Here is a 72,089-nt window from a genome sequence, read left to right as displayed (position 1 = left end):
TCTTATTCAGAAAGCTCTGCTTCACTTGCCTTCAACTCAAAATTCACCCAGACACACAAAAATCTCATCAACTTTGGTACGAACATCACGTGTGCCTATGAACTGAATTGGAGCATGTGGGCTGATACTTTGCAAAAAAATAGACATTATTTTTCATGTAGCAGAAAGGAAATTGTGCTTTACTGTATTGTTTACTCTTCCCAGTACTTTAATTTTCCCTTTGTTTAATATTTCAGCAGAAGCCATTTATCTTCCCTGATGATCAAATAAACTGGGTGGTAAAATAACGGATATGCAATTCATTGGGAGCGGGAGAATGGTATTATAAGGCAGACCAAAGGGATATAGTTTGGAAATCCAGTAATGTGTGATTTGCTACCTCATGCTTGCCACAGTGCCCGAGGGAAAATATTGTTTCCTCATACCGAGCAAAGATATGGGTTATTCTTTAACAGCACTGCAGCACACGGGCTTGCAGCTCTGAAAGCTGATACCTGACTGCTTAAAAGAACCACAACTGATTCAAAGCAAGATCTTTCTCCTCCATTAAGATAACAGGCAATGAAGGTAGCTATCAAAATTTGGTTTTCTAGGAGCAGGAGTAGCTAATTGGGAAAGACAGCCCACGGGGGTGAGCTCCAGCTGGCTTGAGGCTTAAGCGTTGGGAACAAAATGACACTGCCTGAAAGACAGAGATTTTTCTTTGGTGCTCCAAGACCTTGATCCAAGGCCAGAAGAAGTCTTTCCATTGGCTTCAGGGGGATTTCCAATACAGAAGACACAACTGAGCCTCACCCCTAGTGTGGCCCTATAACAAATGGGCTTCGCTGCCGAGTCCGAGCTGTGAGATATTTCACCGCTATGGAGACTGCTACCAGAAGACAGGAAATTTTAGACTATTCCTCCTGATGAATCTTTTTTTCATAGGCAGATGGCCAGGATTCACTTGACTTATCTTTCCATCAATAGTCTGTGGAGTGCAAATGCTTATCAGCCTTTTTCTGCCACGACAGTCACTTAAACAAAAGGCATTAACATTCCCTGTAAACACGGAGTATGGCTTTGTGAAAGAAAGAGAACTGACGAACTTCCTGATATCATTTCTGAGGTTTATAGAGGGGAAAAATAAGAATCCAATACCCTGACGCCTTGTAACAGGGAGCTATTTGATTGTAAATAACATAAGAAAATTCACCTGCTCTTTTTAATCCAATTCTTATTCAATTTTTTTCTTGTGAATTCTGTGTCTGGTTTTAAAAGAAACGCAGGTTTTAGATAACATTGTCGACAGGAAAACAGATAAATTATGTGGAGTAGTTATTTCATACTTATTTTTTCAAGATAAATTGCTAAATAAAAATTAATTAAGAATCTGCTATGAGTATTAAAGCTCTTTTAAAAAATACATTCTGTTTTCCTCTGATCTGATTTTTTTTGCTTGAAGACGGATTAACCAAATTAAGAACAGGAAAATGTAACATGACATGCCTTTGAGGACCAACCTTAATTTTTCCAGCATATCTCATCTAACCACATGAATATTTTTTCCTGTGAAGTAGTATTTAAATATTTATTTTAAAATGCTGAAGTGCCTTCATTTAAAGACACAAATAATTGCTTTAGTTGGCAGGCCAAAGATCAAATAAAATACCTAAATGCGGTTCAGATACTGACATTTATTATTTTTTATGGGAAAAAAAATGTACCCTAAAAGAAGACCTCAAAATACTTGATTATTTTAGGGATCAGACTGTGGGTCAAAACATTTTATTATTTTTTTTTATTGCTATCTTATATTTTAAAAAACAATAGATAAAGTAGACAAATATTCACAAGCGTATGTATGGTCATATACTAGGTATAGCATTTTTTTTTTCTTTTAATCCTAATAGACTCAAAGACTTGTGATGTTTCTTATAGTTAGGGGAACATGAAATTCTGCTTATATCAGTTTTATAATTACAATGACTGAAGCATCATTTTTTCATTCAACCTTTAGTACACTTTCAAATTAGGAATTCTGTTTTTTCTCTGTGAGATCTCTGGAACCTAATAGTGGGGTTGAGCTCTCATTGTCATCTTGGCCTTAAGTGCTGTCATCTATTTTGGTATCTCTGCTATTTGTTCATTTTCATTAAAAAAAATAAATAAATAAAATAAAAGCATCATATCTAGGACTTCTACAGCTAGTCAAAAACCTGCAAAATGTTAAAAAAAATATATTGTAGGCAAATGGATCCACCTGCATGCAGATGCATACACAGACTGTAATTATTTCCTAAGTAAACAGCTAAAAAAAGTGATGAGAAGAATCAAATGTAAAAATAACATATTTGATTCTCACAGAAGTGATCTAGCCAGGTTGAATCCAAATTGTGTGACCTCAAGTTCTTTTCCAAGAACTGAAGTGTGACTTTTTTCCTGGTATTTATAAGAAAAAATGTGACTTTTTCCTCATTCTCTCCTTGATTTTTTGTAGCAGAACAGATAAAATTTCTGTTATAAGATCAAGTCTTTCTGTTTGCTAAGTTTTGTTTGTTTGTTTTTTAATTATCGCTCCTTTATTTTTATTATTTTTTAAAGGACCCTTTTTAAAAATATATATTTTGTTTTGAGAAAAATTCTAGACTAAATCAAAAGACGGTTACACTGAACTCTACAAGCGTTATCAAGGCATTGAATGTATATTTATATTTAACATTTTTTTTAATTTGACAGCTTGAATTTAATAGATATGACAAGCACAGACTGTACTACAAATGCTTTCTCTATGTGTAATTTCCAAGCTTGTTATGATGGAAATTTCTGTAGTTTCCTGTCCTACATGAAGTGCCTAGGAGAAACCTGCTACACAGCCACTAACGAAGAAGGGATGAAGAGTGGAGGTGACCTGAAGGACCTTTGCCACAAAGAGCCCAGGGGGTAGGGGAGCATATTTTCAGCAGTGAAGCTGAAGCTTTCCCAACCGGGCTTACTGTAAAGCATCCTATACAGTATTACTGAAGGAGACCGCACTGTCCTGGCCTTTCACAAGTTCTGTATGAAGTCACAGTGAAATGGCATGTCCAAGTAGCATGGCTGACTCTTCCACTCAGCTTCGATCAGTATTCATTGACTCAAAAAGCTGCAGGTTTCTGACAGGATAGTACTAAGAAACCTTCCAGCACTACCGTTACTCTGTCTTGCTGAGAAAGGTGAAGCTCCAAAGGATCTCATTTCAAAGCCTGGGCTGTGTTTCCATCATGTTTTCTGCATGTGGTTAAATCCTACCTTTGACTTTAGGCTGGGTTGATTCCAACAAATCTGGCAGCAAACGCTGCATAGAGGCAATGTCCACACCGAGACATAAATTAGATTGCATGAGATGGAGCTGGTAGATATGCCAGAAGTAAAATGGCAGTCAAGCTGAACTAAACACTACAGCTTCATTAACAGCCAAGAAGCCTAACTGAACTGTCTCTGCATAATAAAACATTCTGCATTTCTGAGTTCAGGAAGGAAAACAATTTATAACGTTAATCCCACATAACTAGAGCTATTCCTAATGATGCCAGCCTGCCCAGGCATGATCCAGAGAAATGTGTTCTCTCAGTACTGCCAGATTTATTGTCTATTCATCTCTCCTCTGAAGTAGAAGAAGGAACATTCAATGACAACTTGTTGATCTGTTGGACTGTAAATGTTATCGCAGAGAAACTATTTATGACATTTAGAAACAAAAAAAAATCAAATATGACATTGTACAGAGATCAGTTGCATAGGTGAGACTGTCACTTTGGAGTATTCATTCATATTTATCAATACAAGCACATAAAAGAGGATAGAGATTATATTGATGTAAGCTGCTCGGAAAATCTGCTCTGAAATAAAGGCTGTCCATCTGGTGGAATACATTACGCCATGTTCCTTTACTAAGATTTTTCATTCAGTAATAAAGGTCCATTCTGAAAAAGAAAACAAACAAAAATTTAAAAAGGCAAGTTACATACACAATAGGCCACTATTTGGTAACAATGCCTGACAGGGAAAGCAAATATGGCTTTCAGAGCATTAGTTGCAATGAGTGGGGCGGTGAGCAGAGGACTTGGAGCCAGGCACTGGAAACACGTCCACAACGTGCCCGGTATGATTGATGAAGCAGTTGTTGATTTGGACGGATTCTGCTCAGGGGGAGGTGGCAAATTAAGGAATTTATCATAGAAAGCTGTAAAGCAGGACATTAAAACAGACATTGGGTTTAAATATACAACAAAAAAGAGGTTAATTTGTTTTCATCTGCTGGTTACATTCCAAAAGGTGAAGTTTGTTTTTTCCTCTTGAACTAGCTTTAGAGAGGAGATACGCACCATATGCCACCGGTTGCTCTTGCAGACAGAGCTGAAGCAAGATGTTTGCCAGAGGTTTGAACTCTGGTGAGCATGGCCTTTCCCTCCCAACATTCATTTCCAGCTGTTTATTTGAATGTGACTTCAGGCTGGTGAAAACGTGCTGGATTAACAGGCCTTAAAAATTAAAGGCTTTTGAGCCAGGCAGCAGGTAAAGCAGTGGCAGCTGTCTCTCTGGCATCCTAAGGTGGTAAATATTTGGAGGCCAGTGGGTGACCATGGTTTGTAACACAGCTGAGGCTTTTTTGCCTGGCTTTTGTTGTAGGAACTTGCACTCAGTGCACATGCCCATGTAAGACAGCAAAATATTTCCACATTCAAAGATTTGTGCAACTCAAGGCCAGAGGGAGTGTGGTGTTAATGTAGTTAAGCCTCTGACACCTATACAGGCCAAACAATTTAGCCTGATGGCTTCTTCAGTAAAGGTATTTGTTCAGTCTCTGGTAGCAGCAGAGCCCTGAGTACATAAAAACGTGCCTGAAGGAGACCAGGCCCCCTGTAAAACCATGCCTTGTTTTTAAACTATTGGGATCCTTGACATCTTCATGAGTTCAAAAGCTCCTGAGATGTGGTCACTCCGATGCTGGTGGGGATGCAGTCAAACTTGTCAAAGGCTGCCTGCTTGAAGAGGAAGCCAAATCTGAACAGGACAATACCGCAAAACATAGCACGGACGTGTGCAGCAAGGCTGGGTCTGTCACTCTCTATCAGTCAATATGTACAATCGCTCAACTGCCCCTTTACTGCTTTGTGTTTTCTAATATGTCCCACTCTGAATTCCACCAATAGGCATAAAACGTCCCATCATACCAGTCACAGAGACAATTATATAAGAAAGTTTTGTTTTGTTCTCTCCCTCTCTCTTGATTGCAGTTTAGAGAAACAAAGAGGTCCATTCATTCAATTTGCAGCTGAGTCTCTCAGGTTATGTAAATTGTTAAATCATCCATGGTCTTTCTTTTTAACCATATTGCGAGCAGTGAATTTCCATACCCAGTTTAAACTTCAGTTGATCTACCCCAGCAAACACAGAGTGAGATTCATTTTTTCCCCCTTCCTTTCTTCTTGTTAAGCAATATGTTATATTTCTACTGAGAATAATAAAAAGAAATCTAAAGTCTTTCATGAAAACTAAGTGGAATAAAACATTGTGATATAATTAGGAGATGCCTGTGGACTTCCTTTGAGTTTTATTCATTTACATCAAGGCTTAACCTAGAGCAGAGTGTTCAAAGCACAGCCAAGCTTCCATTCTTACTTTCTTGATTTTTTTTTAATTATTACAATTTTTACCTTATAATTTAAATTAAATAGAAGTTTCAGATTACAATATCCCTGTGAAAACTGCTTCTTCTGCTCAATTATTGATGCTTACATTGATTTGTTAAGATTGTTGTAGGATTTCTCTTCAGCAGGAAATTATAGTAACATTAGAATTACTCTTCCTCACTTAACGGAGGCATTTTGTTTTAGTTTGCGCACACCTCAGTTCCCCCACAACTTCCTGTAGCTCAGTTTCAAAAAGGAAAAAAACATTACAAAATCTGTCCAAGGCAGGACATTTATACTTAGTTTTTGGCCAAGGAGCATAACTTTTTGCACAGGATCAGCAAGCTTTCCTGTCCTCCTGGCTAAGCAAAGCCACAGTCCTCTGCACTGCTGTCCCTGCTGAGACCCTACCCTTTGACTTCTAAAGGCCTGGCCAAGAAGTAGGCCAAATAGATCTGCACTGAGGCTTCTGTTCAGGAAAGAACATGTATCTAGTGTAAGCTAATAAAAGAACGTTTTTGAATAGCACAATAGTTATAGATAAGTTTCATTTCAACTAGCTTTAGATAGAGATTTCTTCTGGTTAAAAAAAAAAAATCAAAGTCTCTACCTGCACAGATGAAAAAGGCAACAGCTAAAAAATAGGAAGTAAGGTGCAGAGTTAGGCAGACAACTGATGGGAAGTATATAAACACCTAGACTGAAAAACAGAGTAGAAAATAATCCCATTAGTGCCCATGCACCTTTTGCCTTTGGTGAGACAGAAGCACTGAAGTCTGAATGTGTTAAAACGAGGACTCTGGCACTGCATACTCTGGGTGGGCTTGAGAAGTCTGGTATCCATTAGGGCCCAACATTCTGCCGAACCAAAAGATTAATTCTCTTGCAGGGACCTGGGCAAACCAATAGCAGCAGAAAGTTAATCAAGCACTGATCCTCCCAATCCACTTAATCACAGCCAGCTGCTACTTAAAGCCCACGAAGAGCAACATCCCCAGGGCAGCCCTTCTGGGGGAGGGGGGAAACACAGTGGGGAGAGCACCCTGGACTGGAGAAGGGCATTAGAAAGCTAATAAAATAAAAGTTAATTCCCTCAATCAAGGACCTAGAGAATAGTTCTGGGAAGTTCTAAAGCTTCCAATATTAATTTCTTCCCACCTTCCCAGCTGCTTATCCCTGGAAGGCATTTGATTTGTACTAAAATATTTGCTCATAACCCAAGTTTCCTCCTGGAGCGTATGCAGACTGTGCAATGCCTGAGACTTGGCTGTGGTTTTTTTCCCTCTTTCATTCCAAGTGTCTCTAAAATCTTAAAAACACGCACCACGCCAATACGGTTTACATTGGCTGGATAATCTTGTCTTCATTTTCTTTTGAGGTATGTATGGTCTCTTGGCCATGTCATCCTCTTAATATAAAATTTTGCCTGTTTTAACAAATGTGTTATTCCCCATTTGAACTTTATTGGACTGGAACATTTTGAGGGGTTCTGACAGGATTTTAGGTGTTTAAGCTTCCATATAGGAAATCCCTAAGTACATCGTAGAGGCCTCTTTGCAAAACACTTGAACACTTCGTGTGATGTAAGAAAATGCTTTTCTTCCTGAATTCACATTGGGGAATCTGAGATACTGATGGATTAAGTGACCTGATAAAATCACCTGGCGTGTCTGTGACAGAGTTTAATTCACCATCTCTTAGTACAGGGTTGAAGCCAGTGCACTGAGGAGGCCCCGTATCCCAGTCAAAGATCGTGACACTTAATGGTGGAGTCAAGAGAGCATTTTACGGTCTAAGCTTGTGGAAAGTCATTTCATTAAGAAGAAAACTGCATTAAAATTTCAGTTTGGTCAAACAAGAATGTAGGAAACCAATGCACTGAAAACAGGATCTGGATACTGTCTACCTGACTATTAAGATCGTTTTTTGAGTGATGTATATGTAATATGGTAACAAAAACAACAGATCTCAGCAGTGGTAAAATTGGTTTGTCCAGAAGCTGGAACTTTACTGGACAAGTGTACAGTCCTGCATCCACAAGAGCTCTCACGCCAGAAACAGCTGATGTTCCTCTGTCCTGGAGGACACATATGGGCATCTGATGGTGTTGGCATGGACACAAGCACCTCCAGTAGGAATGGACCAAGTGACTTGATAAAATGACCTGGGGTGCACTGTCTTCAGGATCTCCATGTGGATGGGAATCCTGTGTCAGCATGGCAAAGCCTGGGGCAAATTACAGCTGTTGGCAAATTTCCTGTGTAATTACAGTATGAAATAAAACCCCACTCGATTCACCATTTTAACTTGAGTCTGCTATAACTGGGTTGTTTTTTGTAAGGAAAGAAAGTTGTCATCAGAAGGAGCTCCATTTAGTTTCACTGGTTTCCCTCTTTTTCACGAATCTGCACAACATTTTTAAAATGCAAAGTATTGGTCAGCAGTTTCATAATGTTGGTTATTATCTTTGCCATGGCAAATACATTCCATAATGCTTCCCCTAATATTTAGTTTTCTGAAAAGTTTTCCACCAGAGAAATATTCCTGCATAATAAAAACACAGCATACTGGACATACCACAGGCTTTCACTTTTTTTCTTAGAACAGGAAATGTCAAAATTTTAAACAAATATTTATGTGTATATATATATATATACACCTACAAATGCACAAACACACATATGAAATCTCAGTGTACCCTGATAAGAAAAAAACAACCAAAAAAAACCCATCAGCATCCTGTTAAAAAAACATTGCTCTTTTGAAGGTACATAGCTCACCTTATAAAAATCAATGGGAATTTGTGTTCTATTCTAAAGACATTTCCATCACTTCTGATTTTTTTTGGTAAGCCATCAGCAAATATTCCCACTCTTCTGTTGGCAAAATAATTTAACTAGAACAGTCTTTGGAGGTATGGGGGTCTCCACTAATTTCTGCAATTTTCTGTAATATAACTTGACTGACCTTCTTAAATTAATGCAGATAGAATGTGGCTAAAGAAAAATCTATTTAAAGTCGGGATTTCTGTGTATTGTTTTTGTGTTTAGCAATTGCCATCTAATAAGTGTACTTTCAAATTATTTTGTTTTGTTGCCACTGGTTAGGTTGCTGCCCTCCCCAGCTGTGTGCACTGCAGCAGTTCTGTGCTCCAGATGTGTTGTGCTCAGCATCCCCTGCAAGCTCACTCTCAGAGGGGCTCATTTCCAGCAGTTGGACACCAGTGAGGGACAGCACGGTGAAAAGGCAGTCTGGATTTCTGAGGAGAAGTTCTGTCATCAGTCACCAAACACCAGGATTCCCCCCCATCATTAAAAGCCAAATGGAAGAGAACAGTTTCAAGGAGCTGAATAGAGTTTTCATACATCATTAATGGGATGATTTAGGTTGAGGAACATTAAGGAGATCGAGCGATGCTCAGGAGAGACCTCAAACATTAATGGATGCAGCTTAATTTAAAACTCCCTTCCTATGGCCATTTCAAAAGTGATTTATTATCATCAGACACCTGAAAGTGTCTGCAAGGCATTGCGTTCCTGTAGCCAGATTCAGAAAAGCCATTAAGCACATGCTCAAATAAACTCATTAACCCAGCACTGCCTAACTCTTTGAGCAGGGGAATCATTAACGAATCCCCCATGCTATTTTAAACCTGGCTGTATTTTCTGTAGCAATACTCAGTCCAGACCTCGTGTTATCCATTTTCTGCCTCCATCTTCTTGCATATACCCCTGTAATTAGTAAACAACTCCAACCCAAAGTGGTGAAGAAAGTTTGTGGACTATTTTAAAAATAGTGTCCTTTGCTAGAATTACTAGAGTTAATAATGACAGTTAGGCTGGGAGAGGTAGCAGAAGAAACTCGCACATCAGGTAGGGGACAAGCCCTGGCTGCAGTATGTGTCTGGTGCTCGGTCAGGGAGGTGCCAGCACAGACAAGGACCCCCGGGAGCCCCAGTGTGGGGCCCTGAGCTCTCAGCCAAGGAGGGCAGCCCCATCCCTCGTGGGGATGACATCGTTCTGCAGTGTGAGAGCTCCATGAGATCAGATGGAAAAGTTTAACACTACCCTCGCAAGGTTTTGGTGCATGAAGGATGGAAAAAAAAAAACCCTGAAGAACATCCTTAAAATGTAAAACATCTTGCTCTTTTAATAATCCCATGCGGTATGTTTTCACTTTAGCAATAATTGTATTTTCTTTTTGCGTATTTTATTTAACAACATTGCAGGGCGCAGCTAATCTGTTCCATCTGGTGAGGGAGCTAACAATGTGCTGAGCACAGAAACCACTGCCTTTATCAGGCTGCCGTGGTTTGCAGAAGCAATCTAACACCCCGAATTATTCCCCAGGGGAGCTCGCACTCTCACCTACTGTGGACACTGCCCTCATTGCTGCTATCAGTAACCATACTGTAAGTGCAGGTGTAACAGAGGTTCAGAAGTGTTCGGTTATAACACATCAGTGTAACAGCAATTGCATGGAGATAGATGAAAGTCCTACAATGAAAAAGAAAAAAAAAGAAAGTGGCTTTTCTAAAGCTGATGTGATGATTTCTAGTGGCACTTTTATACTTTATATTACAATTTTCAAATCAAACATAGCATCCTAACCAGATTAAGAGGTGTGACAGCTAACATTTAACAGTCACGCTGTAGCATCTTCCTCAATCCATCCGGTGCGTGATGCTAAACAGGGAAAGAAATACAGCAGCAGAAAAAATCCTCTGCTCTACTGCACATTTTGATTCATCTCAGAGCAACTCTCTTATGGCAAGATCCCTCCCGGCTACCTCCACTGTGCAAAGGATGGTGTCGAAGTGTCTGGTCACTCTGCAGTCTGCAGACAGGGAGTGAGCCCAGCTTGGTGCCGTGCTGGGATGGGCTGGATCCTCTTGGGCAGGTGCTTTGAGCCTGCAGAGGGGGCGTGGTGCCCACCAAGCCCACCCGGCCAGCCCTGCCTTGGCAGAGCCAGCCCACGTTGCTCTGGTCCTTCTGCAGTGTCAGCGAGAGAAAGCAGCTGTCAAACAACCTGTTCAATTAGCTTAAAAGCTGCTTTCTATTTCCTGAGTGGCACAAACCAGTCCAGGTGCGAATCCAGCTTTCATGAGCATGCCTCCAAACTTCTTCGAGCCCTGCGAAGCTCCGTGGAAAAAGTAGAAGTCGCTGATGAAATGCAGCACTTTCTGGAAAGGATCATCCCCCACTGTTTACTGTGCAGTGACACAGGGGCTTAGCACAAATATGTGGAGATAAAATCTGGGACGGTGAAAGCCAGACAAACAGGAGAGATGGAGCTGCCCCAGCTGACGGGCAGCCCTCCGAGCTGAACAGTTGCGGGCAGGCTCAGGCTTCAGATCGCAGCTTTTAGCTGACAATGATGCAAAACCGAGCCTGGACTGTTGTGTGCCTCAGGAGAATCTGGGGGTGGAAAAGGAGCAGAAAAATCAAATATTTACAGGAGAAAAGAGGAGACTCTTATAGTAGCAACTTAATTTTAAATCATCCAGCAGCTTGAATGCACGCAGCAGACAGTATTATTGCACCAAGTCCAGGGAGGGGGGGCTGTTGTGGAAGAGTGCTAGTGAGGCATTCGTGTTCAGTGTTATTTCATTTTTGATATTGTTTGGCAGTTTATTCCTAGACTATCTCATCTGCATACATAGTATAGATATGTCACTCTTCTTTTTCCCTGGCATATCTAAAGTATCATGTTTGATTTCCTCTTCTTTATCATTTTTTGTGTAACTGCAGAATTCCCACACTTCACATCAGAAGCAGCTTGAATTAAAAAATAAATATATAAATAATAAGGAGAAAAAAAAAAAAAAAAAGATTGAAAAGAAAACAACCATAAATGGAAGCCACAGCTTTGGACACTCAAGTTCTCGGTCTCTGCTGACGCCGACAGAGCTGCACACATGTATTTGGAGCGAGGACGCACTGCTTGGTGTGTAGTGTTTGTTTCTCCACCAAAAGCCTTTCTGATGTTCCAGTGTGGACCATTTTGAGGGGAGCAGTGAGGTGGTGATATAGCCAGTGCCAAAGACTCAACTTTCTAGTTGAGCAACAAATTCTGATGATTGGAGCACAGGAAAGAGAAGGCCCCCTTTCACCCCCAGATACACATCTGGCCTTGGGCAACCTTGCTCCTACAGAAGAACGGCCATTCTGTCCTATATACTGAGGCAGATCGAGGGGGAGAGATTCCTCATATATATAGAGATCCTTCTGAACATACAAGGGAAAAAAGTGCCAACTTGGGCAAATGCAGGAGAGAAGTATGGTTTTCTTCAACAAGCTAAGTAAAATGGTGAAAAAAAATGTATTTCTGGGCATGCCTGCAACCATGACAAAATCCACCTACTCTCTCCCTACCCGGCCCCCCGAGAGAAGAAATTGATTTCATATCACATTTCACACTTCATTTATTCTGCCTCCCCCAGAGAAAGGCCCCCACACAATGACACAAAAGACATCAGTTTTATTTACTGCCCATCTACTTGTGTCTTTGTGTCCCGTTGAGTTGCAGGAAAGCAAACCAGTGTGGGAACCTGGAGGATTGAGATTGTTCAATGAAGCTTGCCCAGTGGATGCTAGCACAGTAAATCATGCCTGACAGACTATTGTTGTAAGGGGGGCTTTTGTTTTGTTTTGTTTTTCTGGAGTGGTGTTGGTTTTTCCCTAGGATGGCTTTGTAGTCCTGGAGCAAGGGTGGGTGCTGGGGCTGGGAGAGGGGCACGGGAGGCATGTGCACTGCAGCGTGGGGGGGAAGCCCTGGCACAGGGCCCGCCGCATGACAAAGTGCTTTGAATGTTCACATTCCCTTTTTTGTTTTCCTTTCTGATTATCCTCTGGCTCTAAATATGCTAATGAGTTTGGCATCTCCTTCAGTATGACTCAGTAGGGCAAGAGCTAAGATAGCTCGCGGGCCTCCAGCTCACCCAGAAACCTTTACAAAGGAGCTTATGAAGGGTCCTTCATCCCTGTTCCTCCCTGGGTGTTCCTGTATGTGGCCCACTGCCCTGGGCTCCCCCATGTCTCATGCACACATCTTTTAGGGTGAAACTTGGACCTCATACTTAAACATTTGAAAGATCTGGGCTTGATAACACCAGACTGGTACGTCACGTCAGAAAGAAAAAGAGTTACCCATAGAAAGAAATGCTCTAAGAAATCATTTGACACCTAGGAAGAGACAGATTGTAACTCCTTTTGTTGTATGTCAGGTCTTCCTGAAGTTATACAATGACAGCGGAGAATAATTATCCTTCACAAAGTTAATATACTTACACTTACGAAGGCAGAAAAAGCATCTCTCAGAAGAGAGCTGGAATACATTTGTGTCCTGCAGATCTTATTCAGCTTTGAGTGGTTCTCATACATGTCAGGCCATTCATTGCTACATAGAAGTTCAAATAGTAGAAAATTTTTAAATAGCAAAAATATCAGGTATATATGTTCATAATAAAATCACAATAGTTAAAAAAAAAAAAAAAAAACTAGGACAGAAAAATATTACCAGGTCTTGTGTAGCAATGTTCCAGAGGTGGATGCATCTTTGGAGATTTAAAATGGCTGTTTAGCAGTGCAAAAAGCAGGTCACAGAATGACCAATAACTATTAAATACAGGGAATAAACACCATTAACTGGCGGAATAAAAGAAACTAAATAAATGTGCCCTTCCTGTGTGGGATCATTATCTATGACCATAAGTGTTGCACTAATTGTACTGGTGCTGAAGTAAAGGAATTTAGCATTGCTCCCACAGGGGATGGGGCAGCAAACACTCCTGGAAAATAACTGCGTGTAACAGTGGGAGAGGATGAAGGAAGGGTCAATTAAATAATGGTCAGACACCATTAAAGATGGTCAGACACCAAAAAACATTACGAAGAAAAACTGGAATCTCCATCCTTGGACTTATTCAAAATTCAGCTGGAGATGACCCAGAGAAACCTGATTTAGCTTTGAAGCTGCACGTGACCGATGATGGCTGTGCCTGAAGGTGCAGGCAGAGCAGACAGACTCTCCCAACCAACATAATCCAACAGTTCTGTGGTCTCTCTAGGTTTGACTGAATGGGCTTTGTACATGGGCTGTCTTTCTCAGACCTGTATATCACCATTTGAACATTAGAGTGAGGTTCACGAAACTGTTTTGCTAGGTCTCAGTACCTTCCTTGTAGAAATGTCTGAATCAGCCTGCAAAAAAATTCAAAATCTTTGCTGAGAGTGAGGGATGAATGACTGGCTCTTAGCAGGAATGTTTAATGTATACGATCAGAATTAATCTGCTTCCCAGCCTATGAACTCAGATTCCTAAGATATAGCTGAATTCAACTGGAAATCCCAGATGGAAATTCCTCTGTTTTTTTCCTAAACACCTAGCTCTGGTTGCATGGTTTGAAACAACATCGTCCTTTATGACAGAACAAGCTGAAACCCTACTTCCAGAGTGCCTGGCTGCCCTGGACAGGTTGGTCCCTTGGCTTCCCATGCCCGCTGAGTCTGCTCGATTCCACTCTTCATCTAGATTACGAAATGTACTTTCACTCCACAGTGAAAGCTTTCCTTTTTAAGTTGCCAGACTCACAAAACCAACCCGTTTCTATGAATGGGCTCTATTTTGATGAATCAGCATTTCCCAGCAGTAAGCTTTCCATCTGAAAATTCCTGGCCATCCTGAGCCAGACGTCTGATCCCAATATTTTTTCTGTTCTTCAGAGCCCATGGGGAACTCCGAGGCAGTGGCTTGCCCATTTCCCCCCAGCCAGAACAATTCAGCAGTGACACAAAACAGAGTGCCCAGCAAACACAGCCCATTGCAGCTGTCACCTACTGTCACTTCTTTTTATTCTCTCACATAAAGGCAAATTCGTCTGAGCAGGGAAAACATTGGAGATTTAGAAACAACTGTTATGAGGTAATGCCTGGAAACACACTTACAGGGCAGGATTCCTCCTGCAAGTTTTTTGTTCAAGCAAAAAAAGCCTAGCTGACAATACCATGCTTAGCACTTGGGTCGACAGGCATGGAAAGTCAGTGATCCTGTGAAACTGCAAGGTGCCAAACATACCACTTAGACAACCCATTGTCTTTTTGGCCTGAAAGAAAAAGGTCTGCCACTTGAAGCATGGACGGAAGCAATGCTCCACCAGCCAGCTGAGCACACCCTTTACAGTGCCTTCTCAGTTTGAAGGGTCCAAGGTCTTGGCTTTCTTTTGCTCTTCACTGTCTTTGTCTGCATCCCATCTGATATAGGTCTTTCTTGCCTGCTCTCTTGGCTTGGATCTCTTTGCTTCAGCTGTGTGTCCTTCCTCTAGGCCTGATGCCAAAGTCACAGATGTGCAAGATGGGAGAGGAAGACCAGGACATGGAGAAGCTTGTGATTGAATTTATCAACAAGCACTTGACATCCCCATGGTGCTGTTTATTTCACTAAAATCCCACCTGTGCACTGGAGATCTTTCAGCCAAGCCCAGCTGGGAGTAAAGCTAACGGCTGAGGAGAGCTGTGCAGGCTTTTACACCTTTCAAGTGCTCCTCTGTAACTACAGCCTAACATAAACAAATGTATTTGTTTCCCTTTCTTTTTTATGATCTTCTACGTGAGACAGTCACAAGATATTTGAAGCTGATGGGTAGTAGAAGGGGTCTGCGTTGTCTGCCCAATAAACTGAAGAAGCTCAAGAGAGATTAGGAGATCATGAAGACCAAGATGGTAAAGCTTTGATAGCATGGATGTGCTTTTTCACGTGGCATTTTGTGTCCTCTTGGGACTTCTTCCAATGTCAAATCACCTCCAAGCATGCAGATCTTATCTCTCAGGGGTGAAACTGAGCAAATATTTAGGTACATGAAATGCACATGAAGATAAACTAAATAAACTGCTGATTTTCAGCTGATGACAGTTAGAGTTTCTGCAGATGTCTAAACAATCCACCTGTGTCCTTTCCAAAGTAAGTCATTTTCAGGATTTCCCATGTTCATGATGGGAAAGAAAAGCAACAGATTTCATAGCAAGTTGGTACTCGCAAAAAGAAGCCTAAATTTTCTTTTTGTTTTTGACAGGAAAATTTCTCTGTCTAGAGAACCAATGGTACAGCCTGCCTCCTGCAGTTTTTCTGGTAGAGCGTCACCAAATCCAAGGAGATACCCAAGAGCTTTGCTTTCTCAAGGAAACATTTGTTAGTGGCAGAAGACGAGGCCTGAAGTAAATAGCACCTAAGTCTTAACAGACATTTAAAGGCCATGTTCTGCTAGTAGTTATGGTAGTAGAAATGTAAAACAATGATATTAAATAGATTTGTATGATTTTTTTTTACTTGTTTGTAGTAGTGTGACAAATACAAGAGTTTTCCAATATAAATTAGACACTGCCCATAAAACTAATACTTACTTAAGGATATTTCTTTGTATCATAATACTTGCCAGAAAAGCCACCAGTTTTTCCAGGTATGTCCTTTTACAGCTATGGATGATAGGGCATTGCCTTTAGGAAGTAGCATGAAGGAAAACTTATGGAGTAATATCAGTGAGGAACAGAGAAAAATAATGAGTTATAAAAAAATAAAGACAAAAAGAAATGAAGCCTCTGTGGTGGGCTGTGCAAAATATTTCCAACCTTCTTTCTTGAACAGGAAGAAAATAGCTTTTCAATCAGCTGAAATTGTTTATGAATATCTATAAACAAAATTTGTTTTGTTTCCTCCTGCTTTTCCTAATTTTTATTTTTTTTTAAAAAGTTTAAAATGTCAACTAAAAGATAAGTTAAACTATTCGCAATCTCCATATTACTTCTATTTTCAGCAACAACAAGATTTATGGCTTTGTGACAACAGATCAGTAATTTCATGGGGAAAAAATAAAAAGCACAGGCAAAACATTCTGACCATCTTTGGCATGAACAAGCATAGACCATGCTCGGAGTCTCACTGTGGGAACAACTGTCTTGGACAAACCATATCTGTCTGCAGTCATCAGTATCCTTCTTGTCAAAACAAATGTGTTTATCTCCTTTGTAAATGCTTTGAAACATGCTGTATAAGAAATTTTATACACAAGGCTAAAATCACACAAATCTAATCACTTACATTTTTACTGAAACAGAAAGACAAGAAAAATGTACATCAAAAAAAAAAATTTTTGTTCAGCTGGATTTTTTGAAGGGGGAGAAAAACAAAGCATTTGGTAGCAATTAATATGCCCCCTACATTTGCAGTTTTAATTCCTGTGCAGATGCGTAGTGTTGTTATTCTAATAACTTCCTGTGGTGCTCTCTTTCTCTGTAAACCTCAACGCCAATTAAAATGTGATCCATCACCGAATGCTTCCGAAACAAAGGGGAATGTCCAACTTTCTGATACAGCCATGAAAAATCCCAGTCAGTCAAAAGAAGGCCCAGAAAAAAAAAGCATTCAAGTCTTCCCATTTCTGTAAGAAAGAGTGGAAGAAAATGTTCTTTTGTGTAAGTCTTGTAATAGAAACAGACTGAGGGATTTAAACTATACTAGGAGAGGCCAGCCAGACTTCCACTCAGCAAAAAGGTTGATTAATAAATGCATCCAGATTCTTGTGCTGAAATGACAATGTCTGGATATTCACCCTCTGGGGGAAACGTCCAGGATTGGATGGTACAAGCAGATGTATCTATGGTTTCGCGAATAGCTGAAGGCAGCTTTCAGGCAGGAGCAAGTGAATGCCTTCCTTTCTTTGTCTGCAATGAGGAGAGGCAATGTTGTAACTGTGCAGAGATACACAATCGTGCCGCCAAATAGAGGCTCCGAGCCTTACAGTAAATAAAAGGTGGGCAGCTCGTTGGTGGCTCACCAGCTTATTAAAAAGGTCTGATTTGCTTTTTCTTTCCACCCTCGATGTTGCAGCTTCCTCTGTAATGCAAATCAGCATCAAACAGAGGGCCTGAGCACTCCTGTTTGTATGCAGGACACAGCTTTGCCACCAAGGACAGTTTTTTTCATGGTTCACATTTCCGGGCAGCATCCCAACATACCCTATGGTCAACATTAAGTAGGATTTGCTCAATGGGCCTAAACTGGCTTCTCCTGGGGAATGCTAAGACCTTTCTTGTCCTCTTTACTGCTCTAAGAGCACATGAGTCACCACCTCATGATGGACACTCAGGACCTTGAGAGGCACTTGGTGTTCTCCAGCAGCACTCTCACTGACTGCTATCAGTGCTGCACCCATGTAGTATGGAGCTTGCTAAGGTTTAGCTTTAAGTTATACCAGCTGTAAAAATCTTCTGCTGGTTCTCCAGGAGGAGTCTCAGCAGCTGTGGAGAACATGGGGGAGTTCTCTCTAACTCTGTGGTGAAAACAAGCTTGCAGGACATTGTGCTCCCAGCTGTCCTTACACCATCATATTTAGTTGCATGTATAAACAGCAGGGAAATGTAAGTTTAGGGTGCATGATATTTCAGGACTATACTCAGAAACCTGGAGCTTGTCTCTAAAATAAAAGACAAAGAATCGATTTGCAATGGAAACACATTCTCATTCACACCTGAGCTTTTCAGCTTAATCCCGGGACTTTAATTCAGAGGTTATGGCAGAATGAACATCTCCCCTTTGCATAGCTGCTGAGTGCATGCTCTGCCCCCCATTCAGAGGCAGGACTGTAATAAAGAGATGCAAATGATTTGCCTTTCTCAGTGTGAAACTAAGAAGTCACCACAGCCAAATTGCAAAGGACCAGACAGATGTCCTCCTGGAGTTCAAGGGAGAGGAGGGACTGCAGAAGGAAAGGACGGTTTTTGCTGATTTGTTTATACCTTCCCTGAGCCTATTTTCTCTGGGCAAGGATCCTTGCCAAGTCTGTTTACGAAGTTCAGCCCGGGGATCGTGAGAATTGCAGCTCGCGTGCAGCCCGCGGTCCGGTGCTCCGCATCCGCCCTGCCCCAGATGTGCTCTTCTTCCTTCTGCTCTGCACTGGACCTTTAATCCCATTTCAGGGGAGGGAGGCAAAGATGAGAGGGACACAGGAAGAATACATAGTAGTGAAAATATGTGCTAGTAAAGTATGCTAAAATCCTAGTGTCTTAATTGCTACCTGTCATTCAGATTCCTACAATGTATTTCTTATCCTTTACATATTTATTCATGTGAAAATTCATATAATTTACAGAGTTGAATAGTAAACTCTTTCTGAGGGCCATGGACATGAATCTAGATTACTATTTTGCCTTAAAAGCACTGTTTTTCTGGCTGTGATACCTGTTTCTATGTTTCACTGTCATGTTGCTGGCATCAAACTCTAGTTCACGAACCAGATCTGGAAGCAACATAAAATGATGCAACTCTGAGGACCTCACAAGAAATAGGCTACTTAATCCTGTTTAAATCTGCCATATATATGCTCATTAGCTGGTTAGCCAGGAGTGTGAGAAGCCTAAATTGTCTTTCAGGAAAGTCTTTGAAATTAATGGCTTAATTTTAATGTAATCCAGGCATGAATTATTGGGAGACCAAACTCATGATCTCTTTGCAGGAAAAACCACGTCATCTTTCTCCTTTGTGATTTAAATATACTTTTTAGTGTAAAAGTTAATTTAGAAACAAGAATGGTATTCCTTAATCATCCCAATGTGTTTGGATATGCTGTTCTCTTGGACCTGGTGGAGGCTTTTTCCTTGATCTGATTCATTGGGGTAGGTCCTCTGCTGTTTATCAAGAGCTGCAGACTTTAAAATCTCTGATGAGGAAAATCTTAAAGGCATCAAGGCTCCTAGCAGTCTCAAGGATGACTTAAGTGGCTAAATATGCATGTGACTAAGATGACAGTGATGAAAGCAGTATTTAATGTTAATGATTGTGTTTATTTTTGATATTGTACCATTATTGAAGAGTAGAGCACAACCGTTACTCAGCTATACCACCCTATGTCTCCACAGGCATTCAGGCACATGGAGATTTCCTCTCAACGGATGACAGTAGTGGAGCTGAGCACCCAGCTGCTGCATGGGGCTTCCCAGAGACCAGCAGAAACCAACCCAACATCGTAGTGCTCACAGCTATGGGGATGAGACCCACCTGGCAGCACCCAAGGCATTTACGGCACGACTTCAGCAGAAGCATCAGTATATTGTTGAGGAAATGAAACAGGGGACAACTGACGGTAACAGAAAGACAGGATGCTTGGTGGTTTCCTATCATTTTCCCTTCCTGATCTCTTCTTCCCACTGAATTAAGCAGGTGCTTAGCTCCTGTTAACACTTAGCCATCACTGACTCGGATTGAAACACAAAGCAACACAAAACAAGAAACAGCAACCCCCAGGTCTGATACTCTCTGCAAGAAGTAGTGGGGCAAACACTAGGGAAAAATAAATTACTCCAGTCTGTACTGGCAGGAGCTTTTTGAAAAAGCACATCTGAAAACTCTTACACTATCTATATCACGCAATCTATGTGGTTATAGAAATAGAATAGAAACAAAACAATTCTTACATATACAAAGAGCTCCTCCTTCAGCCTTACATCAATCAACATCTTAGATCTGGATATCTATTCCTGTAGCACTATTTTGAAGCAATGCTAGTGCAATTGTTCTCAATCAGACATGTCTTCCCTGTTTTTATCATATTCTTTTCTTCATGTTATTATAGGTAAAAAAAAAATGGTGGTTCTGGTCACTTCTAAAAGTAGTGGAGCATTTGTGTATATAGATAGAAGAAGGAATTTATATTCATTCTTGTTCGTTCACAACAAATTTTTTAACAGAAACATCATATCAGAGTCTCCCACATGTGGGTTAGGAGATTCATTGTGCAAAAACAAATCCCGAATTTATTGTGTTAGGGTGCATGATATGGAAATGTCATCAGCAGAAGATGAGAAAAATGCTAGCAGTTTGTGTAACATTTTTGCCCTAGTTATCCTTCGGTGTCATGTCTTCTATTCCTTTCTAGAACTGACATCCAGGTTTACTAAGGAAGTACCCTATTAAATCCTCTTTCTTAGAGGAAAATGGTGTGCTTGCCTCAGATTCTGTAGCATGTACAAGATGGAGCTTCAAACACAAGAATTGATTTTCCTCCTCTCATAGGACAAGTTGAGAACAGCAACTTCTTCCATGCAAATAGTAGGAGGGCTTCTAAAATGTGTTTCTTGAGGAATCAGTCCAAATCCATCACGTGGGGCTTACAAATAAGTTGATTTTTTTCAACATCTGATCATGAATCACTCAGGAGAAGTCATTCTCAAGCATATTCATCAGTACACAGAAGAGCAAAATTTCTTGCCCCAGACAAAAAGGAAAATGCTTTCTGTTTAAGGAGATAAAGCAGAGCTTCAGGGATTTGCAACAAGTCCCTTCTGAAATCTCCCCCAACGTCCTGTAAAATCACCCTTCCCCAGTAAAAAGCAAAACCAAGGAGATTCTGGGGAGCTGTTGAATTGCCTAATTTAGCCTAGTGTATACACCATGAAAATATAACTAACCTAAGAAAAGGCCTTTCACAGAATCCATTTACAGGCACAACATGAGGTCAAGTTGTAAATTGTTCGGCCGGGTTTGTTTAGCACAGCCTTGATGGATCAGGAATTGCTGACGTTTTCTGCAAGGTCCGTATTTGCTCAGATGGTTCTGGAAAGGTAAGCAGTGATTTCCATTGCAAAGGGAAAGGTTTTAAAGGGTATGGCTGCTTGGGCTTATCCGTCCGAGCGGGGAGCACAGGCATGCATGCGCTGCCTACCCCGAGAACGCTAAGTGAACCTGAAAGCCTCCCAACATCTGGCTGCAGCTTGCCTTTGTTTGCTTTAGGCTTTCCACACAGACGACCACCCTGGCTGAGAGCACAGGGATGAACAGGGCTTCTTCACGCATGGCTGGCGAGATGTGTGGAGTTTGTGTACCAGCCATGTCTTCGGGGATGGGGAGAGAGGCTCCGGCTTCTGAGCTTGTGCGCACGTTATCCTTCCAAAACGTGTTCCTGGCTGTGTGAGGGAGCTGCTCTCATGGTGATTTATCTCCCTCTTTCTCTAGGGGGTCACCTACCCTGATACACTTCAGGGTGCATTACGGTTACTTAAGGACCCTTCCAGATACACCGTGACCTTCAGATATCAGGGTTCTCCTTGGACATTTCAGCTGGAAATGAACTTTTATGTGCCTAAGCCATTTGCTCGAATTTGGAGGATGGTGCCAGGAAGGAATCGCCTTGTCTCATTTCAGGAATTCTGCTTCTAGTTTTGGTTGACAAGAGAGACAGGAAGAGAAAAGGAAAAAAAAAATAATAAGTTGTTTCAAAATTAGACTACCAAACACCAGCTGTTTTCTGGAAAGCAGTATCTGTTCCTCTGAGATTTGGTGCTGTTTTTCTCTCATCTCAGGATTCAGATTAATATAAAATTTCATAGTTTGGCAGCTGTTATTATATTTGGTTTGTTGTTTTTTAGAAGAAAGATGTTGAATGGTATTTTGTTTGTTTGTTTGGTATCTTACTGCTCCATGGAAATAGATAATACCAAGGAGTTGTACAAACGATGAAGCCACCTAACTTCTACTAATAACAACAAGGACCTGCCATAGGGGACTTTCCAGATTCTCTTTATGCCATGTAAAACAACATTGTGAGAAGTAGTAGCTTTTATTATACCCTGATACAGGTTGCAGAAGAAAACCTTTCAGAGTCCTAGCACAAGCCTTTCTCAGGTTTAATATAAAAGTAGCAATCTTCAAGATTTGTGCAAGGCTTTACCTACCCCAAGATTTCTACCCCTTCTCCTTAATCTGTTTTAGTTGTTGGGCTAAAAACTATCATCTTGTAAACTTAGTATATATCATGTAAACTTTTTGTATATTTTGAGGTGATTGTAGCCCTAACTATGTCATGACTTCTTTTCCCATAGACAAGTTTCCTGATCTTGCTGGCATCAAGGCTGCCTAGTGAATCGTTGAGAGTTCAAGATGGCATAATGCTGAAATATGAATTTATGTTTCTTCCTATTGTGTTCTTTCTGACTGAGATGCAGTTTTCACTGTAATAATGGCATTTTAAGCAGTTTCTATTAATGTTGACGGAGCTCCCTCATGTGGATGAAGAGGAGCTTTTGCTCCGTGCTTCCAGCTCACGGGCAGCTTTTGCTGTCCTTCAGCGGGTCAGCTCTTGCGAGTACTTCCCCATCGGCTGACTGGCTGATAAACAACAGGGAAACAAGAAAAAAAAAAGTAGTTGAATTTAATGCTTACCTACCGACCTTTTTTTCATGTTATATTACAACATGCAGCTTTTGTTCAAATATCCTTCAGATCACCTCAGTGTTGGAAAGTCAGCTTATTCCTTTCACTTGCAAGGTCACATTCCTTGATGACAAATGAAATATTCTCATTTTCCAAGGACTTGCTCTGCCATATAATAATTTACACAAGTCTCAATTTGAGATGCTCGACAGTCTGCATGAACTAATATTGCATCATACAACAGAAACCTGTTCTGCTCACAGGTAGAGAGCATAACCCCTGCTTTGAATGTGACATTTCCATCTGCTTGGGCCTCCTTCATCTGAAATGGTCTCTGCCAAATGCAACGAGTATTTTCAGGGGTGTTACGTGTTGTGCAAGCTCCACGGGAGATAAATAAAATTCACAGGATGCTTTGGGATAGAATTAATTTTTCCATCACAAATACTTTCTTTTCAAACAGAAAAGACACATAATGTCTTAAATTAAAGATAAATGCAAAATCATGGCTTTTTAATGTATGCCCATGCATGAATCCTATTATACACTGCTGAAAGTGAGCTCCATTCACATGTTTGAGAGAAGTCCTGACTTGAAACCGGTCAGGAAGTTCTCATGACAATATGATGGCATTTTCTCAGCAAATATCATGTTCTTTTATAATGAGCGATATAGAAAGGCATGAATCCTTACTTCATTTTGATAAAAAATTAAACCTATCCCTGGAGGATGAAATAAACTATGGTAAAATAAAATTAAAATAAATTAAAATAAATTAAAATAAATTAAAATAAAATAAAATAAAATTAAAATAAAATAAAATAAAATAAATAAAATTAAAATAAAATAAAATAAAATAAAATAAAATAAAATAAAATAATAAAATAAAATAAAATAAAATAAAATAAAATAAAATAAAATAAAATAGAAAATTTGTATCCAGGGCCAGAGAGGAAATAGAGCACCCTGAGGTCGTTGCCCCTGTGCATGCCTCTTCCAACAGCTCCGAGGACAACAAGGGTTCGTGCAAACCGCTCTGGCAAAAGGCACTTTGGAGGAGCAGGATCCAGGTATGCCAGGTCCCGGTTCGACGCACGGTGGCAGTAAGGGACTGGCTCTGCAAGGGCTGCGAACCCCAGCACAGGGCAGCGCTGCCCTCAGCACAAGGACAAGCGGCCTCCTGAAGAAGAAGAAGAAAAAAAAAAAAAAAGTTTTCCTTTTTACATAAGATCACGGAGCAAAGATGTTCTGTTCTGAGATGTGACTCTGCAGAAAGGCATCCCAGCAATGTCTCTTTTCTCTCCCATGCCCTCAGCGCTGCGGGCCTGGCTGCCGCCTTTCCTTTTTACACCGTACCAGCGCTTGTCAAGCTGGGGGCTACTGCACAGGTTGTTCTGTCTTCAAACTCATCTGAGTAGCCCCAGTGCTGGCAAATCAGCTCTTGTACATTCTCGCAGAGTCCCTGTGCTTTCTCTGTATTAAGGACTTGAACTATGAAAGGACAGAGTTATATAATCCATGGGTGTTAAGCTGTATCCTTGGAAATGTTCCTGTCTTACATGAGAATCCATATCACAAGGCTGGGTCACCAGTTTGCACCTGCTCCATCCCCCTAGCTCAAGGACTGCTATATTATGATCTCTGAAGTGCAACAACATCGTCAGGAAATACAGCTCAGCGCTCGGCGTTGCCCCAGTGCTGCTGGTACAGATGAATCCCTGCGAGGCAGCAGGAAGGATGCAGAAATGGGCATGGTGACCAGCAACCCATGACAGGGGCAGGGCATGGCCAACTGCTGTGTTCAAAAAGAACAAAGTCACCACACCCTGCTTTTAAAGGGGAAAAAAAGAGAGAGAGAAAGAGGAAAAAAAGCAGCAGATGACACCAAGGGGAAGGATGCGAGCCCTGCTCTGAGGCAGGTGTTTAAATCCCCGAGGTACGGCCATCTCATCAACGTTTCCTCTTGGTTAGCCTAGATAGTGCTACACAGCGGCTGTGGGATGCTCCCCTGGAGGAATGGAGGGTGAATGCCAGGAGGTGACACCTCAGAACGTGGTGTGGTGACGGTGAGATTCACAACATCCACCTTTCTGTGAGGCTCCAACCAAAGGCTGTCTTCCTTTGATACCCATGGGTGGCATTTACCCAGTAACATTTAATTCATTTAACCTACTATTGCAGAAGGGATGAGTGGAATCAATCAGTTTATTATTCCCTCCATACCATGCTTTAAAGCCTATACAATAGATTCACTTTTTATCCTAATTTCTGCATTGCTTTCACCAACATTTTATGTCAATAAGCTGCCCCGATTTATAATTGCTAATTGAAAATTAATGCAAAATACTTCTGGTAGCTCACACTCCACTTATCTTCCCTTAACCAGTTCTGCCTTGCTTGCATCAGCCACCACATACCCAGAGAAAGAGTGGAAATCCTCACTTTAATCAAAGAGAATAAATAAATAAATAAAATAAGGCATTTTGTTTGTTTGTTTTTACAGTCCAGTGGGATGGGGATACTTTTTTTTCCAAGATCACCAAATGCCTTTCAGTACAGTCCCGATAATTAACGGGTGATTCCAGCTGCCAAAGAACAAATCTTCTGATTCAGAAAGTCAGCCAAAGTCATGGCAATAGTGTAGGAACCTGAAGGTTTCTGTTCTCAGGTGTTTGGTGCCACTTCTCAGTATTTCTCTATCTGATTGCTCAGCCCAGCATGCATTCCAAATCTGTGTGTGCTGTTGTGACCAGAACTGCTGAGTTTGGGCCAAGAGTCTGGGAGAAGCCAGTTGGAGAGGTGAAGGACTCATTCACATTAACTATGTACAGACCACCCTCACTCTCCTCATCAGCAGCATCCACCTCCCAGCCCCTGCTCAGCCAGGAGAGGACACGTGGCCATAGCAAACAGAGCGGACAACTTTGGCTTACTGTGGGACTGAGCTCTCCATGTCCTGTCCTACATGCTCCTCACCCAACAGCCCTTTCAGCCACAGAAAACCCAAGCCCATCTCCTGCCTGCCCTTCACGAAGACACAATATCCTGAAGCCCAAGTGCTGTGCCCGTCAGCTGTCGTATAAGACAGCTCAAGGCAACCCTGGCAAAAGGTCACTGGATAAATATGTTTTTCTCTGCTGTTTCCAGGACACAACCCAGGCACCTTTTGAAGTCAGTGCTCTGGCATGTGCTCCACCGGTCCTTAAGGAGTTGGGTTACCCAAAGCCTTGGTGGCTCTTCTAGGAGTGCTGCCAAACTGAAATGGAGCACCACGACCTCAGCTCCTCGTGGTCCCATGATGAGAGAGACAGGTGGCAGATGACGGGAGATACAAGTGCAAATCAGGCAGCCCAGAGCACGTTGAGCACATTTCACAACCCACTTGATTAAGGTTAATGAATACCTGCCTGTTTCCGATCAGGAATCTGCAGCCACAGAAATACCAAAACCCTCCTTTACTTTTCATAATAAGGGTTGGCTGGCTGCCACTGGAGGGAAATGTCAGTAGTTCAGTAAATGAGGAAGACAGATCTACGCACCACCCAGTTACCTAATGGAAACGAGCAAACAAGAAACTGATCTCTGATTAACACACTCATTAGCTCACAGAAAGGACAACCAAGAGCCAGACGGATTTAAATTTTGTCCGAAGACCGTCTGTGCGTTTGCCTGACTTCCTCCAATTCGGATAATCATTTGGGAGGTGCCAGTTAAACATGAGCCATCACTCAGTGCGAGCAATGATGCTGGCTGTTTAGCCCCTGATTTCACTAGGCATGAAATGGAACTGTCTTGGGTGAGATTTCATTTGTTCCAACAAAGGAAAGCCAAGCTCGTATTAGCATCTGGTATAAATACTCATGGCACAAGTTTATTTTCTACAATTGTTTCTAGCAATCTGGGAAGTCACATGATTATTTCATATTTATCACATTGTAAGACAAAAATAATTATCTCAATAACAGTATAACTTAACTGATTTTTTTTATTTTATTTAAGAAATACAGTGTAAGTCTCAAAAACTTTGGATTTAAGACCTTGTTTACAGGAATATTTCAGGCACAACATCTGTTAGTCATGGGTAAGCACATCCCCCTTGCATGTATTTCCATTTAGGGCAGCAGAAAGATTTATCTGAAATTAAAAAGCCAAATTTAGCTATAACTGAATAAAAGAGCCAGCTAATATTTTGTGTATTTATGGAAGAAAATAGGGAAATGAGGCTAAAGATTACTTCTGACAGAAACAAACAATAATAACGATAGTGAGTTTGAACTAAATCATCTCTTTCCTAGTGTATACCATTATTTTTATATCACTGTGGTTTAATGAGGCCTGTATCTTACTGTACAACTATATCTGCTTTTTGTATTTTGACTTATATGAGGACCTTTCCCCAATGTCTCTCCCCATGCACTGCTGTGCCCATACATAGTAGAAGACTTGCTAAAATTAATGAAATTAATTTCAGCACAGGACAAGATCTCATAGAATGGGGCTAGAATGCATTTCTGAAGGTGACCTACTTTGTCCCATTTCCTAGCATGTTTGCAAAGGCTCATAGGACCTATTGGGCAGCATTAGTATTTCCTGATTTCCAACAGATGTGGTTTTGGTTTTTGTTTGTTTGTTTGTTTCATATTATGTGGTTAAACACAGTTTATTGGAAAGAATATGAAAGGAAACATTTTTGATGCCCAATGACAGCTAGACACTTCTCCAGACCACCAACAAAACAAGTTTGTAAGAGAGAAGTAGGTTTTTTGAGTGGGCTGATTGTTTCCACAAGGCTTGCACAGGCCAACTCTTGGCATGCTCTGCCATCAAGGAGAAAAATTAATAGAAATTATCTCATACAGGTGGTAATGAATGGGATAACGAATGAATTAGGGCTACAGCAAATCACGCAAGGAATGGATTCAGGTGTTGCTGGTGGTCCCAAATAAATACCTCAACCCCAAAGAACTCTTCATCTCTTTGAAGTTCAGGTGCAAACCTTAGTAGCTCTGGATTATGGCCAACACTCCTTGCAATTAGCTGAGATGTAGATTATCTGGACTTTGCTTGGGGTTGGCTGTGAGATAAGAGCTCTTAGTTCCTGCAGTTTTGCTGGGCTTAAAAAATAAAAAAATAAAATGACAAGTGCTGTCAGGCTTTTGTGCAATTGGGTCTTCATACTTTGGTCCCTAATAAAAGATGTTCTTTCTCAGCTCTGTAAACACTCTACTCTTAGCCTTTTATTGTTCTGTAGAAAGAGAAATGTGGCATAAAATGTGCGTAGGCAGGGTATCAGTTTCCTCGTATTGATTTTTGAATAAAAGAATTGTTCATTTAATATTTTTGTTTGATTGCTTTATTAAATGTATTGATTTGCAGCGCAAGCTTAGAGAAGAAATAGGATGCCCATGGCTCACAGCTATTCTTCAGCAAGAATCCCCATTAGATAATACATTATATGAAGAATTACAGCTGCTGAGGCTTAATTGTGATAAATTTATTCCCTCCCTTAGAGTGGATTAAATTTTAAATTTGCAAGTGTTTTAATCCTTTCTTGATAAAACAACTCTGAACTGTCTGGAGTATGGTTATGTTATATATTATGGTAGGAATACATCTGTTTTGCTAAGGTTATGTTATAAATGACAGGAAGAGATTACTGTCAAGTAGTAGATTAATGTTTCAGAAAACTGTATACGCTATTATGGGATATGGAAGTGAAAACAGTCCTGCAACCAAATCAACACAAGTACTTTTAGAAAAGAAAATCAATATTATTACATCTAGTCTTCAGACAAAGTAACAAGTAGAGAAAAGAACGTCTTGGAGACTGTGAGTGCCAGAATTTGGACCTTTAATCAGTTTGCTCTCCCATTATCTCTGCCTTATTGCATATGCTTGTGCTGGGGCACGAGCAGAACCACCCAGATGTCCGTGCAGAGATGGCCCCTCTATGTACAAACAAGCACAGATGGCACAGTAATTTTCCTGATCCAAACCCATGGATCAGAAAATGAGAGGCTTTGACACAGTAAAGGTGTCGGTGGCTTTGATGTTTGTAGTGGTAAAGCTGAAGTCACGTGGGATAATAAAACAGAAAAAGGTAGCTCTTTAAAACAACTTGGTCAGTTTGCAGAGCAGAGTATATGCCGGTGTTTAAAATAGCAGGAAATTTTATTTAGATTGCTGAAGAAACTCTTCCAGTCCTCTGTTCTTACACTCCTCATTAAAATACTGAAGTAGAATTTGAGTTACACTAACACCTACTTCTCTAGTGTTCTTAATTAAAAGCCTTGGGGGAAAGAAGGAAAATAAATAAATAAATATTGCGTGAATCCAAGGATCATCCAGCTTCAGCTTTGCATCTAAATTTTAGCCTTTATGACCTTCATCCAGAATTAAGGGCCAACCAATAGATGGAGGAATTCACAGCTATTTCTGCAATGTACAGAGGTGGGCAGAGAGTGGGCAGAATTAAAAATTACAAGCAGAATTTGTACTTTTGAAAGCCACATTGTTTGGGCATTTTCCACCAATTTATGCTGAAAACAGTTCTCTACATGAATATCTTAAGGCAGATTTTTTCTGCTTCTGCTATTTAAAATGCATTTAATTGCTAAAAATGTTTCTAAAATTTTGGATAAGAGAATACTGCTGGAATAAATAGGTAATTCAAGCAGAAGTTTCAAAAATCAGTACAGTATAAAAATACCGAAAACTGAGCCTGTGTTTTATCATGTTTATTGAAGAATGAAATATGTACAAACCACAGTACAGTATTCATTTATAATTAAGTTAATAAATCTAATCAATGGACTTAGGAGACGCAGAGAAGGGAGCAATAAGAGGGGGGTCAATAATAAAATCAAACACTTCAGATGAAGAGTACCTCAACAAGACAAGACTATTCAGTGCCATTCACACAATTATGTCCATTTCTAAGTACCAGGGTACTCCAGCTCCGTTAGGAGGCACCAAGAGCCCCAGCAAGGACACTGACCACGTCCATGGCTTTCACTGAAACGGGTTGCTCAACTTTATTAAGATCTCTTTATTAAGATATCTGGCTGAATTTATTATTTGCAGAATTCTTTATTAAAAAAAATAATAATAAGAAGAAATTGGGCAAAGGACCCTTAGCTTGAATGTTTCATTGTTTCCTCCGCTTCCCTCCTGCACTTGCAGAGCCCAGTTCAAAACCTACTTCTAACAACACAAGAGCCATTTTTACAACTGCAGGTCACTCAGGGATATCTCAGTGCTTTCTGAGGCTTGTCCCAAGCTCTTTTTCAAGATCGGGTTGCATACATGGGCACTGAACCAGCAAGCCTGTCTTTGGGAGGGGTAAATATTACCCCAGGGCATGGGGGTCCCACATACCCAAGGCTGATTAGCACAGGGCCAGCCAGGGCGGGCTGGTCACAGGCAGCTCCTGTCATCGGCTCCGGGAGCAGAAGGTGGGAGGTTTGCAGGAGCTGCCCGCCAAAACCCTGCTCAAGACACCCCATGTGGCTGCGTTCGAACGCTTCCTTCCACATCACTCTTGTCCGTGTGATCTTTCCCTCAGTTGCCTTGCTGTCGCTAAATCGACACCCAGATTCTGGTTAAAAGGTAGTGAAAATTGTGATTTTGCAGTGGCCGATGTCATTCCGAGCTCAGGGGTCCAGCATTGAAATGTGGAGCAGGACCAGCTGCCACAAGCTGCAGGTGCTTGCTGAGCCTGGAGTCCGTGCAAAGATGACTCATTTTCTTTTCCGCAAAATTTTTGATTTCTAGGGAATGATCTATTCACTTGCCTTTTATACAACCCATAGACAATTTGCTTTGTGTCCTGTCTATTTTTGGTCCATTTGTTTTCTTTCCATCTGTCCCTACCCTAGGACCTGATCTAAAAATAGAAAAGGAGCTAGTGTCCTCTAACAGGGGAGAAGGATCCTGACAAATGTTTCCATAGCTGTAGTAAAACAGTATGCAACCATCAGCCATGGAAGTTATTCACAACAAACTGACTGATTTATTCTTTATTTATCCTGAATAAATGCAGCATATATATAGACAAACATTTGTTTTAGAGCTGCTTCTGACTGCATCGCTAGGGATGGAAAGTTCTTGATGAAAAGCAATAGCCTGGAGAGCACCGCTGAGGTATCATTTTTCTGAAGGTTTCCATTTTCTGGGCATTTGAAAGAGCTGCAGGAGAAATTACTAATGTTACATGCAATGAGCGTGATCCTTGGTTTGAGAGCATAGAATACAGAGCAGTAGATGGATAAACAGCACATGCCTTGTCAATCAGAAATTTTATTCAGTTGCAAATCAGGTGTAATGAATAGCTGAAGACAGTAGCCTGGAGATGGACCTGAACCCCGCAGCGAGCACCCCAAGCACCCTTAGCCAGGGAGTCCTGCAGCAGAGCCTCCCTGCAGAGCACTGAGCACACTGGGGGATGCAGCAGTGAAAAGCCGAACAGCTGTTGCCTATGCTCAGTCTACGCTGTGGATAAACAAAGATTTAATTTTGCAATAATGTTTAAACCAGCATCTTTAGAGTGAACATATGTTTATACTCATTATGCATATGTTTATTAGAGCTGGTCATAATGTTTTGACAGAAAAGTCCAATGAGAAAATACAGTTTTGTCAAAACTGAAATGTTTTGCTGGATTGTTTCAATCTCTTCTTCTCAGTAATAGTAAAATATTTAACTTCAAGGCAGTAAACATTTCACTTTAATTTTCCTATCACAGTAGAATATTAATATTTAGTATAAAGCTTCCTTATTATTGAAGCAAAACATGCCAATGTTTCTGATTAACCACTTTTGGGAATCTTCTCTAGAGATTTTTTTTTGAACATCTCATCTTCAGAATTGGAACTATTCGCAAAATTCAGTCTGTCTCCCTCCCAGAGAAGAGCAGCAGTCCAGGCTGTCACTGCAGAGCCTCTACCTGCTGAGCACACAAGACATGGGAACAACCACTCCACGAGATAAAGCTTGAAATTATGCTTCCTGAGTTAAACAGTTTTGCTAGTTCTCATGGTTTTTTCAGAGGCATCCCGCTCTATGTTTTGTTTTTCAAAGCCAGTTCCCAGCATCTATTGATTTATATTAAAGTCAAAGTGAAAAGGAAACAACCATCAACAAGACACAGACATTTTCTGGCCACTGTGGTTTTTGAATGAAAATCTAAAATATGAACCAAGAAGCTCAGAAACCAGAAGTCAAACAAAAGTAGCCCAAATGGCTTTTGAAAAGCCTTATGTTTTTTCCTAAGTCAGTCTCATGATTTTTTCTTGGCTCTGACCAAGTATTTCCAAGGATCAGAGGCTGACAGTATTATAATCTTCCTTCTGTTTCTCTCAATGCATATGTTATATTCAAGATTTTTCTTTCCCTTTAGGTGCTTCTTTTTCTGCCTTCTGAAGTAGATGTTTTTGACAGCCAAATTCACCTCTTCTACCAGAAAAGCCCATTTTACAGAGACTGTCATGTTCATTTTCTCCAGATCAAAGGGGGGGAAGAAAATACTGCTTTTTGTGCACTGAGTTGTATCATTTTATTAAAACTTGACCCTAACAAACTGTGGTAAAAGCTGGCTCAGAGCCAGAGATGGATCCCAGGGAGCAAAAGACAGGCAGAGTGAATTAGGAACAGCAAAAATGAAGGAGCTCTTACAAGGAAAGTGTAGCAAAATTTGAAGATGCTGCAATTGTCTAGCTTAAATTTTAGTAGGAATTGTTGTTCTGAAGTACATAGTACTATTTTTTTTCCTCTGTTTACTAGACAGTTTTTTAGTAAATATAATTCAGAGACTTTCATAAAGTAAGATGTGTCTTTATCTTCCTTTTGTATAGTACCTAGCACCAAAAAAACAGTAGGGCAATCCACCCCATTTGCTATACTTTAACAAGTAAGAGAAATGTAAATCAATGCTGTATTATAGTGTTAATTTTGAGGAGTACTCAGTCAGAAGAATAAAGGCAGCCCAGTGCCTCCCCCCACCCCCAGGATCCCAGCACTACAGCCCCCCATAGCAGAACCTCCAGGCAGCAGAGCCCAGACAAAGCAGTAATCAGAGTATAAGAAAAACTATTTTCTAGAAGCACATAGCCTGAAAAAAGCAGCTGAGAAGAACAGTATCAGAAACCCTGACCACAATAAAAGCATCACACCTTAAAGTCTCTATGAACTGACTAAAGTTATTAAAACACATAAATAAGAAAATTTGCTGATATATCCTTATATTGTCTACAATCACTAATGCATAAAGAGCACAGCACAAAGTCCCTAGAAGACATAACTCACTCTACACTAAGCAAGCCGTGGTAAGAAAAAGATCTTAAATATCACTCACGTTCCACACCTGATAGGACATTTGCAGGTGCCTGCACTGAGCATGCAGATGGCACTCAGCTGGCATAGTTCTCCCATAAGAGTATTAAAGCAGGTGAGAAGGCCATAGCATCTTTTTTCTTCAAAGTGGCTGTTGGAGAAGCAGAGGCCTGGAGGTGTTATTCTGTGGATCTAGCACGGAGTAAGTTTTTATGGACTTAATTTCTTTGTTAAAATTTTTAAGCTTTTTACATGTTCATGTTTGGAGAATCTAGAGCTGTTCTTGTTGTTTTGTGGTATAGTTCATGTGTTTGTCTTCTAGGTAATGTATAATTGGAATAGAAATAACTTTATTGTTTATTATGCAGTTTATGATAGTAAAGTATGTCTAGGCTATGCAGAAAGTGCTTGTTTTGTTTTCTTTGAGGCTGACATTCATTGTTCCTCTTGTGCTGTTGTGAGGTTAAAGTCAGTCATGTACAGCAATTGGTTTAGCTATTGCTGTTTATAACGGATAAGAGTTTATCAAAAAAAACTTTTTCCTGTTCTTCTGGCTTTTCTAAAGATAAAATAGGGCATTTATTAAGTGTTTCAGTTTATTGACTGTTCCTTGGACTCATCCATAAGCTATAGAACTGGCTAGGAAAAGCCACCCTAACTGCAGAACATGTGAGGAAGCATGTTCCTGGACAGCAACATAAGAGAGCCTTGTGTTATGGCACTGTAGTGTTAACACTTTCATTTTCCACGAAAAGTGAAGAATAGCATGTAGAAAAAAAGTTGATTTTATAAGAGCTAATGGTAATAAAATGCACTGAAGCTTTCAGTATTCTAAGAGCTGGCTGTGTTGATTGTAGATACTGGCTTGAGTCTGGCAGCGTTGTGAAGAGCTGCAGTGCATCAGAACTGGGATTGCAACCGTTGTAAAAGAAAAGATGAGAAGTTTCCATACACGTATCTATGTGCTTTAGACATGACAATGGAATTTCACAGATTTGAAGCCAGTTACCAGCTGTGCAACAAGGGCTGGAAGGCACTCTTAGTAATCTGATAGACTTCAACATAAAGCACTAATTTTCCATTCTTGGGGGTATATGAGTTGAGAGGTACCCTCTAACTTAGTGGTTAAAGATAAATTTAAGAATGTGTGTGTATATATATATACACACGTGTACTATTTTCAATAGTGGCTGTGATGATAGTAGAACATGTGGTCATGTATCCGTTTAGGGCTTACTTCCAACTATCATACAAGTTTATTTTTTAATGTGACCTCTTTGTCTTTCTCCTCTTTCCCCACTGCCATATAATACTTGGCTTGAAGACTGTAGTTCTCAATGGGGCTATTTCTACTGTTTGTGGTGGGGTCTGGATCTGACCCAAGGGGAGGGTGTGTAGAATAGAATAGGTCCCCAGTGGATAGAGTAAGAGTGACTTCCTTTCCTAGCAATCAACAAATAGCCACCTCACCTGTTTGTTTTTGCTCTTTCTCTCCTGCAATTCAATAGCTATTGTCAAATCCTAAGCTCTAAGCGTGCGAGCTATGTATGAAACAGTGCAGATGGGTGAAACAGATCTGATATGATCATGTTTTAGCAGCTAGCCAGGTGGACCTCTGAGGCAGAAAGAAGTGCTGAGAAACAACTTCCATGTGATGGTGTCCTACCTGAAAAAGCTTTCCTTCCTTGGGGTAGCCTGGCTCTGCCTGTGATGTGCTTTCTGGGTATGGGGTCCATGTGGGCTGCCCTATGGCTGTCCTGCTTCCTCCCTCTTTAAGTACCTCCTTTGCTAGATCTCAGCTCTAGGGACAGCTCTGGGTTCCTACTTTCATTGTTAGGCACATGGATGGTGCAGTCAAGGTGCAAAACATTTTGCGTGACAATTGGTAGAAGAAACATTAAATTACAGATTTTTGTTCATTTTATGGGGATACCGTCTGCAAACAAGCAGATCAGAAATTTCTTTTGCAGGCTTCAGCTAGCTTCTTGTTTAATCTGTCATTACTTGAATAAGAGTTATTCTCTTCTGTTTGGGAGAAAAATTACTCTGTCAGGATGGTGTATGGCTTACTGCAGCCAAGCCAACATATTGAATGACAGAGCAATTTGATGAAGTTAACTTAATTGAAATTGTGCATTGATGGCATAGGGAATCCATCTCCAGTGCTGTATGGTTCAATTTGGAAATGATTCTAACAATCAGAGTGTGCTCAGTACTCTGACTGGGTATTTGGTCAGAGTTCTTAACCACCATGATAAATACTTTAAATAGGTACAGCTTGGGAAATGTAAATACTGACACAAGGCTATTTACAAATAGCCTCTGGGTGTCCAGTGACCTGACTGGTATTATAGCAGCCATTACTTCTATTTCATGCTGGAGGACTGCAGGTGGTGTGGAAATAGCAATTTGCTCTGTTGCAAATGTTTTGTATTTTTCAGTTTCAACTTATGTCAGTATTGCTGGTTGTAGCCAGCTGAAGACCCCTTTGAGCAGCAGCTCCTCATTAGTACATGCAAATGTGTTGATAGAGCTGTCTCAGGTGGGGAAAGCCTGTGTTCCCACAGCTGACTTCCACTGAATGTCTTTGAAGATTCTCACAGAATATTTACCTGTATAGGATAAAAACACTATTATTTTTCCAAAGCATATTGAATATTTTTTTGTGGCTTTAAACTAAGTATGGGGGAGGTATCTTCTATAATCAGAAGGCTGTGTTGCCTCCGAACTGGGAGAGGCCAAAAACTGCTGGAACACTGGCTGAATGTCTGATCAAATTGGTGTGACTGGTCTCTGAGGACTGAATCTGTTCATTATCCAATTTGACAGTACTTTTGTGTCTTTATATGTTTGTCAAAGAAGGCAGATCTGAGAAATTTTATAACAGCTTTGCTGGCAGGGCATTTCATCTGTTAGAAAATTCATGTAGCTACTAATCTGTGCATTCAAAATATTTCTACATACAGTTTACATTACTCAAATTTCAGAGAAAAGTCTTTAACAGATTGTTATTTACAGTCTGTAAGATCAGCACTGTCATAAACAACCTTGGATTCTCTTTTGTGTGAACAACATTAATGATTCACAAGGGGACAAACATGGATCACTTCAGCAGTCTTGATGCAGATTCCAGGAGTCTCAATTTTTCTAATAAAACCTATACTTATATATGCTTATAACTATATATAGGTTTCTATATGCATAACATTACAGAACATCTTTTCTTGCTTTATCCTGTCAGAAACTCAAGTTCTCTTGTCTTATTTGCAAGCTCAACATTTGGTTTTATTTTGACTTATAAACTGTTTGAAGCAAGACAAATGACAAGGCAGCTGAGGAATTTGAAGGTAGTCAACTGCTCACATTTCATATAAAGGTCAGGATCCAATTAGCTATGCTAATGTGCTAGCCTGTGCCCTCCTCTGACCAGGCTGCAGGTTGCTGACACCAGATGATTCTCCTCTACAGAGGATGAGGCCTCTGAAGGTTCCTGGTCTCAGTGCAGAACAGTGAGAAATAAGATGAGGTACTTCAAATATTTTTTCCTATCCCTTCTTCCTGCTCCTAATCCATATCAGAGTGGGTGATTTCCTAGAGCCAGGTGTGCCAGGAAACTTTGAAAAGTTTAACAGCACCTTTACAGAAAGGATCTTTTGCCACTCCAGCAATGAACAGTGACCCTAACACGACTCACCAGCAGATATGAATGAATGCCAATAAGAAGTACAGGACAGCCTGAAATGAGCTGACCTCTTCTGTCTTGAGTGTCTGTGCCTGTGAAGTGTCCCAGACACTACTGTCCCTCACTCCAAAGGCAGAAAGTTGCAATTAGAAGTAAAAGCAGTAGCAGCTGAAGACTTATCTGGCTTCCTATGATATAAATTAGAGTGTGTGTGTGTGCAGGGGCTCTGGCTTTAGCCTGTTTGGAATGAAGTACTAATTTGTTTCAGGTTTTTGGATGGCTTTGGCAAGAAATGGGCACTTGGTGGATATATACCAATAGCAGACTCAATGACCAGTGCTTTTTACTTCTGGAGGTGTGCTTTAGAGCTGTCAGGTTTATGCTCAAAGTATCTCACTACAAAGAAGCATATATTTACTGTAGGATAGAGATGCAGAACTATTTATATAGATGGCATGTTCTTGGAAGGAAGTCAGTAGTGAGACTGGATCAAGAGGGCTCCTTCAGATTAAAAGAAATAACTCATCTCATTTCTGCATGAGTCTTTTAATTTCTGTTAATTTAATCCCTGTCAAAAATCAAGTCACTAAAGAACACTGTAAAAGGTTATATAGCTTTTCTAAAATTAATTCTGACTGCTTGTATATTCAGCTAACATGTCTGAAATCAAATTAGAAGCCTTTAAAAAACAATCTTTGTATACCAAGGTGCAGACTATAGCTTTTCTTCTACAGCAAGTCTGCTGCAAAGGAACCTGGAGCACTCTTCCACATCTCTAATTTAGAGATTTGAGGCCTTGCTCTTAGAGGTGCTCTCTGCTGTTATTGCCAAAAACAATGAATCTGTCCAAATAACCTCTCATTCACCCCACTTTTAACCACCTGTTTTAGAAGGTTTTGGCATTTTATGAATCTATGTAGACCATGCCAGGACAATAAGAACCTAAAGTTCCTGGAACACTACTGGTTCTCACTGTGATTTTCTGTCCTGGCCAGTTGTATAAGAACTGGATATATTTTGAAAAATGGTATAAAAAATGCTGAGGAATGAGTAACACTTCATATAATTTGCAGAAAAGTTGAATTAATGTGACTGATCATCAATTTGGTTTTCTCCCAGTTACATAAAAATGACTGCAGTGATTTTCATCCTATATGATGTGAAGACCTCAGCTCAGCATGAAAAAATTTCAAGAGCTGCTTCTTCAACTCATGTTTCCCTCTTTTCTGTTATGACATCTAAAAAATTAGCATATGTACATGACTGCTCAGCAGTTATTTCTGATCATCTGGTTTAAACTTGATGGAACTGACCAATTTCTTTTTCAGAGCCGGTTAACAAACAAATTATTTTCAGTGTGGTTCAGAAATGTAAGAATATTCAAGAATCAAATGAATCCAGTCTGTCTGTTAACTTTTTCCCCAGTTACTTTTGCAGTTGTGGGAAACAATCACATTTATTTTACATACCTGATCTAAAACCTCAATACCTTTAAATACAGGAATTGTACTGCATCTGTGTATGGGTGTATTTCGAGTACTGTAAGGTGCCCTTATGGTGCTGCAGTCCCTTCATCTGCATTCTCTTGGGAATGATTGCTTTACATTGTGGAGTTCTTCTCTGGAGCAGAGACCGGTATCTGTGCACTTCTTGGGTGGCTGATTGGAGTCTATTCTCAGTTTATCGAAGTGCCAGAGTCCTGGATTTCCAGATGCACAAGACAGTAAGGAAAAAAATATATAGAAAATTTCTCTGAAAATTTCTGATGGCAAAGCTTCAGTCTTCATAAATTGTATGTAAATTGTGCAGCTGGAGTGGTAGATGGTGAAAGGATTGTGTTAAAGGCTATTTTCACTGAGTGTGGAATTGTTGGATTATGCTGATGGACGTGTTGTTGTTTGAGAGGTGAAATCTGGAGAATCACTACCTCAGTACAGAAAATGACCAATGACGCACAAACCATTGAAGGATGCTGTTAGCCAGTCTCTAATAATGAGCTATTGGCAAGTTACATTGTCTTTTGGCCAGGATACTCCATCCTGATGATAAAAGCATCTAATAGCAGAATTACAGCCTTAGCAAACAGGTGAAGGCTAGAGAACACTTTTGAAAGCGAGTATAACTCTTCATTAAATTAAGAACAAATATTCTCTCCTAAAAATAATAGAATAAAGGGTTTAGAGAATGAAGAGTTTGTTTTGCTTACGCCCATTCCATGGCCTTATTTCAGTCATTCAACACAAAACAGATTCACTTTGAGAGTATGGACTTATGGATGATTCATTTTAATTTTGTTTGGAGAGTACAAAGAACTTGTAATTGTGTGGGGAATCTGGGTAAACCTCAGGTCTGGCTGAAGCAGTCAGTCTGGGTAAATGTGACTTAGGTGAAACTCAGGTCTTTTGCAACTCTCTTCCTGTTACCACTCAGTGGCATATTGGATTTACCCCTCTAGCTTTTATAAATCTGTTGGTCTAATTTTAGAAAAGGTACAATTTGCTTTGAGATGTGTGGATGACTTAGACTAAAAGTGCATAATGCGTACTATGGTAACTCATCCAACAATAGTAAAAATAGATATTCAGTTTAAAAAAAGCACCCATAGCTAAAAGTTATAGCAGCAAGCTGAAGTATTAGCTTATTAAAAATGGGGTCTTCTGCTACTGAAACTTTGATCAAACAAGGCTTTACTATTTTTTAGCAGTACCTGAAGTCACCTTACTTGAAAAGCTATTTTCTGTTTTTTTCTGAAACTTTTTTTTACTTTCAGAAGCATACAGGAGCACTCAGACAAAGGTTCTTTCAGAACAAGAGTACTTAATTGTTTCTGCTTTATAGCAGCAGTCTGCGTAAAATGGAGAAGGAAATGAGAACATGAGCAGTGGTAGATGGAAACATGAATGAGGACATAGCAGAAACCTGGCGACCTGTGTTCACTGCAGATTTGCTTGGTTTACCTTGAATCATTATCTTTCATAGATTGCGCTGTGTAGAGAAAGATTCAAGGTCAAACTTCTATGGAGGTGACATCTATTTTTAAACTGCACAGATGGCACGAGCCCCCTCGCTAGAGCGCTTCTCCCTGCGTGTAAGTTCAGGATGTGTTGTAGTATAACCCTAGCAGTGCACTAATCTGGTCAGCATGCTGCATGTTTGTACTAAGCTTTGTACCCCCAGCAGGCCAGTCCCTGACATGCTGGGAAGTGAGGTCCCTTGGGTCTGGAAACTTCACCTGCTGTCAAGGACAAATGTGCTTGTTTGTATACACTCAGGGTAATGAAGCTCCATTGTTTAAAAAATAAAAAAAAATTTACACCCCACACACACTGTTTTTAAAGTATATTGGTTGGTAGCTCCATTTCTCTCTAATTTAAAACCATTTTCTGGAATTCACACCAAATATATCCAAGCCCAATTAATATGTGCGTTACTTTTTGTGCTGGCATACTGCAGTTACAGTTAATTCTGCTGCTTTCCTGCTTCTGGAATCTATAGGAAGCAATAATTCTTTCCATTAACTAAGGAGCTATGCTTTTTTAGGGTATGTCTGGACTGTCAATCTGCCTTGGACTCTGTTGGCAAATGCAAGCCAAGTGTGGCTTGAGAGCTCTTCAGCTGCATTAGCCTAGTACTGTCCCTTAAGCTAATATGGCTTGCTAAAATGGATGGTTTGGTCAATCTGACAGTTTCCTGTGTTTTCCTTTCTTAAATTTTCCTTCTGTGCACTGCTTGAAAAGCCTGGTGTCTTGGATTCAACCCAGAACCCAAAGGCTTTCCTGATGCCCTACATGGAGTGTGCTGTGCCTCAGCACTTGTCTGCACAGCATAGGTGTGCTTAGGTCATGATAGGGTGAACAGTCTGGCTTTGACTAAGTTCAAAGTGTTACATTAATAATTACATAATTATATTGAAGATTTCCATAATAACCTGCTGCTTAAGACTGGGCAAAAGACAAATGTTTCTAAAACTGTTATTGTTGTATCTTTCCCTAAGACCTTCCCAAATGAAAGCTTTCTCCCTTGCATAAGCTTTTGAGTAAACATGAAATAAATTCAGCTCGCGCTTGGTTTTAAACTGTTCATTTTTCTTGTGCTCCCTGGAAACTGTTAAAGGTTTTTAATTTTTCTTTAACTTCCTCTTTCCTTTTCCTCCCTTTCAGCCAGTGTCAGTTCTATAGCCTGTTTAGTTACAGCTGTCCCTCAAAGCTGCTGCATGAAATGTGCTGGATGGGGCATTATTGATTTTGCAGCATTGGCTATGAGTGATGTTGGATAATGTAATGCCACTGCTGAAGAGAAGAGTTTCTTTAACCCTTTACATGTTTACTCTGTGCCTGCTCAAGAAAAGGTGTTAAATGTGAGAATTGCTTTCTGGGGCACTGTAAGAGAACACCCTGTATGGTTCGCTGGTGTATTTAAAGAGCTCTTCATGCTCTGTGGACAGTACATGGTGCTTGTCAGTGATTAGCAGCGTATAGTGTTACAGGTGGGATTTCACTGAAGGAGATTCTACAGCAGGATAAAGGGAAGCTTTTATCTGTGTAATATGGGGAAACATGGCTTGCTTTCATTAAAATGTTTCTATTTTTAAATGGCATTTCATTTCTTACAATTAATGTAAGACATCTGAAGAGCATTTGAATATTATTCAGGTCCTGTTCTGACACTTGTAGTCAGTTATTTCAATTACTAGCACACTTATGGTTTCATCAGTGGTTGATGAGTGCTAAATGTCATACTAGTATCATTTGCACTACTGTGAACTACTGTAAGCGCAGCACAGATGTTGCAGAGAAAAACTGGTATAAAACCAAGGTGGAAATGTAATGACAGGCAGCACAAAATCAATTGATAAAGGGTAGATTTGTGGAAACAGCAAAGATTCTTAAGAGTTGGAACTTGCAGCCTCATCTGTTTTGATTAGTTGTATAGGTGGCCTGCCCTGCTGCTTCTGTTCTTGTCTCAGACCAACTGATCATCCTAAAACTGTTTAGCTGCTATCCTGGTAGATGTGCAATGTTTTCACCAGGTTGAAATGGGCCTCATATGGCAATGTCCCTAAAACTTTGATGTTGGGACTAATCCTAACCTACTTTGGTTTGTAACAACTTGTCTGGAAATGTGAAAACAGCAGGATTTCTTCTGCTGGAAGGCAAAATGTTTGAACAGTTTAGAAACAAACTGTTCAATTTAGTCTATCCTTCCCTGTGCTCCCTTTATGCAGCCAGTTGTTTGTCTTCATCCCAATATGAGTGCTAATCTGTCATATGGGGGCCCAGTAGGAATTCTCTTTGGATGGGAAGGATGACAGGAAGGAATACAGAAAGCTGAGGGAGAGTTGTTTTTAGTGGCAGTGCGCTCTGCTAGCATTGGGGGGGGCTGAGGATGATGGCTGTTATCCTGGGAGAACGGTTCCAAAATGGGGTCAGAAAAACTTAAGCACCTCATAAAACCTGTTATTTTTTCTGATGTCTGCATTCTGTATCTATAAAATGGATGGCTCAATTGAAGAGTTCCTCAAATTTTACTGGGTTCAGTGTTAAACTCTGCCAAAAAACACTGCATGGAGAATTCTTGTATTAAGCACAGTTAACCTCGGAAAGCATTTTGTTCTAGGGTAAAACTAGAGCAGGGCTTTCAGCTTAACACTGGCATCTAATATATCTGCAAAGCTGTATTTAAATGTTCAATTTTAATTTCAGATTAGATGTAGGTAACACCAAATTTCTCCACCTGGTAAGTAGGCTATGCATATATAGGGTTCCTTTGAAAATGATTTTCTTCAGTAGGTCAGAAGAGGTCAGCCTGGGACTAAGGGAGTTTGTAGAGTTAGCATTGAGTAAGTCGTCAGTCTGCCTAGCTGGGACATGGCTAGAAAGTGAATTTAACTCTCACCATAAATTACTTGTCTTGAATATCTTGATGGCAGAAATGTTTAGCTTTAGAAACTGGTGATCATGGTGGTATTCATAAAGTAATTATAAAATATGAATATTCTTTGGAGTCCCAAACCCTGAGTTTTTTTCTAACAACATTCTTGATACTTCTGTTGATATGCCAGTGTCTTGAATAGGATATCTGGTTTACAATTTGCTTGAAACCATTAGTTTTCAGCCTGCCAGCTCACTTAGCCAAAAGTGCATTGGTTTCCATCAGACTGGCTTTCCAGCTAGAAATGCCATTGGGTAACTTTTGCACATTAAAACTAGAAGGAAAACTAAAGTGCTGTATGCAGACTGACATTTTGTATACACTATCTTCCTTTTTCAATTTAGCTTTTTTCCATGCCATAAAATCCCTGAAATACATGGACACAGCAAGGATGGAGTCATTGGAATATCATGAGCCAGAGATGTTTTCAGTGAATGCAAAACATATGAGACTGTGCTTTAGCTGGTGCATGTAAGTGAGTGTGCCAATACTTGCAAACTATAGAAGTTTTCTTGCAGTACCTGGTCTTATAAGTTCTTGGACCTTTATCACAGAAGCTGAAGGTCTGAAATTCAAGGATGGAATGAGCTAGAGCATTATAATGTGGGATTGATGGGGCAGTTGCTTGAAAAGGACTCTGCAGATAAGTATGAGTTGTATTTCTTTTGCAGTGCTGTCTCAAGCATGAGGCTCAAACAGAATTAACTTCACTAAAGCTTAAAAGAAATCAAGTTAATGTGACGTTAATCAGGATTTCTGTTTTCCGCATGTGTAAAGGACCATCTTGCTTAGCACTGGTTTATCTCATAGTGGGGAAAATCTGCTGGAACACTTTAGTGTAGGTATTGCTGTTTATGTGAAGTGATGTCGGGCTGAAGGTTGATTTTTACCAAATTTAAATGTCCTTTAAGAATGCTTAAGTTCTCTGAAAACTTAAGAGAACTTAAACAGTTCTCCGAAAATGTGACAGGCGCTTGGCTTCCATTCTTGTGTAGAACAGCTGTACGAGCAGTAAGAATATTTGCCTCATTCAACTGTAAAGAATTTCTCAGGGAAAACTGGTTATAGGTACCTTCTAAAATGTTTGCTTATGGTGTCAACTAATATTAGCTGTAGAATTAAATTCTGTTGTTGACCCTTCCTCCAACTGTCACTTTTATTGTAAAAACTCATTCCAGGGATTATTTCATAATTTCATGACTTCCAAGAATAATATCACTTGGACACTTTATGCTCTAGACAAGTATTTGAATATGTCCCGGGGGGGAGGGGGAGGATCATTAAATTATTTTCTAGTTTCATAGAGGTCTAAATTTGTTGGACTGCAGAAATAAAGGAGTTGTCCATTGAGCCCCTTCCAGCATTAACAGCGTTGTAGAGCTGGTTACTTTCTTTGAACATCTGGATCTGAACTTAAGACCTCATAAGTAGTAACTCTGTCTAAACTGCACTACAAGTTCTGAGCAAGGAGGATTTATCTTGCTTTAGTGCAAATGAAAGGAGAGGCTATTGCTACTCAACAGTTAATGAACCAGTAAAACATCTTTAAAACCAATATAACTGATTCTTTTCTGTGTAGTTAGCTTTGGCCAGTGATGCTCTCCAGCTGTGGAGGGGCTTGAGCTATAGCCTTACTTGATTGTGTTGTGTTCTTCCTCCTCTATCTCAATGTGGAAGGTTGACAGGAGAGATTAAGGTCAATTATTTATGGTAAAAATGGTAAGGCGTGTTTATGTAAATGTGTTTGTCAGCTGTTAATAGCCTGAAGCACAGTAGCTTGTGGAGGTAGGAGTGAGACCAGGATTCTTGTGCCTGGTGCTGGAGTGGGTAAGGTGCAGCCCTGTTCTGCTTCATTTGGAAATGGAAAAGGTAAGGCTATACTGGCTGGCAGAAGTTTTATGGGCAAATGCAGGTTGATCATGATTAAAGATGCCTTCCAGCAACATCTGGTGGTTGCAGATGGGCTTGTTTGACCCACAACCCTCCACCTGTTTGTCTTGTTTCTGCAAAAAGTTATTGTGCCTGGAGGTGGGTTAGCAGAAGTGAGCTGATTCTCTGCAGACATCAGGCTGTTAGCTTAATCAAACAAAGTGGTTTTAGCAAATATTCACTTATGAAAATGCGCTTACAGTACATGTAGTATGTATGCTTACTGCCACAGTCTCAGACCACAGCAGGTCCTCTGTGTATGTACACAAGAGTTTCACTTCTTGCTCTTCCTCAAATGCAATTTGGGCCTCTGAGGCTTTCTCATGTCACTGTTTTGCCATCTGTGGTGTCTGGCAGAAAGTGCAGGACGACCTTGCTGCTGCTGCTTAAGGAGGCTTTGAGCTTTACAGCATCTTTCATCTGAGCTCTCCAATCACATTACAAAGATGACAAAGCCTTGTGACACCAGGCGGTGTTTAGCGCACAGCCATTCCTTTCTGAAGGTCATGAAAATAACCAGAGTATTAGTAGCTCCTTGGTAGCTATAACCATCATTAACATGCAAGGGGATGTTATTCCATAGGCTAATAAAAGTGTCATTAAGTTAAAGACTTGACAACTTGGTTTCCTGCTCTTCCTACTGTTATAATCCCTGGCTGGGGATGTTTTCTTAGCACATAGCAAACTATGGAAAAGCTGTGGTTTCCAGTCTCTTTTGTGCTTTTGTTCTGAATACTGATGGATTACTTGGTCCCTGCATTCAGACCAGATGATTTTGTGGGAAAGAGATCAGGCACTGCAGGATATCTGCACTGTGATGAGAGCCTGAACACCAGGACTGCCTGGCCTGTCCAAGGTGTGGTCTTGGACTGCACAGGTGTTAGGGGAAAAAATGCAGTTTCAGAGCATCATATAGAGCTGCAATGTAAATGGCAGGGGGCTGTAAAGCTGCAGGCTCCTGACTGTGCAGCTTCACTTGAGGGCCAGGCTGGAATATGATGAACATTCCTCTCCAAGCAGATAGCTGTAATAATAACAGAGGCAGCAAAGGTTGAGTTTGGCACACTGAGCTGGTGTATAATATAAATGTTCTCTTCTTTCGATATCTTTGTGCCAAAGGACTGAACAAAGTGTCCATTAATTTAATATTTCTTGCATATATTTTTGCTTCAATTTCATTTTTCTCTCCTATTTTGATAAAAGCCAGAGATTCCATGTTATATTATGAATATGGATTTGTAGCCAGCAGCTATGTGGAAAAATCAATACATTTCCAGTTCACTCCCAGGTGTTTCTACTAACTGGGAGGGCAGTGTCTGCTGCCAGGAATGTATTATGCTGCCTGCTGATTAAAATGGATCAGGGTAAAATGGCTAAAAACTATTGCAGGTTTAAGGAAGTTGTGTTCACTGGGGTTATATATTGCCTGAATTAAGCCTCAGTTAAATCAAAGATGAGCTCAAATGGGGAATGCAAGATATGCTACTTCAGAGCTAATTAAAATATACAGTTCTATTAAAATTGTTGCACACCTTTAACAAATCTATGTAAATCAAGTCAGACACTTTGTGACAGATCAGTGAAAAATGACCTACCCTAAAGTGATACTCATTGCTCAGCTACTTGTCTGCAACTGAGTCCTCTAATGGAAAACATGTGAAATGTATTTACTGAAGGAGCAATGTAAAGTGATAGCTAAAAGTGTATAACAGACAAAGCTGAAAAGAATATAGAAATAAAAATGAGTTTTTTTAAAGCTGTAAACAGTCTCTGATCAAAAAAAATCCCTGGCAATTGTGCAAAAAAGAAAGTGATAATGCTTGTCTGCATTGCAATTGCAGATTTCATTTTGGACATGATGAGTTGGGATGCTTCTCTCTAAATCTGAGCCAGAGGCTGTGCATAGTTAGATTTAAAATAGCAGTCTGAAAGCATCTAGAACTCTCCTTTGCTGCATGCTGTCACATCTTGGAAAACATGCTGGTTAATTAAGAGACTGCAAATGAAATGTTTGCTAAGTGAAATTGAAGACAGTTGTAGTAGCAAGTTGCTTGGAGTTGTATCAACATTATTTGAGATAATTTGGGTTATGATTCCTTAGTAGGTATAGAAATGTATATAAAAATATAGATGTAGAAAGCTCATGTTTCAGGGATGAAAAAATATTAGTCTTATATTATTTTCCCAAGAGATTTCATTCAACTGCCAATGTCATCAACAGGATTCCATCATCCCTGGGTAAGATTAGAAAAGTTCTGGCTAAAATCATTGGGAGACAAATTAATTTCTGTGCCCTAAGCATCTTATGGTTGGGAGATGCCTATCTAAGACTTGACAATGTAACACCCAGACCCATCTGAGAATGCTATCCACAGCCTGTGGGATTTTCTCTGAAAAAGAATATTTTAAAACAAATTTATGCTGTTTACATGTATGAATACTCACTGTGGTTCCTCCATGGTACAACAAATGTGTTCCTTGTTCAGCAAAGCTATATAGCATGTGTGTTGAAGTCTTACTGCTCCTGTGAGATTCTGCTAGGTATAAATGCCCTCTCCATAAGTTAAGAATGTATTTTGACTACTGTTGGACTTTAAATTAAACAAAACCTCCTTGGTACATGAGTTTTCTGGCTCAGACTGGATTTTAAATAACTTCTAAAAATTAAATGTGAAGTATTAATTGTTCAAAACTGTACTTTATGTATGGACCAATTTATGCTATTTGATTTCAGTAGCTTTGGATGTAGCAAGACACCTGTACAACCACAAGGGCTATATAAGCTTTGTTCTAGGCTGTGAACAGCATTATATTGGCAAAGCTATCAATTTATGCTGCAGCAAATGGGATCAGAATGTAGCCTAGTCACTGAAATTGATAGAGCTGTGAAGATTTATGCTACCTGTCTGCCTGTCCCCATAGAGTTGGTCTCTTTTTCATTGCTATAGGTTGCACAGCACTTCTGCAAGTGAATGTAATTCACTGTGTGCTCTGGATTTGAGATCTAAGCTAATGACTTGTTCTGACACTATCTCTTGCTGAGCTCAGTTTTGTGAATTCCCTGTTGTTTTTTCTATTCATCTTGAATAAACCAAAGGTTATAGACTAGAAACAGAAAAAAGCTTGAAGGGGAGAAAAAGCAAGAGATCCTGCAGAATTTCTGCTGACAGTGCTTAAGGGGAGCTTTAGCAGTGTTTGATAGCTCCCCTGATTTATGGGGTGGCCAGCATCTTAGAAAACTTCCCTCCTCTGTTTGAAAACACTTGTTCAGAGTACTTAAATGAAAAAAAAAGTTGAGGTTTGGCACAGTGTTTTATCAGCCTTCATTAACTTAGAACCTACAGGAATGTCATACTCATTTTAGAATTTTGTACTTTTATATTTAAAATTTGATATTTTTTGTATTGTGTTGAAAGATGTGATGAATAAGCAGATTTTTCTTATATGGCTAGTTATAAGGTACTTCTAAACCTTGTCTTAATCTTTGGTTTTGTTTTCTTTTTTTTTGGAAGAGGCCTGCAAGCTCTAAAATGCAGGAGAAATGTCTCTTATGAGAAGTCATTCTGCTGGCATCGGTGGGCATCCTCATCAGATTTACTGCTACCAAATTGTTAGATCAGAACCAAAATAACTGAATCTATGGGAAAATGTCAAGACAAGTGTGACATTCATCTAAAGGTTGCAGTATGCCTAGAAATGATGTGTAAGTGCTGAGTAGGGCTAGAAGAGGGAAAGTGGTTTAGTTTCACTTTTCTTCTAGAAGAAAAATTACAAATGCTTGCAGTCTTTTCTAACCTGTTAAAACTGCAGTCTTGTGTGTGGTCACAGCAGCTGATAGAAAATGGAGTTGTGTGGATTTGTTACAGTAGGAAAAGGAGGAATGCTGCCAAACAGATGCCCAGGAACTCTTCCTGACTGTGCCAGAGAAGCTGGTGCCCCTGGGAGTGGGGTCAAATGCAAAGGGTAAACTCCAAAGGTCAAACCCAAGTAAGGCTGGAGGAGCTTGATGGGCAGAGAACAATCCACACCAGGCTGGAGTCTGTGGGGACTTCTCACACCCTGTCAATCAAGCTGCCCTTTCCTTTTATACTCCATAGAGGCTGTGAAGATAGTGAAAGGAAAATGCAGGCAGAGATTGACAAAGCAGAGAGCAGTTGCACGATGCCAGTGTGTTCTCACTACGTACATGGCTCCTTTAAATTTATGCTTTTGCTTAGCACATATTAGAGCTGCACATTAACTCTTCTACGCAATATTCCTTGTTCTGGTATTCCTGTGTAAGACATCTGTTTATTTTATCACAACTATTACAACTTCCTTTCTAAAGCAATGCTTAGAAGGGAATTGATCAGTCAGCACTTTGTAGTTACTGTTTCATTTTTGCTTTGCATTTGAAAAATGTTCAAAATGAAGTGTGTGAGATTATAGAAATTATCTGGCAATGCTTTCTGTATTTGTTTAGCTAATGAAAAGGGTTGAGCGGTGACTTAAATGTAGTCATTTTCCCTTTCAGGAAGAATTTTGATACTTAAAAGCATCTTAATCTGCCAGGGGATATATAGTATTGCATTGGAAACTGAAGCCATACAAATTGAAATTAGAGACTGGGCACAACTTTAATGCAGCTTATCGATTATATTCTGGAACAAATTGCCAAGGGCGATGAAGATATTCAAAGGCTTGAATCTATTACCCTAAAAGTAGAATGTGTATTAGCAAAACACTAGCTTATGCTTAGTCAACCCAAGTATATTCAGCACAATAGATGACTGAAATTAGTCTTCTGGTATAGAGAAGAACAAACTGAATACTCTAATATGCTTTTTTGATTATAAATTCTACAGCTATTACCAAGCAAACATTACCTGAGTCAACATTGGCAGGCATGTTTTGAAATGCTCTTGTATTTTTTCCTTGGTTCTGCATCTCCTTAGTTGCAGCTGTTCTACCTTTTTTAAATATATGCATGTTATGTACAAATGAAGGAGACATTTCTTGGTGTATTTCACTGGCTGACAAAGAACATGACAGCATGAACTGATTATGCAGAAGATGAAAATTATTTGGAAATCAGGTTTTAGCTGGAGTAAGAATCTCACTACGGAAATTGCATGTTCTGCTTGGTTCTTAAATGTATGTGTGATCATTGTAATAAGGTATAGCGGTTCTGTGACTAAAGATTATTCAATTTTATCAGCTTCATCACAGCTATTTACTGCGATGTTCTGGAAAAGGATTAGTACTTTAAGTGACTTCTTGAATTCCACTGTTTTCTTCAACCCCAAAACCATTGAACAGCAGTTACTGTTAATCACTTTCAATAACTAACACTCGTGTTTAATTTTTAAAAAATGTAACAGGGTTACAGAGCATTTATCAGGGAAAATCTGCAGATTCTTTTATAGTCAATATTTTGGATTTGAGTCCTTACTGTCTTTGGCTCATGACACAATTTGAAATATCAAGTGAGATCTGAAATAATTGCTGTGCTGGACCCTTTCTTGCAGGGCTAAATTCTGCCATATTAAGAACATTTGGTGCTACCTTATAATTCAAGATCTCAATACATGCTCACTTCAGGGTGAGCTGAACTCTTACCCTGAAACTTCAGAGTTCATAAAGTCATAAAATCCTTTCTCTTTTCTCTAGCATCAAAATAAAAAAAATGAATTTTCTATTAAACTTGTTCTTAGTTCAATGTGCTCTGTCATGGTGAAAGTGTTCTGTTGTGGATGAGATCCTGTCTGTAAAATAACACTGCATAAGGGGCAGTATTGTGGCCTGTACTGCATACACAGTACTTCACCCACAAAGGGAAAAAGTCAGCCAAGCCTTAACTAAGAACTGAAATCAAGCTGCAAGCAAAGCAAGTAAACCCTCTGCCATCCAGCACAGCACCCACTCATGCCTGACCAGTTGAAGTGTTTAATCCTGTTAGATCTTCTTCAGTACAGAAGGTGGGGAAGGATGCTCAGTGCTAGAAATGGTAAATTTGGATTTGTCATTGCTATTGTGGTTGGCATCTGATACTTTGCAGCTGGGAGCACAGTGAATGCTTCAGCACCTGAGTGGTTGTGGGCAGTGTCCCCATCACTGATGCCTTCATTCCTGATATTTGAAAATATTTCACATTTGGAGCCTAGGATAGGAGCTGCTCCTGTTCCACTTTCATCACCTCTCTGATCTATGCTTGTTACCCTGAGGTAATCCTGAAGTTTGGCACTAGAGAGAGAATATTCCATGCTCAACCTCTAGGAATTGCCCATGAAGCCAAGTTGCTCTCATTTTAAGGACAGGTTTTCTGTGTAGCAAATCAGAACAGAATTGTTTCCCTATAGCTTTTTATTTTTTGTCCATGTGATTAAACAAACCAAATCACAGAATGGCTGAGGTTGAAAGGGGCCTCTGAAGATCACCTAGTCCAACTCCCCTGCCAAGCAGGATCACCTAGTGCATGTGTGCAGGATGGCATCCAGTTGGGGTTTGAATATCTCTGGAGAAGGAGACTCCACTGCCTCTCTGGGCAAACAGCTTGTGCTCTCTGACTCCCCAAGTAGAGAAGTGCCTCCTCTTATTGAGCTGGAACCTCCTGTGCTCCAGGTTGTGCCTGCTGCCTCTTGTCCTGTTGCTGGGCACAACTGAAAAGAGCCCAGCTCCATCCTCTTGGCACCCTCCCCTCAGGTATTTATACATATTGATGAGGTCTCCCCTAGTCTTCTCTTTTTCAGGCTAAACAGGCCCAGTCCTCTCAGACTGTCCTTATATGACAGGTGCCCCAGTCATCTAATCATCTTCGTAGCCCTCCTGGATTTGCTCCAGTAGTTTTATGTCCCTGTTGTGCTGGGGAGCCCATGTTTGCTCTGCAGTATAGAAACAAACGGCCAGTTTAGGAACATCACTGAGAATGATCCTTACAATACTGTAGCTTTTTCCATATGAAGAGATGTTGATGCACCTCACTATGTAGGGCAATGATTCTGTGCTTCTCTATTACATAAGGAACCAAGACATGTGGAGATGCAATTCTGCTCTGGCTTCTCTGCTGCTCTGGTCCATGGTCTTGGCTGTGTCACTGGTGCTGGGCTCGTGTTTCACTTGGAGTTGCTTTGACTTTTTAGATTTCAAAGTATGCCTTGTTATGTGTGTCTGCACTACAGTGTGTTGGTGCTGGATCTCTGCAGTTAGGTGTTTCTGGAACAGGTGCCTCCATAAATTATTGTGCTGCTGTTATATAACGTGGCAAAAACTGGGCAGAGCAGCTGTCTGCTGCTTTCCCCGGCTCCTTCCAGTCTTTTCCTTCTGCTCTTGAGGATGATTTCTGAACTGGCAACTGCAACTTTCTGGCTTGCCTTGGCCACTGTCAGTGCTTGGCCCTGTTCTGACCTGAGGGTTAACCAGATCTAATTATTCACAACCGAGTCCAGGATCAGTCCACTACACATGATTTAAAGGCAGCTTTCGAAAGCATTTGTCTGCTTGAAGAATCCCAGAACATGCTTCTAATGCATGCTGTTGTTAAATAACAGCCTGACAGAAGGCAAAGTCAGAAGAAAAATCTTCTGTAGTTATTGCTACTTTGTGTTGTACTCAAGGAGGTGTCATCACAAAGTAGGCCTTAATTTCCTATTATTTCATTGCAAATTATTTGTAATTAGTCTTCCTTGGAAAATCAGGCTTAATGAACTGGAGGGAAATGCCTTTTTATGGCTGGAACTTAATAGGAAGATGGGAAGTTCTAGAGCACTGAGAAAGCTGAAAGCCCCGGATGTCAGTAAACAGATGTTCTGTGTTGGTCAGCTACTGCCAGGCCAAGGCCATAATCCTTTATTAGTGATTTAATTTGTCTATGGATCTCTAGCTTGCTGTGAATGTTAATTTAAAGAGCTTGTTTTCAGGGATTCTTTTCACACTTCTCAGCTGGGGCTTGCTGCTTTCTGAAACCAGCATGGGGGAATTGGGGAGCAGCAGCTGCACCCTTGGCTGGCTGAGACATTCACTGCTCCAGGTGGAGCTGTGGGCAGCAGGGGCTGCAGATGTGTGTCCTCTGTGGCAGTTGTTGTCTTCCCTCTTTGGCTGATGGAGAGAAGCAGCACAGTGCTTCCATTTCTCCTCCACCTCTGTTTCCCTGAGCTCTTTTATATGCACAGACTTCCTTTGTGCTTTTTTTTACCTTTTAGTTCTACCTGGAAGTTCATAGAAGTGAAACAGAAACAGGCTTCTTGCATGTCTGGATAAGTGAATTTGAATTCCTGGTAGTTACATAACCAAAGGCTGGTGGATTTCTTTTGTGTGCAGTCTGCAGGCAGCTGATTTCACCATTTTCTTGTGATCAGCATGACTTTGACACTGATCCGGCTCACTTGTGTATGGCAAGGTGTGGTTTCAGGCTCTTACAGAATTAAGAACTATTGCTCAAGCAAGCATGCTGTGAAGGTAGGAGGGCATCCACACCTGGCACCTACAATTTCAGTCTGTTTAGAGCATGTACTCAGAGTATGTTGGAATATAGTGGAATGCTATGGGAGGTAAGTCAAAGCTTTCCTTCCCCATTAATCCTGATTACTGAGTATGCACTTAATGTCATTCCCTTCAATTTTTTAAAAGTATGGGTACAGCAGAGTCCATCCAGGACTACTTTTTCTACAATATATAATGGAATCATTTTTTTAACAGGGGAGTCCTGCGGAAAAGGGTTCTTGCCTTTGAAAAAAGGTTTGGGTGCTTTATTTCTGTTAATGGCATCATTTTAAAAGGAGGTATTAAAGCTAGTTAATATGCTTGTAATTTGAGGGGTTTTAGCTGCTGATAATCACTGGCCAAACTGTTTCTTCCCATCATTCCAATGATAGCTTTTTCCTCTCCCTTTTGAAAAATGTGGAAACAGTACCTGGGGAGGAAAAAAAAAACTATGCAATCCAATGCACGCATGAACAAAACCTAAGATTTCCAGGCAAATCTAGTGGATCATATGATGTAGATAATAGGCATCTGTCTCTTCTGAAGTATATTTTATGATAATAATGCTACAGGGGCAGATAGTGGCACTGCAGGAAAAGACGAGTGCAAACCTGCAAATTGGATTTGTAAAAGAGAAGTTATGCTTGCTACAGTCCATGCACACATCTTTACTAGACATGCTGCAAGCAGCCCAGCTGTAGAAGCACAACACCCAGCATAGGCTTAGCGATGGTACCCAGATATGTTGCTAAAAACAGCCAGGGATTAAGCTGGGGTCCTTTATCTCAAAGGCACCTCCAGAGCCTGGCTAAGGGCTGGATGAACAGTACTAATAACTCACTTCCAGTCTCTGATTTGTTGTTTTTGTATTCCCCTTTTACTTCAGTAATGTTTTTAATGTTTTTATTTTTTGCATTTTCTGAATGAATCTGAAACTTTTCTAAGAATAGCTAAATAGTAAACTTTTCTGAAATCTTATTGATTCTGTATGGGCCAAGATTCTGTCAGGTTTTACCTGACCACGTTAGCTCTGATCAAGGCCAATGCTTTCTCAACTCATCCTGTTCTAGGTTTAAATAATGGATTTGGAGATAAAGTAAATCATTAGCACAGATGTCTTCCTAGTTCCTTTCTGTTGGTGGGGTTATTTGCCTTTCCTGGTCAAGTTTCAGCAGGACTGGTGTTCATTTGTGATAAACAGGGAATTTACCGCCTCTGTTTTGTGCTGGAAATCCGGTGAGATGTAATTTGTAATGACTGGGATTCCTGTATTTCCTGGGGTTGATTTGGCAGGAAACACCATCATTTACTGCCTCTTTGTGTTGATCTTTCTCTGAAAACCTGAATGAATGGACTGGAACATGAAAGTGCAAAATATGACTTCAGGATTAATAAACCAACTTTGTATTACTAATGTGCTGTCTTCTTACCTACAGTGTTCACTTTCTTTAATTGCTAGTTAATAGTTTGTGAGGCTCTTTAGTGAAATGCTGTTTTTCCTTTTAGCTATAATGCAAGAAGCAGATGAGTCTCAGTCCCTCCAGCTGTTAGAGCTTTAATTTATGAAACCTGATGGGTCCTTTGCCTGTTATCTTCATGCTAGCTTAAAGGTCATGGAAATCAAGAGAGACCTAGGGTTGTACAGAGAGAAGGGAAGATAAAAATGGATGGATTCTCCCTAAGAATTATGTCCAGACAGAAAAAGTTTTTAGCCAGTGGTCCAGGGTGCTACCCTGTGGTCTGTGAGATCCTGCCAGTCCCCATTCTAGCCTTGCATAGAAAACAGATTTGGAAATGATGGATCAAGTAGAAAGTTCTTCCCTGTCTCCATGTCCAGTGGTTAAGTGACCTCTGTGTCTCTGCCAGGGCCACCTGTCCCATTGCAGGACAAGGCACCTGTCCTTAGGCAAAATTTTCTTGCTCTTGAACTTTTGAATATTTTCTGTAAACAATTTGGGAACTTTATTTGTAAATGTTGTTAGATCTGGTTCTGAATATGAAGGCTGACATAATAGGTGACTAGTTCCCCTCCCACTCCTTCCTGCTTTGTTGTGATCTTGTTTTTACAGTTTACCATCCCCATGGCAGTTACTGGAATGCTGAATGGCAGGGGATGTCCAAAGGTTCTCTAACTCTGTACAGTTAATTGAGAATATAATAAATTGTATCTGAGAATGTTCCATTAGGGAATCATAACGGTACTATGAATGTCAGTGGGAAGGGGGAAAAGAATCTGTGCTGTGATGTAAGAAACAGCAGTTGGCAGCAAACCCTTCTGAGCAGGGGAAATCTAAGTAAGAGCCACTTATTAACCTTGTGCTACTTTCTTGAGTGTTTCCCAGAACATCTCCTTGGTGCTTCTGACTTTCTGCCAGGACACCAGCTGTGATCACTGTCCAGCCTCCTCTCCCTTTGTGGAGTGTTACCATGATGCTCCCCAAAACCACCCCCTGCCCTGGAGGCTGCCTGCTGACAGGGCCTCTCTGCAATGACAGGCTCAGTTGAGAATTTCACTGCAATTAGGAGTTATAAATGCAAGCACATACATGAGTGCATATGTGAAAATAATTTTTCCTTTGCACTTTATTTACCTGGAGTTAAGTGGTTTTTGTCCTTTGTTAGTTTGAGAAATTTGTCACTCTGTTAGCCTGCAGTAATGGCTCAAGACAGATCTTCAGCTGATGGAGGCTGGGCAGCTTTATGGAAACTGGCAGGGTGAGGCAGGCTGATTCACACTAGCAAGTGGACCATAAATTTATAGAGAATCTCTTCAAATAAAAACAATGATCTTTTTTCCTTTTGGCCTGTAAGACAAAAATGGAAGCACTGTTTCATTAAATTGTCATGGGGGCTTGCAAGTTTGTCTTTATAGAAGTCTGCTCAAAACGATATATTTTTTTCTGCTTTTTCTCTCTAGATGTTATACTTCTCTGGAGGCAACCTGCTGAGGAAGTGCTGTTATAAACTGTCCAGCGCATGAAGTTATATTTGCAGAGATGATTCCACACTAAATATAGCCCGTGAATTTCACCTTTGACTCCTAGCACCTTTGTATTTGAAAATCAGGCTGTTTAACTTCATGGGGGTGACACCTAGGGTCTCTGGTTCCAGGGTGATTATAAATGATTGCAATAACCAGAGGGCTGAGTAACTTTGTTCTAGCAACATTGTTAATATTAACATTAATTGCTCATTCCTACGAAACTGTGAAGGCATCCATGCTCACCCTATAGTGACTCATTATCTGTGTAATGCTGTTCTTGGGAACAACACAATAGGGAAGCTTCTATTTTCTTTTAATAGCAGATTTTAGTTTACTAGAAGTTGTGATCATAGTCAAACTATAGGAGAGTCATCTTCCCTGCCAGTGTTGGTGGTATTTCTCTTCATGCACAGACAGTTTAATAATCTCACACTGCAAGAGATTAAATGCACCAGGAAGTGCCTCAATAGTTTATTTTCTTAACCTTTTCCCCTTTGTAGCCAAGCATTTGATTACAAATGTAGATTGCAAACCTGCTGTGAACACCAGCCCAGCCTCCTTGTAGCTTGCAGGCATGCAAGGTCTCCTCCTGCCCCTGGGCACTGGAGCCTTGTACCTGTCTGCTTGGCATCAGGCAGCACGTGGGCATGCCTTGGAGTGGTCTGGCATTGCACAGTTGATGTGACCACTGGGGCATGTCACCTGGACGGAGAAAGCAAAACACAATTCAGGCTAGACAGCTAATTTCTAGATATCAGAAAGATGCTTAATTTCTTATGTAGGTCCTGCCTCTAGGAAGGCACCTCCAGAGGACAAATCAGTCTCTTCTGGGTGGTTATAGATCCATATGTTCTGATGAAAAGTATCTTTTTAAATATTGAATCTCTTTTAGAAGGACCAGACAGATAGACAAAGCTATTTGCATTGCTGTTTGCCAGGGCAACAGTTTAGGACTCATTTTCAACATGAACTTCATCTTATGGCCTGGAAAATGATGTATACTGCCTGCCAAGAAGCTCGTGAAAGACTTGTGAAGCTGAGCTGGTGTGGAATGAGCCATGAATTTCACTTGTAATGGATAGGTCAGGTAGTGATGACTATCATCCCTTTCGTTTTCTTAAAGTTGTGGCCAGGGGACAGGGCAAGAGCTGAAATTGATGAATCTTCTTTGATGGCACCTGATGCAAAGAAAATGGGCTAAGTAGCAGATGCATGTACAAGACCTCCATCATGGCTGTATTAGAGATTAATAAATCAGTAATTAGGTCACTAGTGATACTAAGGTAAAAGCTGGAGAGTGTTAAAATAAGTCAAAACTTTACCTCCTACTGGAATTAGCAGAGGCTTTGTCCCCTAGCCTACTAACAACTCCTACCAGCCTGGAAGCCAGTGTTCTCTCTTGGAATAGGAATGCTTATGGACACCCCTTTTCAGTGTTGAATTAGTAAATGTACAAATAAAAATAGTAATTATTAAACTTCTGTGCTTCAACCACTGATTTGAAGTCAACTGATTCTGACAATTAAAGTAATTATTTGGCTTACCCAGTCCCTTCTACTTCCAACTCTTATTCAGCCCTTGATGGTATCAAATAATTTCCTGAATGAAACAGCAATTCTGCCTCAATAAAATATTTATGGTTGTCAAGTGTTTCCTGACTTCTGCTTTGAGCTTGCTTTTGCTTATTTGAGATTCATGTTTCTCTATTGCTCTGGGATGAAGAAACAAAAGCTCCACTTGTTAATGACAGAGACATGAGCTACTTAACTTGGGGTGTCTGAAATGGCCTTTTAGTTACCTTTAGCGCTCTTCCTCAGGCAACATCTCTTTGAAAGAGCTAATCCTCAATAGTCCATTTTCCTAGTGAATGAACCTCTTAAGAAATTCTAAAAAAAAAAAAAAAAGGCAGATAAACAGATTTAAAATGAGTGTTTTAAGGTTCTTTTTATTTTTTTACCAAAAGTCTTGAGTCTCTTATCAAGTTACAGGTAATCTCTCCCCTTCCTCCAGATGAAATGAAGTTATAGCTGTGGATTTTTATCTCCTATCTTAAGATTCTGCTTTACCAACCATAAGTCCAGTGCTGAACTATAATAACTCAGGATATAAATGTAAACGTGAAATCTGAGACAGTCAGAGCTGTTTCTTTGGGTTTTATTATTATTAATTTAATAACAGGCTTGTGGCCAACTGGCATTTATGACTTTTGTTGTTGTTTATGTAATCTAAAATGGAATTAACCCTCAATAGATGTTTTCTTAATGCTTCTTTCATAACTGATGCCAGACAGACAAGGTGACTAAATCTAATACGCCATAAAAGTTAAGCTCAGCCAGCAGATGCTTATTTTCCATTTTGTTGTTTACCTGTCAGAATAGGACTCCAAATAGGAAGCAGCTCGTACTGCTCTCTTTGGGGAGGTTGCATGTTCCTTTCCAAATAGCTTTTGATTTGGTTTGGAATATAAATTTGTCTGACCAAATGAATACATCACAGCTGTTATTACTGCATTGTTTTTTTTAAAAAATCTTGCTACCTCATTAGAAGCTTACTGAGACTCTTCAATGGGTAGTAGTTTGTCAGATTTTAAACTAATGGAAGACTCAATCTGCCCAAGGATCATACTAGCTATTATTTATCACTTAAGAAAATTGGGGCAGATTCTATTATACTGGAGCAGTTATTTCCTCTGTAACTTGAGGAAACCTTCAGGAAGGGGGTAGGAATGAGTCAGGAACTTTGGGGAATTTTCCTTTCAGAGCATCCTGCTTTTGTGCAGGAATACATAGTGAAAGCTGCTAATTAGGAGAATTTTTTTTGGAACTGGCAGAAATTTTACTGTGTTTGCTGGGGAGATGAGGTTGGTAATGCCTTGTGGTGCTGGATGTGTTACAGCCAGGATTGTCTTACAGCAGTGCAACCTGGTGGCTTTCTGAGCCTAACCGATAGAAATTTGAAGGAAGGGGATAAATGGCATTGTCTTCTCAGAAAAACTTATTGCATTTCCCCAGTGTGATGACTGAATTTGGTGTAAATGAGTCTCCAAGGTTTGTGTTCAATTTCCCTAATGGACAGATATCCCTTCCTTATCTGTGACTTGAGGTTTGTATAGCATTTCACATTTAGGGCTGTTGTCTCTTTTTTTTCTTTTTAGCCTTGATTAACTGTTACAATCAGGTGCATGTCTGCCCTTGCTGAATTAAGTTGGTTGTGTTTACAAAGCCATGATTCTTGGAAGGGTCTGGCAGCAGTTCTGAAATCGTTTCTTTCCTATCAGATATGTAGAGCCTGATTTTTCCTCCTTTTTGTATCACACAGATAATTCATATCATAGCTTTGTTCTTGCCTTGGATTTGGGTGTGAAAAGAAGCCTCTTGCACCTTTTGATTTTGGACAGTGAGTCTGGATTTCTCTTATCTAAGCAGTGTGCCCTGGCCACTTACCTCATCCAAAATGCATGAACAGAGCTGAAGGCCACAAAAAGCATTAACTTGTAAGTGTATTTCGGCAAGGTCAATTTAGCTACCAAGATATCTTTTATCTTTCCTAGAAAAGAAAATGAAATAAAACCACCCTTTGCTCCTCCTGTAGATGCAGGGGGAAGAAAGGCACTTTGAAGAAAAGTAATTTTTGGTGATTATACTTTATGTAACTTGGTTTAATGATTCTGGTTGCTGCTAGTCCTGCACTGGAGAGTTCACAAGGGTGGCTACGTAAGAGGAAGCTCAACTGTTAAACTGCCACAACATGAGGGATGGCTCAAAAATTAAACTCACAAGCCTATGGAGCTTCACTTGGTTTAAGAGATCTGCTGCAGTTAGGAAGGCTCAGAGAAGTCAAATGGCACAGGATAAGTATAAACCCAGCTCCCCAGTCACACTTGCCCATTTCAAGTATGTGGCTCCCTGTCTTGTAAAGTGTTGTAAACATCTGGGTTACTTGTTAAACTGGGATGAAATCAAATGGTGGGGAAGTGGAGGGATGTGGTGATTGTGCCTGACCCAGCTGCCAGATGGTTAGATAACGGGCAGCAGTGTGTGGCTCTGCCTTGTGGTGGTGGTGGTTGGCAAGCAGGCTATTGCTCATGCTCTTTCTGAGCCTGAGCAGCAGGTTACAGCTGGAACTTGTTTGTTGAGCTGTCTTTAAAAAAAGTTATCCATATGAATAATATACAGGGGAGATGGAACAAAATGCAATGCATTTACCAGTGTTTGCTTTCTCATTCCTCCTTTCCCAAATTTTACTCTGACTAGCACATGAAGCTTTATCACAGCCCATAAGTTTTCCATGGATTGTAATTCTTTCACTCCTCCAGATTGCTTATCTGTTGTCACCTTTTCCCTCCACCCTCTCAATCTCAGTTTTGTCTTCCTTTTTGTTGTTTTTTCCTCCTCTTCTGAGCAATTCCACCATCCACAGTTTGTTTTCATTGCAGCATATAGAATTGCTTTCTTGCTTGGGCAAATTAATATTTGCTGACATACGTGATTCTCTTCCAAGGAGCTCATTGGTTTGGGCAAGAGTGCTTGCATTCAGCTCCCTTTACTGTGCTTGAAGTCTCTTCTAGCTGCCTTTTATTTTATTAGTTTGATTTTAATAAAAATGAAAGATAAATAGGAATCCAGCCATGTATCTTCTAAAGCAATTTTCTTGCTGATAGTTCAGTACTGAACAGTATTCAAACTTTGGCTTATTTTTCTACATTAATCCCAAAATGGCAGAGAGTTCTGGCTCTGTACAGTATCTTAGCAGGCAGCTGGAGGCCTGTATAAGTATGCAATGCCTGAGTCATGGTACCATTCTTGCTTTCATAGGTGGAATTATGATTATTTTTATTGGGAGTGTGACTGTGATTATTTACCTCCACTTTGGGTTTTTAAATGCAGTGCAGCTGTCTTGTTCTCGCTGAACAAACAAAAAGGCAGCAACTGTCCCAAAGAGCTTAGGAGCTGAAAATAATGCCAAGGTGACAGATGGCTGTGGGCAGATGTGGGAGCAAACAGACACAAGTTAAATGCTCTTCTTACAGTAACTCTCCAGCAATACACATTCTCTTTGAGAGAGCAAAAGATGATGGCTTACCAAGCAAACCAGCAAATTCAGATGCATATAGCATAAGGGATTTTTTTTTGCTTCGTATTTGTGGATTTCTTATAACAGGAGCCAAAATACCTGCTGCTGCCTTCTGAATGTAATCTCAGGTGAACAGACACTTGATGCGCTGTGTCTGCTGAAAGGGTCTGTGAGTAAATATTAGTATGAGGTAAGAAATACAAGCTGAAACTCAGTCTGGGTAGGGAAAAAGCAGTGAAGCATCTGCTCATGTGAGACTGAAGACCCAAGGCCTGATCCTGCAAACCTGACTCACCTGGGGCCAGGTTCCTGTGGATGCCCTTGGATTCAGTGGGATTTTGTAGGACTGTCACTTTGGCTTCAAATTCAGGGAAGGTGCAAGTGCTTCTGATGTGACCACTGTCAGCTCAATGAACAAACACCGCTGGAGCTGCTCAGAGCTTTATCAGGGAGGGACATTGGAGTCTTTTGGTATCAGGGGGCTCATAAATTTAGGGAGTGTTACAGCAACAAAACACCTGTCTGTACAGGGTATAATACAGATGCGAGGTAATTTTCCAACTTGTACATCTCTTTGGGAGTTAACTCTTTCCTATGTGCACAAGCAGGCAGTGGAAGAGGTGCCATCACCTTGTGACTGGAGGGTAGTGCTGCCATTATGGGCTGGTTTAAGTAGTTCCCATTGCAATGGGGAGAAAAAACTCTTTCAAATATTACACTGCAAACTTTCAAATTCAGCACCAAAAGAAAGCTCTTGTTTCTCCTGCCCATCGCTCTGTGCCAGGAGAACAGTTTGTCTGGACTCTGAGATAAGTATCAAAGATAAAATGTTTTTTCATGGTTGTTGTCTTGCACTGTATGTCTGCAGATACACAGGTATTTGAGGCTTGATCCTGCTCTAGGCTGAGGTAATGTTTATCAAAAAATGTAAGGGGGTCAGTGGGGGAATCTCAGTTGATTTCAGTGAGTGGAGGGGCTGCCTTTTAAACACAGGTGCTGGCTCTTCTGCCAGTCACACCACTGGCTGGCATTAAAGAGCTCAGAGGGTAACCTGGCAGGGATGTTTCCTCCTCCACCATGGGGAAGGGTGAGTGCCCCATGAAGCAGTGGTATTTTGGTTTGATAGATAAAGGGGGAGAGTGATGAATTTCCTCAGCCAGTAATGGCACTTCAGAGTCTGAATGATATTTTCCAGTAAACAATTCTAATCTTTAAACATTAAAAAGTTAAATAATGTAAGGCCAGGTTTTGGAGAATCTGAATCTTCCATTTATCTAAAAAAAAATGTAACATAATGTATCCAGACACATTTCTAATAATATTCCTTTTGAACAATGTACAATGTGTTCTGTTTGAAATACCTGGGAACATCAAATTGGGTCCTATGAGTCTCATAAAAATACAACTGATAAAAATGGTGATCTAAGAGAACACCATTAGCAAAAGACATGGCTTTGATAAAGCAAAAGAGACATTTGGCTTTAATGGTAATTGCAAAACCAGCCTCCTATTAAAAACATTTCCATCTAAATTGTCACAATTTACTTTGTAGTATGCTGAATAAAATAATTAGAAATGTCTCTACGGTGCTGGGCTTTTTGTTATGGGAAGGTATACTGATTTGCTGCCAGGCTCCAGTTAACAGAAATCAGCAGCAAATCATGCCACTATTATTGCATTAGGAATCTTGTATTAATATTTTCCAACTTGGACCAATCAGAAGTAGTACCATTGTTAGTCAGATAAACAACCTACTTATTTAAATAAGGACTGCGACTTCTGGACACTTGGGAAAAACATGCAAAGCCTGGAAACTGATGTGAAACTTCCACTGAGTGTGCATATAAATATGTAAAGGCAGAGCCTTTGGGTTTGGCCCTTTTGTGTTAAAACATTTGCTCTGTCTTGGACTTCATACTGACCATTTGTGTTCCATTTTTTTCATTTAAAGAAAGGTGGGGAACAATGGGTCCCCAAAGTATTTCAGATTATTTGGCTTGAATGTCTGACTTAGAAAATCCTGGACTAAAGTCTTTTCAGTGCTAGTATTTTTTTTTCCTCCAGAACTTCTACCTCACTTTCAGTTTCAGAGCAGGATGGGGAAGGTGCTTGGCAGAGCTATGAGCTTCAAAATAAATCCTAGGGCTTCAAAGAACTGGTGTAAAAGACAATGACCTCACTTCCATGCCAAGGCAGGTGGTATGAACTGCTTGGTATTTCTCCCTTAATGGTTTTTTTTTGAAATTGTTACTGTATTATGTTATGAATAGGTTAAGGCCTCTACTTTTGAGTAAAGCCTTTTGTCCTGAAGCACTTCCATGGGGTGAGGCTGATCGCTGCACCCTCTCCTGAGCTGCTGCTTGCTTGGTGGCAATGAGGGGAGGAGAAGAGTTGCCTGTAGGATGCCTGCCTGTTGCCCCTGGCCTGGGGCTTCTTGCCCCTTGCAGAGGCTAAACTTGCCCTGGGGTCCTACTGAGATGCTTTAAGAACCTCCAGGTCTAAGTCCCTGATGCCTGGCATGCAGCTGGCCAGGCTCAGGTGGTGATTTCTGTTCTGTCTTCCCCAAGTTGCTTAACAAGCAGGTGCCTTTGTCCTGGTTGGGCATCTTTGAAGATGAAAAGCTGTTTTCAGCATCCTATTTCACTGCTGTTTTACAGAAGCCCATCCAAAGACAAATCGAGCCAGCAGAAAGGCTCCATTTCTTTTAAAGCAGATATGTAGGGAGCAGTAAATGAGCTTTTATGGGAAGTAAAAACCTTTCGTTGTTTCATGGGTACCCAATACCAGAGGGAAGGAGTAGCTGTGTGATACTTGAGAGAGAGTGTGGCTTCAGCAGGCCTCCTTTCTATCAGAGGAATTGGTCTTTTACTTATTCATATAGTAAGTATTAATCCAACCTCTCAGCAAGACACTGCTGTGGTTTTGACTAGTCCCCAGTAACTTCAGAAATAAAACAGTCTGTTTGGCACAAAAATCACATCTGCCAGCTCCTTTTGACAGATCACAATACAGTAAGTAAATTCCCCATGGTCAGTAATGCTGCCATGTCAGATGTGTGCGATTCCAGCAAGTTTGTCTTTAAGTTTCCTGAAGAAATTGGACTTTGTAGCTGCAGAGCAAAAAAGAATCTCTTTTTAGTGCTTTTTCACACCTTTTTGTCATGTTTGGGGACTTAATTTTCAATTTTGTTTTTCTAGTGGGAGGTGGGAGAGAGCAGAGGGGAGCAAGAAAATGAATCCAATTTGGCAAGCTTATTTTCTTTCTATCCTGCAGCCAAAGCAGGAAGGAAATGTCTTGCAGTTGGCCGCTGTCCTTTCTGGATGTGTCTTACTGTTTAAAGTAAAATGTGATGACTTTGGCCACCCAGGGTTCAATGCCAAATTTAAGATGCTCTCACTGCGAGGCAAAAACAGGTGTGATATGGTGATGTTTTCAAAGGGATGAGGGGATGAGAGGATAAATAAAGCAAGTTTTCTGCTAACTGAATATAATATTCTGAATGACAGTGAGGTCCAGAAAATGTGTATCATGTGGGGTGATTGAGGATTTAGTGAGATTACCCTTAATCTTCATCAGTCAATAAAAAAAAGAGAATAGATTCTTTCTTAGAAATACAATGACATATAGTATGTTTGCTAGAGCTGGAAAATTGGCACAATGCATTTCATGTCATAATAACATCTAAATCCTCATAAGTTTAGGCACTAAAGTTTATCTGCTTTGTGCTAGTGCATCCATAGCTAAATGCATAGCTAAATTCTGTAATGCTCTGAAACTCCATATCTGAAGGCTCAAACTCCTCTGGTGACAGAAATAAGCATTGTTCTGCAGAGATGCTTTGGGTTCTTCCAGTTCTCATTGAAAAAGAAAACTTTAAATAGATACAAGCTTTATTCTGATAATGAGTTGCTGGCTTATTCTTTTGTCACCTCACTTTCTTACCTGTGTTTTAAGTAAGAAAAAAAATCCAAAAGTATCAGGAGAGGTCCCACTTGCACTCTTTTTTGAGTTAGAAGATACTGAATGTGGTCTAGCACTGAGGATGCTGAACAACGCTGGAGAGACCTGGATTAAATTTCTTATTCTGTCAGCACTTTGAAGTCTCCAGAAGAAAAACTGTTATGCTAGAGCTAGGCAATAATAACAATTTGTCTCTGTCTCAGATCCCCACTTCAAAATTGGATAAAATTACTTCCATATCTTACAACACTTTTTAATACATTAGAGGTTGGAAGGTTATAAAATAGTTTGATGTGGATGTATGGGGCCTCTAGGATAAAACATTAGTTCTGCAGGGATTTCTAATTAGCAAGTAACATAGCAAAACCTTGGCTGCTTTTATGGTGAGGAATAATCAAAAGAATCATTCATGTGAATGTTGCTGATCACCCCAGCCTGCGTGGCTGTGGAAATCAGTTCTAATACATGTATGGGTTAAGGTGTTTATGTAGAACCTACTGATGTGCCACAGAAGGAATGTTCTCTATTAGGTCAGATGAAGAACAGTTAGTCATGCACATGGATTTAGTGTGTGGGCCTCAAAGAATGGGCAGAGTTTCTTCACAGAAAAGGGTAGAGTTGTATCAAACAAAGCCCATGCTGACTCCAAGGAAAACTGCCTTGGTCAAGCAAACCCTAAGCCTGTGGGGTTTTGCTTGTGAGAAGAGTCCCATCACAGTTGGTAAGCTGTCTTGAGACTAAAAGTATGCTATGAGCCATTTGGTTTGGTGTTAAGAATGATGCCCCATCCCTTTGAAGTGAGCAGATGTGTGCAGTCATTCTCTGACAGCCTTGACAGCTTTCAGGGCAGTATCTTGAAGACTCAAGTCTGCATCTCAAATGTAACTTGTATGTAAGCTTATGGTATAATCTTAAACTTTTGTATTCCTGTATCACTTCTGTGAACCAATCACGGGTGTGAAGCTGAAGGGTAGATGGTGTATAAATTGCCCATCAAAATAATAGTCCTTGGGATGACAAACGTGAGCCCCTGCAGAGTCTGCAGTCTGACTGTAAAATGAGGCAAGGTAGGTGCGGGAAGGGGAGCAGGCCCACGTGTGCATCCTCCTTCGTATGCTCACCAAGCCCCTAGGGTGTTCAAGAAAATAGGTAAGTAAACTCCTCAAACTGCAGGATGTAATTACAGGCAAGGTGTGTCTCTTGGGGTTACTCTTTCATAACAGATTTTGAACTGGTATTTATTTTTTCAAGTTTGACTAAAGAATGCAACACACGCAGATTTAGCAACCTTTTGCTTAGGTGACAAACTTTAGCTTCTGTGCTCTGGAGTAGAAGCTCTGGTCTTGCAGATAGATCTTTCTTATTTTTGTGGTACTTCAACTCAGGAATTATGCTGTTCTGGTAAATGTCAACTATTTTTCAGTCACAAAAGTTTGTTGATGAGTATTCCATAATAAATCATTCTCTAAACAGCCGAATACCCTGTCTGGAGACTGGCTGCTACAAGCAGTTTGAGCAGCATTTGGCACCAGAATTTTGTGAAATTGTCAGTTTCCACCTTTTTGAGTGTTCACAAAAGTTTGCAAAGTTTAGAGAGTGACATTTCTTGCTTTTCAGCCAGCAAGAGAGGCTATTTTGTGGTTAAAAAGATAAATTTAGTGTGAGCAAAATCTTATGGTATTAGTGATTTGCCACACATGGAAATACATTAGATTGCAATGTTATTTTCACCTTACTAGAAAACCCATCTGTCTTCAGTCCCAATAAAAAAAAAATCAGATGGAAATTCTATAGAGAACAACAATTCTTCCAGGAAAATGTCAGCAAATCCGTCACCTTCCTTATTACTATCATGTAAATACTGATCAATTTAGGATTTATATAGTACAAAATAAAAAGTATATGGAAAGAAAATGAAAGAATTGCAAACATCATACGTTTCCTATTTTGCTACAACCTGATGAACATTTGTGATCCATGCTACTAGAAGAAAAACTTTTACTCTTTAGCTGCAGTTCTGCTCATAGAAATTTCCATGGCTTCATTAAGTTCAGTTGAAATATTTGAGCTTACATCAGCTGAAGACTTGGCGTTAACTTTGTGAAAGTGTGTATGCACTCGCAATAACGTACTTGTATCCTACTTGTGTAAATGGCTGTGAATAAACATCCATTCGTTGTTTGACTATCTTTCATTGGATTTGCCTGTGGTGCTGCAAAACTCAGGAATGCATTGAGAGATTTTTTTGATCTTGAAACCTTATTGATGCAGCTGAAACACCCCCATACACTGGAAGAAATGCTAGAGATATCTAAGGATGAGCTGTTTTCTGCTGGGTGCGTAAAGCTTGCCATCTGTCTGGCCTGAGAGGTACAGTGCAAAGTGCAGTAGTGTAAATGTGTATCTGCTGACTCCTCAGTTTAACAGATGATTTCTGATGTCGATGCTGGTTTTTCTCCCTTGCAATCACAGCTGCATACCACTCCATTGTCAGATGCTTTTTGGCAATTAAGCAAGCTGTTACTGTTCACAGCAAGTCCTGGCTCCCCAGTTTTATTTAGAAACCTTTACCTTAAAATGGTTAATTGGCTTCTTTCAATCCCTGTAGGTTGTTTTTTCAAGTTTTCTAATTTACATTGCCATGACTGGGCAGCAATAAATCAAAGCCCAGCTGCAGCTACTGATCTCCTATAACCCTTTTTTCTCTTAGTTGTAATTTCAACTATAAGCTCAACAATAAGCCCATCTCTTAATCTCAGCATGAACAAATGGAAAATGGTCAAATGACGCACAATTTTAAGCTTCTTGCTGTATAAATTAGACAGAGTGCGTCAGTTCACTGGAATACTCTGACCTTTTCTCCTTAAAAATACTGGGGAGGGGGAAGATCTGGGTTGAGCTCTAGGTTAAGTCTTCTCTATTTACAGTGCACAACTGCCTAAGCATATAGTACCAATATGTACAGAAGCTGGTGCTTTAAATATATGGGGAAATGGAAGCCAGGGCATATAGAGAAGCAGAGTGCCAATAAAAGCTGGACTGTTACTAGCTTTCAGCAGCTAAATTTACTATAGTATTTGTATAGGATAGTATTTCCTATCCTAAGTTTAGGGAATAGGGATATGCCAACTACCTGAGGGATTTAGAACTGAATTCCTAATCATTTTCATCAGAGCATTGTCCTCCTTTATTTCAGCTGTGATGTGGTGAGCCAAATTTGGCCCTGGTCCCCCCCGATGCAGGAGGCTGTTGAAGCCAAGTGAAGGCAGAGCTTGGCTGCGTGTGCTGCGGGAAGGGAAGCCAGGAGCGGCACTGACATGTGGCCATGGGAGCCTGTCGGCACCCCCTGCTCACCGCAACCAGTGCTTGAGCAAGTCCACTGCACTGCTGCGGGATAGCTCGAGCATTAATCTTGCTCAATGCAACCTGCGGCTGTATGCGTGGAGCCAAGTGAGGTTACAAATGGATTTATTACGAAAATCCCGTTGCTTTGGCAGTGTTATGGGGATGGGTTTTTTGCCATCAGCGCTTACATTGTTATTGCAGTTCTGTTGTATCGGTTGGATTGGGTTTCAAATTTTTCATAATGGTGATCAAGTCATACAAAACACCCAATGTGCTTTATAAACTCAGCAGGTGGGTGATTTTTTTGTATATGGGCATAGTTCTCTATATGCAATAGACAACATTTGGAAAGGATTTTTAATTGCATGTCACCTGATGTTCAATTTAAAAGAATTATGGCTATAAAAGAAGCTTTCTCAGAGTTTCCAAAGATTCACATTATGTACTCATTACTTTTTAGAGAAAGCCTGTCTTGCAAAGTAAGTGCAACCAGTGCTTATTTGCTGTTCTGTTCTCAGCAGTTTCTGTGCTAGCCCTGCGGGGCCAAGCTCTGAGCTCGCCAGTGGGTTGTTTCTTGCTGTCCTTTGCTTCAGCATGGCTGTAGGTGTTTATGTGGAATTAGTTACTTCACTATTAGTGTCTGCTTTTCTTGGCCTAAAAGAAAAGGTTCAGAAATGTGGAGAGATAAAGGAAAGGGAGGAGAAAACAGGACCTTACTTCAAGGACGAGGCTTGATTTTTTTTTTTTTTACCTTTCAGAGCTACCCACAACCTGAGGCGTGTGAGCTAAAACCACCAGAAAATGCAATTTTTTCAAAGCATTTTATATCAGTTATGTTCTCAGTATTTCTCTGAGATAAGGAAGGAATCACTTGGTGAGATTGAAATGAAACTGCCAGCAAATGTTTTCACACCTGGTCTCAGTCCAGCAATGGTGGTTTGTGATGTTAACGGCTCCTCCACCAAGGCTGTTCTGCCTCCTTTCTGCAGGACAGTGCCCCTTCAAATATCGGTGCGCACGGTCACTAACCAAGACGATACAGAGGCATAGCTCTGCCATGGGCCCCAGTGCTCCTTATTTCAGTGAAACCAGGAGAATTGTTTCCAAAAAGCCAAGAAAACGGGCTGTCACCCCTGGTCACTTTCTCCCCAGCAGCAAGGACTTGCTGTGGGATGCGTTAACATAAGGCCAGGCACTTTGCAGATTTTAAAATGAGTTTCTAACAGTGAAATTCACAGGGAGCAAAGCTGCTGGAAAAATGCATTGGAAGGGGGAAAACTGATGGAAAATCTCAAAGTGAGGCTCTAGATTATTAAAGATGCAGGACTGCTATGAGGGAAAACTTCTCAAACTAAATCCAGCATGAATGCCCATGAGTGCTTGGGGTCCTGCTGCCCTACCACTTCTCGAGATGAGTGGGATTTGGCTCCAGGCTGATTCGGGACTCCCTGCCATCCCCTAAACATAACTATGTGCATACAGTGTACCCATATTTATCAACATCGTGTTTTCATTTTTTCCTTACACACCTTTCTTAATTCACCTACTTTGTTGTGGGTAGTAGAGCCATAGGACTTTGCCATCTGATACACACAGTACATGAGCTCATTTTAAGAAGGCTCAAACCTGCTGTTTAATGCATTATTGAAAGCTGTTCTTTATTTTTAAACTTTCCAGGAAGTTAAAAATAGACCTGATCCTTTTCATTCTATTATAAATAAAGAGCAGATCAGAATTATGCATTGAATACTGTATAATCCATTGGTTAGGGATTACATCTGGTGAATACATCAGAGTTAACTGAATCAGGTCTGTTTAAGTTTCTTCAAAAAAAAAATCTAAATTGATTCTTGGCTATTTCTATACTGTCAGGATTAACAAGGTGGTCATGATACTCTTGCTTTAGCCTAAGTGTACCTGATCATCTTTGGATTAAAATATATAGCTCAAAGCCAGTATCTGCACAAAGAGCAGAAATATGAGAATGGAGTCTCAGTGGAAATGCCTTGAATTTGTTCTATTTGTGTGTCTATATTTTCTCAGAATATTATCTGGGTGAGAAAGGAACATTCCACAAAGAATACTTAAAAAAATAAAAAAAAAATCTGTTGCTTTGAACTGAATAGCATTTAGGAACAGAACCCTCTACCCCATCTGTTATTGGAGCACTCTGCCTTAAAACCTTGTATTTTGCTGGACAAGAACAGGGACAGTACAACCTCTGAGAAGTAGAGCAACCTTTGCAGATCTCTGAAAGTGATCTGGCCCAGCATGAAGGTGCCTGTGAGCTTCCTGGGTACCAAAATCATTTTTTCAGTTTCTGTGAAAATGGCTGTGCTGCTAGGTATTCAAGCCTTAAACAACATTAAGCTGCATAAATGCAAGGAAAAATCCAATCAGTGCTTAATTTATTGCAATGAATTTTTAGAGAGCCACAGGGGGTGGTATGTGATGCTGTGAATAATTAGTCATTACAGGTGGGATTTTCAAAAGTGCTTGGGGCTAGCTCAGCCCCACTGATGCCAGGAAGATGGATGGATGAATGCTCTAGAAAATCTTGTTGAAATATCAATGATTAGAGCTAACCAAGGACTGTTTTTTATATATGCCCTTGTCTGTGGTCTCCTTTACTGGAATTTTGGGAACTGAGAAAATAAGCATCTTGTGGGGAAAATTTTTATTCAAAAGATAATTCCTCATATCCTGGTTTGAGTTTTTCTTCCAAAGGAGTCTAAGAAATCATGGAAGAAGAAAAATGGAGGGAAAAAACCAGCTAGTTTCACCAAGTCTGTCAGTAACTGATAAATTGAGATAAAATATTGTGGTGATCGTTCTCTGCTTGCTCAAAAAAATACCTCTTGCGTACAAAAATACTATGGACACAATTGTTTTTTCTTGTGCCATGAATATTAAAGGGAGGTGAACTCTCAGCTCACATGTTTTGTAATCCATCTTGTGTGCTTTTGCAGTTTTCTGCACCTTAAAAATGCCCAGCTCTGTAAGAATAAACTCTTATTGAAAGGCATTTTTTGGATGTAGACCTACAAATAAATTGTTCTAAGACAGCTACAGAGCAAATTTGTAATGAATGCTACTTTTCCAGATAAATTATTCCTGTGTGTATATGTTGTTAAAAGAATGGGCTGAGCATGCTATCCACCCAGAGATTCATCTTGAACGCCGTGGAGCAGAGACAGTAACTTTGCTCGTACTCTTTGCAGGTCTCCTGCAGAACCATTGCCCGCTAACTGGGGGAGCTGTTAGGGCCAGCTCTAGCATGCATTGCAGCCTCATATCCCATACTCTGCTGAATGTGATCTCCATATGTGAGGTGTAAAATATTTTGCGTGTGGTCAGAACTGGTGTCTGCTCCTTAGGCTCCAGCTTTTTCCACCCGTAAAATGGAATACTTACCCAGAGAATGGAAAGGTTCAGAGAAGGGGGGAACTTTTTGCTGCTAGAAACTTTCCTGCAAGGTGTTCCATATCCTATTGCTTATGAACCCTCTGATCTATATTTACAAATGGCCTTAGAAAGGCAGGTAAGCAAA

The 72,089-nt window shown here is 40.3% G+C and overlaps 2 long non-coding RNA genes across 2 annotated transcripts; one reads left to right on the top strand and one right to left on the bottom strand.

Moving 5' to 3' along the window:
* Positions 1–30,751: 30,751 nt before the first annotated feature.
* On the bottom strand, positions 30,752–33,145 carry LOC310884274. Its single transcript, XR_014574110.1, has 2 exons — positions 33,020–33,145; positions 30,752–31,335 (listed from the first exon to the last, which is right to left on the bottom strand). It is a non-coding gene; the product is annotated as an uncharacterized lncRNA (long non-coding RNA).
* A 95-nt stretch (positions 33,146–33,240) lies between these two features.
* Positions 33,241–57,805, top strand: LOC310884273. The gene is made up of 2 exons (XR_014574109.1): positions 33,241–33,381; positions 56,096–57,805. It is a non-coding gene; the product is annotated as an uncharacterized lncRNA (long non-coding RNA).
* Positions 57,806–72,089: the final 14,284 nt, after the last annotated feature.

The sequence above is a fragment of the Anser anser genome (assembly GCF_964211835.1).
Source record: "Anser anser genome assembly, chromosome: 19".
NCBI classification, from domain to species: domain Eukaryota; kingdom Metazoa; phylum Chordata; class Aves; order Anseriformes; family Anatidae; genus Anser; species Anser anser.
The sequence above is the reverse complement of the archived record's forward strand: the minus strand, read 5'-3'. Positions and strand labels throughout refer to the sequence as shown.